The 69,770-nt window shown below is 40.1% G+C and overlaps 1 protein-coding gene across 1 annotated transcript; it reads right to left on the minus strand.

The window, feature by feature from the left end:
* Positions 1–6,315: 6,315 nt before the first annotated feature.
* Positions 6,316–57,328, minus strand: SMC3 (structural maintenance of chromosomes 3). The gene is made up of 29 exons (XM_045024457.1): positions 57,195–57,328; positions 46,132–46,207; positions 43,765–43,803; positions 42,818–42,885; positions 42,050–42,121; positions 41,788–41,867; positions 38,556–38,634; positions 36,753–36,870; positions 32,900–33,075; positions 32,601–32,681; positions 31,976–32,140; positions 31,239–31,360; positions 30,318–30,531; positions 24,756–24,859; positions 24,398–24,497; positions 23,508–23,668; positions 21,829–21,970; positions 20,369–20,519; positions 18,720–18,872; positions 15,716–15,867; positions 15,072–15,230; positions 14,194–14,301; positions 13,590–13,698; positions 9,626–9,873; positions 9,283–9,495; positions 8,359–8,550; positions 8,003–8,180; positions 7,288–7,394; positions 6,316–6,726 (listed from the first exon to the last, which is right to left on the minus strand). The coding sequence occupies exons 1-29, from the start codon at positions 57,207–57,209 to the stop codon at positions 6,655–6,657; spliced, it is 3,654 nt and encodes a 1,217-aa protein (XP_044880392.1). The 5' UTR covers positions 57,210–57,328; the 3' UTR covers positions 6,316–6,654.
* Positions 57,329–69,770: the final 12,442 nt, after the last annotated feature.

Below are 69,770 nucleotides of genomic sequence, written 5' to 3' on the forward strand. Positions count from 1 at the left end.
ACCCTCACAGGCTTGCAAAGACTCTAAATGTCCCCCCAACCAGTCTTCAAAGCATTTGTAACTATAGTCATTATTGGGGGTGGATGGACAAAGGAATACCTCTGCAAACATTATTGTGATCCTTCTTCCAATCCATAGACCAGGGAACTCTGGTCAACTTGTCTAGTGAATGGAAATGTGGTCATAAACAGACTTTAGCCAACCTTGGAGAATGAGCAGATGCAGCCTTGGATGTAGGAATATGTAAGTACATGAGGCCACATGACTCAAGAATCTCAAACATAACCTGATTGTAGTGGTGGGGTGGGATTTGAGGTACAAAATTGGCAAATTATTTGAAACCTCTTGAGGAAGAAAGGCCCTCTATTTTGATGTTTTGCATTGGAAGTAACATGGATTTCTCTCTGTTAAGCATGAGGCCCAGATGCTTGAAGAGATGGGTGATGACATGGAGAAATTTAGTTTCTGACTTTCCTCAAACTAACCAGTCATCCAGGTAAAGGAAGACAAATTACTTTTCTCCTCAAATGGACAGCCACCCCTCACCAGCATTTGGTAAATACATTTGGGGCTGGGGCCAGCCCAAACGTTTACTGATAATGTCGAGTCCCAAAAACATACCTCATGAACTTCTTGCGACTTGGTAGCACTGCCACATAAAAGTAGGTGTCCTGAACATCGAAGGCAGCAAGTCAGTCATTGCGATCTAGTGAGGGAAGGATTGATGCCAGGTTAACTATGCAGAACTTTGAATGCCCAACGCTGCTGTCAAACTTCTTAAAAGACTCGGATAAAGACCTCCAGTACCAGGGAGGAGACATCTGGTACTAAAGAGTCATCAGGCAAAGAAGACAATGATACAGGAAGGATGGCCTCCTACTGTAACACAACTGAAACCTGGAGGACGGGTTCAGGCTGATGCTGTGTTGTGTCAGTAGAATGTGTTGCTCTCAAACCAGCAGCGCTGGATGGATGGCTTGCTGGAGGGGGGGAGGGGGAATCTTCCTCTGGGACAGGTTAAAGTTCTGGACCTTGACTATCGAGGAACTCCCAACCCCCATAGGCTTACTGAGGCAATGGATATGGAACTGGAGGCCAGTATGGACTTGGACAAGATGGCTTATTTCTGGTACTGATACTCCCCTTCCACAGGAAACTTAGAGACTCTCTTAATTTTCACCTAAGAGGCTATTAGGAAGGTGAGGAGGATGATTCTGAGTCAAAATGCAAAGAACTCTCCATATAAACCCAGGGTAGGTGAGGAACTAACAGGCATCCTGACTGAGTCCACAGCTTGAAGGGAGGATGGAAACATTGGTACCATATAGGGAGCCTATCGGTGCTGGCATAATAGATGAATGATTCATTGATGAAGCTGGAGGTGCCGGACAAGCCACTGGGGCAAAAGTCAAAGTCAGGGACAGACCCAAACTGGTAAATGATCGTACAGAAGTTGGGCCCAAGGAAGCACCCTTGCCTGTTCACAAAATACATCACTGTTATATCTCTGTGCATGGAAGCCAGTACCATTGGTGAATTGCATACTGAGTTCACAGAATCAGATGGACCCAGAACGGTTAAAGGCAGATCCTCAGTTGATGAGCCTTGGCCTACAGAGAACCCAGGACAGAAAGACTAAGGCGGTCAGATGCCACAAGAAAGCCAGCAATGGGGTCAAAGGGACCAAAAGCACCAGTGCCAGAGTCAAGTCTGTTGGGACCAGACTCAATGGCCATCTCTGTGATAGTGCCAGAATCAAAGGAATAGTTGGTCGCATCTTGGTACCAGGAAGCCAAAGGATGAAGGCCTGACTATACCTTGGGCACTGGAAGAATTGTGGTGATGTTTGGAACCCCTCCTTGACATAGAGGGAGGATCTTTTGGTTTTGGAATGGTTCCTGGGGGTTTATTGGTTCTCTTTTGTGAAGGTGTCCATAGAGGTGTTTGAGACCCCTGGCCTACATTCTGATGTGCCTTCCTAAAGAATGTCACTAGCACTGAGAGTCAATTTGGGGAATCTGTCTATGTACAACTTATGAATTTCAATTTGATTTTATAAGCTTTTGTATCCTCATTGTATGACTCTATGGTGCTGTGCCTTGTGCACCTTGTGCTAAGCCATGTTGGCACCACTCCCCCCATCTGTGAACAGGCTAATTGTTAAGGACTATCAAATACCTGAATATATATTACCCGGGGAGAACAAGAGTAATTGTATCCTAGGGAAAAAAGTTTTCCCCCAGCAACTTCTCTGCAAGGGTCTGGGCTTGGAGAGTGTGTAACATCTTCAGAAGCAGAACAAAATGAACCAGGTGTTGGTAGTGGGACTTACAAATTCAAAGAACTCACAAAGCGAGGAACAGGAAGCTCTGGGCAGGAGACGGGATCAGAGGATTATGCTTTTGTAGGAGAGGGGTCCTGTTTAACTGTAGTATCAGCCAAGGTCAAAGGAAGCTAGACAGAGCAGCGAGAGAAATTGAACTATGATTCAGAGCTGTGAGCTGCAGGAGGATCCAGGACATCCAAGAAAGCTCTGAGTGTCCTTCCTGAGCAAGCTGTACCCTTCTATACCAATTAACTCACCAGGTCTTTGTGATGCCAACTATGTCATAGTTGTGTTTATTTACTAGCATTTCAAGTTCTTCCTGCTTATTCTCCAAATGTCTTGCAGCTAAGATACAGATTTGATTCCCCCCGCAGTTCTGTCTTGTCTCTCCCTTATCCCTGCTAAAACAGCCCATGCCTTCCCCTCCCTCTCTTCCCCCACTCCCCAAATTCCAACCCTTCTCCCAGGTTTCCATGTTTTTGACTTACCTGTAGGTTATTTATTTATTTTGACTTACCATATTGACTTATTTTTGCCTTTTTATAAAGTAATGGTGTTTAGAATCCTCTTCAAAGCTCAACTGTGTCTGTGTGTTTCACCTATCACATGCCCCTGAAAAGGTGAACTGTGAACCCAAAGTGCTCACATGGTGGAACTTCAGGGACTGGGTGTACTTCAACTACAGAAGAGACTGGGCAGGGTATGTGAGAGAAAGCACAGGTCCAGAGAGAGACCTATGGCAACTAAGCCACATGGTCCCATTTCTATGAAGGGATAACAGACAGAGACCAAGCAAGGCCAAAGGCCAAGGAAAGAGACAGTACATAAGTCTACTGAGACACAGGGAAACTCAAGAGCACACAGGTATATAGTGTAATGGACTCCACCACAGCAACCATGTGAGTGTCTAGCAACCTTTATCAGAGCTATGTGAGAAAAGCTAATACTCACTTTTCTAGGGTGCTTGGCTGTAGAATGCCAGTAATCCATCCCAGAGAAACTAGTGTAGCATAGCTGAGATCACCAGAACGTTGTGATTATTATTTATTTATATTACGCTGCCATCTAAAGGCCAGGCTCCCGCTGTGCAAGCACTATTCAAATAAAGTGCAAGTCCCTGCCCCACAGAGCTTTCTGTTTCCACTCACATCAGAAATATAATTTGACCAGATCAATGAATGAAATGTCCTGGTTGAGGTCTGTCTGGGTACCAAAAGGAATCAGTGAAATTAATGTAGAAACTGGACTGATCTACACTTCTGAGACCCAGATTGTTGTCCAGTTCCAGAGGCAAAAGTCCCTGCTTCAAGAGGCTGATGTTTTCTGTAATTGCGGTGGAAGTTCCTTGGCTGTCTATCAAGTCTGAAGTGCCTTTTGGGCCAGCAGCTGACGAGTCGGAGGACTTCAGCTCTCTTATTTCCTCTTTTTCCACATCCTTTATGTGAACTGTCTTGGGGGGAAAAAATCATTTTCATTGCCAGAGAAGCTTTGACCTCTGGTTACTCCCTGAATTTGGAAGGGATATAAAGAAACATTCATGCTTCAATCATAAGCAAATCTCTACTGGGAAGTGGTTCCATGTCCCCAGAAGGAATTTCTGGAGGTACATTTTGAGAAATCCCATTCAGGGGTTAACCAGACAGATGGTACCAGCAATCCTAGCCACTGGAGATAACTTGCTACAGATGACCATTGCCAGGAAATGGCTGAGGCAGTGAAAATTTTGTTCTCTGCTAAAATCTTTTAAACAGGCTCGTAAAATTGTGGTCAGTGCTCAAAGCAGGCCTGGCGCTCAACAAGTAATGCTCCTGCATTGGGTTCAAAAGTTGTAGAGTAGCCTGGCTAGACACTTGTGGGTGAAGACATCTATGCTCAGGAAAAAATTATCCATTTTCCTTGAGAAGTACAGGCTTGAGTGGCAAATTTGTCAACTTCCTGGTGACTAGTATCTCTCTGATTAAATACTTCTTTAGTAGGGAATAGTTCTGAATAGTCAATAAAGTGCCTGATCAAGCAGTCTGCTTTCTGATTTAAGCATCCCCTTTGTGGAACTGGCTTCATGGACAAGATAGGAGACTGCCTAATATACAGTGTATCCATTATTTCAGAGTGGAATTTTGAGCTTGTGGTCCCCTCTCTCATGTTTTTCAGGCACCATACTAGCATTGTAGTAGACTGCAGAAGTCAACCCTGAAGGTGTTGCTTGAAGCTAATTGCCAGTTTCGTTGCCCTTAGCAATAACATTTATTCTCCCTTTCCCCCACCCTCCACTTTTGAGAGTCTCAACCCCTGACCTGTAAGATATTGCACGTACACCCCTCATACCAACAGGCTTGCATCAGCTATCTATACTCAAATTTCTTTTAGTGGGGTACCCTCTCCTTCCTGGTTCACCATTCCAATTACAGGAACGTATGTCAAAGAATGCAGACGTGCCTCTGCATCATGTCTGGTGAGTCTTCCAGATTCTCAGTAGGTGCCTTTGGTTTCATGTGGAGCCTTATCTGTGGTACAATATCTATGTGAGACTAATAGTCCCAGAAGTTGAAGGCAGAGATGCATCACTGACTGTTGGCTTGCCAAGATCTTTCGGGGAGGGATAGCTCAGTGGTTTGAGCATTGGCCTGCTAAACCCAGGGTTTTGAGTTCAATCCTTGAGGAGGCCACTTAGGGATCTGGGGCAAAAATTGGTCCTGCTAGTGAAGGCAGGGGGCTGGACTCGATGACCTTTCGAGGTCCCTTCCAGTTCTAGGAGATTGGTATATCTCCAATTATTATTACCTTTACTCTCAGGATCTGGAACTTCTTAAGAATCTTTTCTGTGATGGGATCTCTGTTCACTCACAGGTGGGAGAGTTTCTGAACTAGCTGGAGCGAGCACTCCATCAAATAAACTATGAATTTGTGTGCTTGGGGGGGCAGAAACTGAATGGGAGGGTCTTATACTGCAAATGAGTTTGTGTGGACAAATATTAGGCAGTGACATAACCTTAGGGATATGTAGAGGTTAGCATCCACTAGATTCACTTAAAGTCTTAGAGATATCACATCCTGAATGTGACTTTCACCATCCATTTGTTCAGTCGCTGTAGGTCTGGTATTGTTGCTCTTACTCCTCCCTCCTATTTTCTGTAGAGTGAAGAATATGGACTGAAGTCCTAAGGAATTTTCTGTGAATGAAACAGGTTCTACTGCTTGTGTGCAATTTCCTTCTTGATAATTTGGTTTGTCTAGGTTCCTTACTATCAGAGATTAAATGAACAACAGATGGGGTTCTAGAAAAAAAACCATAGAAAACTCTCCAGTGCCCTCCGTCTGAGGTCTAGTGGATCCAGGTATTTGTAAGTGAGAGACTTTGACCCCTAGATGGCTTTTTGGCTGCTGACACAACCTGCCCTACTTATGCAGAACTTTGGAGCTGAAAAGATGCAGTAGGGATTATTGTTATTTTGGCATGGGTGTTTCCAAGGTTCAAGGGCTGCTTACTGGGGTACGAGGCATCCTTTCTTCAATATCTCTTAATGTAGTAGGGTCAAAAGGAAAGTCTCTGCCTTGACAGATGATTTGCAAATTTTTAGAGGCCTCTAATAAGGCTTGCCAGTATTTTCTCCTACTATTTCATCCAGTTTTTTGTTCAACATTTGACAGCCTGTGAAAACGGATGCACACAAATTTAGAGTGTTTTTCTGCTGAGTCATAGATGGCATCTGGTTACAGAATTTGATACTTTTGTCTAAGCTGCAATTTGCATGGCATCCACTCATGCAAAGGAGAATAAATGGGAAGACAGATGTATACAGAAGAGAATGAGACATTATTTTGCCTCTTATTTCCTACGTGTAGCCAGATCCTACATGTTCACAGTCTTTACCTGGACTGATGGAAAGGGAATCTTGTAAAGAGAAGACAACTCCAAACACCACATCTGAATTACAGCCATAAAACCAACTGTTTAATTGAAGCTATTTAAAAAAACATGTGAGGCAGTATAAATGATAAAATTATAATTAGGAAGGAATAGCTAGCACTTTTCAAAAAAGCTTTAAAACAGCAACAGGACACTTTACAAAAAGATTTGTAGGGATAAAGTTTTCAAACTACAGGTATTGTATAAAGGTAACACAGGTATCTTATAAAAGAATACAGCAACAGAGACAAAATGGGTACTCAAACTCCTCTGAAACTAAATCTTCTGGTGGTCTTGATTAAAATGTATGTTCAGAAACTATTTTAACAATGACTAAATATTTCAGATTTTAATTTACAGCTCCCTGTTGTAGGCATCACACTATACACATCTTCCAAGCAAATTGGCAATACATTTCTATTTAACCATGAGTGGTGTCATCTTCCACAAAGTCTTTGGCCATCTCTGCTGTGATCACATCAATATGACTAACCTAATGGGGGGAAAAATAGATATATATTAAACGTAATGTCTCCTAGTTAGTGAAGGCCTCACTTTGAGAAATTGCCAAATGAGACCCAGTGACTGGACTATAATAGTGTCAATTGAGATGAATGGCTCTAGAACACTGGAAGATTGGGATTATGTGAACTGCAGGTTTTACCGCCTTTTCAAAAGAGAGACTGATGGACAATGGTCATAACCAGTACTCTTCAAGCCCAGACGCCAACAGCTCAAATGCAGCCTTGTTGTGAATGTATTACAGACATACGACAAATGAATCCTTGCTATTTTAATCATGATTCTGTCATGAGGGAAGTGGAGATTTCCAACCATGCTGCATAGTCCCAAATCAAGCAGTGGCTATGTGATGTGGACACAGATCCACTAGACATTTAGTCGTCTACGGTCACTGTCTATCACTTGTGATTCTAAACAAAACTGAAAATTTAATTTTCCAGCACGTTGAGCTAGCTTATTCTCACCAAATGTTCAATACCAGCAACATAATTTTGTTATATTTATTTACAGACATATTTAAAAAAATATTTACCTTGTTTCTGAATTTTACACCATAGAACTTATCAGCTGACTCAAGCAGTTCAGGCCTAAAAGTTGTTGTAATAAACTGGGCATGTTCAGCTAGTTCCATAATCATATCTGAAAAATAAGGACATCCTTAAGCCAGCTCTCTTTTCAATAAACAGGCCACAATTCTTACTAAGAGGCAAACAACAACAGCTGCTCTTTTCTTGGTGAACAAAAAACAAAAGTGCCCAATTTTTATTAGATTTTACATGTAGTAACATCAATTATGTGTAATAAGAAATACCACCATTTGGTGTACCAATGAATTGACCCTTTATGATGAGTCACAGAAGTTTGATTTAGTAAGCATTCATCCCATTTCAGTCATAAGATATGCATGCTGCAAAAAGTTGGATTCAGAAAAATCCGTTTTCTACAAGTAATTTGCCTATTTCAGAACCAGAGTAAAACTTTTCCCCAATTGTAATCTTTTAAGCAGATCTTTTAGAAATTGTATGCTATATGCAGACATTTCCTAAAATTAATTTTGCAATGACTTTTTGAAAGATACAAAGATAACATAGCCAAAGAAATACACTTTTCTGTATTCACTGCATGCTGTCATGCACATAGAAACTGTAACATATATCCCTTTACCATGAACAAAATATTTTATTTGAATAAACAAACATTATTTTTAGCCAGATTATTCTTTATTGAGGAACAAACAAAACCTTTACCTGAAACCGCCTTTCTGTGCTGAGCATCCAGAGCTTGGTCAATTTCATCAAACAGGTAAAAAGGAGCTGGATCACATTTCTGGATAGCAAAAATCAGGGCTAGGGCCACCAAGGACTTCTGTCCACCTGAAAGTTGCTGCATTTCTCTCATTTCACCCTGTTTTCCTGTAAATGACACCTAAGAACATGCCATAACAGGAGTTAACTCTATTGTATTAGGACATCAAATATTGCTGTATGGTGTTTGAATTTAATTATTCATTATAACTTCAGTTTCCAGAGCTCATTTTTAGAAACATAATTACTGGTCTACTAAAAGAGTACCACAAATATTGAAATAAAAAGATTTTCTTTACCCTAATCCCAACTCCTGTGAACTGGTCTACGGATGGCACACTGCTCTGAGATCCAGATCCCCTCTCACTCTCAGCACTGCCTTCACCCTCATCCTGGGATTGACTGCCCTCCACATCTCCTTTCTTCATCACTAGCGTGGCTTTGCCACCAGGCACTAACTTCTGGAACACCTCACTGAAGTTTTTTGACACCTTGGAAAACAAAAAGTCAATGTCAATTCAGGTTCATCTATATGCAAATAGATACAGTCTAATCTGAAAAGCAGATTACAACAGCTATTTGTACATGATATTATACCAACAGATTATCCTTAAAGAACAGAGATATGCTTACATACCATAATTCATAGCATTTACTATAGAAATCCAGTAAACAAGAAAAATTGGCTTTTTAAAAATTCTCATCCTTTTTGTAAGGTTTATGGAAAGGGACAAGAGTCATAATATTGTAAGACAGCAAACACCATAGGATAAACTTGCTGCTTCCCTAGGGCATGACCAAAGCCCAGTGAAGCCAATGGAAACTCATGGACTTCAATGGGCTTTAGAGTAGGCCCAAATTAAACAGGGTATGGGAGCACTGTAGAGAGAGTTCACCTTACATTGTATGCAAAATGTGCCCTCGCACCTTGGGCCAATATTAGGAGCAGCTTTTATGAGTTCCAAAAAAAATCTTACCCAGTTCCAAGATGAATTCTGAAGGTAGAGGATTTAAACTAGGGGGATTCTCTATAGATGGCTCTTATACGTAGTACATAATGAGGAGTATGAGCCAAAAGAAAAAGATGTTTTAAAGTGCTTTGAGAATCTTACTGGCTCTTAACACACTCAAGCACTGATCTGTTCCATCTCACAAAGTTACATCACAGAAAAACTAAATTTTCTTCTGACTTCATAGTCTTATCTAATGGCTTCCAGTATTACCTGTTTGAAAGTAAGTTGGATAGCTTCATATTTTCTGAGTTCAAGGACATTCATCAGCTCCATAATAGATTTGTAGCCTCTGTCCAGCTCCTCTTGTCGTTTTATCAGCTTCTCCTTCTGCTCTGAGAAGTTAACAAACTGGTCTAAAGCTTTTTTATTGACATGGCTGTATTTTTTCAGCTCTGTGTTGCACTGCTCCAGTTTACGGAATAACTGAGGAAAAATAACACAAAAAAAGATGACTTTGGGTTCTATTCCAGTTTGACATTCAAAGATGTGTGGCGCTACACCCCCAGGCAAGATCATGTTATGCTTTTGCAATAAAACCAAGCACACTTGTTACCTGTTTTAAACTCAATGTCTGATATTTTTCAAAGGCCTCCTGTGGAAGTGAGCCCAATTCTCTGATTTTCTTCATGCATTCCTCCTTCTTCTTGAGAAGCATGCCTTGCCGATTTGTCATCTTTTCAAGTTCTTTTGTGTCATGGTTAATTGCATCCATGTGTTCCTTCTCCATGTTCTTCCAGCGTTCCATACTTTTCTGGAGGTCTTTAATCCCTGCTTCTGTTTTGTCAATTGAGTTATCCAGATCTGAGATGAGAAAAAGCAAAGTGGGATATGCCTGTGTAAAATTATCAGTTATCCAGCCACTGACCTATTAAAAAAAATAACCAGAAAGCCCACCAAGTAAAGATGTTTAAAAAAAAAAAAAAAAGTTACCCATGAGGTTAAAAAGCTAAAAAAAAGTTTCATGGGTATTTTATATAATTAAAAATCTCACTGAAGAAAGTATATAGAATTCTGAGTCAAAATGAACACACTTTGGGACTATTTCTCACATTAAAGAAACTCTAGTATATGGCTGTGCTAAACTTGTCTATTTGGCTTTATAAGAATGTGTGTGTGTGTGGGGGGGGATCTTCAATTTTGAGCCTTTGGCGTTTAACAAAACCAAAATTTTAGGGGTGAAAAGCAGATTAAATCAATGAATTCTGCATGAAAACCACTGAAATCTGTGACTGTCACATGACTTCATGCAAAACCCTAAGACAGACCAGGTTTGCCTGAAACTGAGGTCATGATCATAAACCTTAAAGAGGCACACAGTGTAAGTCAGGACCCAGGTTAGACCCTTGAATCATTTAAGTGCAGTATCCTGTCTAACACTGGCTAATATGATATAGTTTAGGAGAATGCGTCAAGGCTCCATAAAAAATTATGCAAGAATGTGCCCATAAGGAAGGTTTCTTCCTAACTCCCAGGAGTTAGTGGTTGACTTGTCTTTAAGCCTGAGGGCTGATATCTCCCTCACAATTACTTACTAGGATTAAAATATCATACACATTTTTATCCTTTATTGATTATACAACATTTGCTTCAGTAATATTTTGTTAAATGAGTTCCCCAGGTTAATTATATATTGTGCAAAAACGTTCTTTTATCAGTTTGAAATTTATTTCGATGTTATTAGTTGCCTCTTGATCTCATGTTATGCTCAATTCTTTTACCAAAATAAATACCACTGACACGTTACACCCCCATATTCTTCAGAGAAATGTAAGTAAAAATCAAGCTACATAAGGAAGTTACAAGATTGCACAGTGCATTGCAAAAAAACAGAAAGCCGTTTACAGATGGGGAAATTTATATATAAAGTTTTTCTCATCAGTTCAGAGGTTTTGTTCAATGATTTGCCAAATAAAGATACGTTCGTATCTAGAATAAAAGAACTGCTTGTCTCTGCCAGAACAGTTGAGAGACCCATAAGCGAAATGGCAGAAAACATTAACGAAAAGCAGATGACTGCATTAAAAGACACAGACGTGTTTAGTGTTGCAGTTGATGAGAGCATGGATATAAAAAATGTTCCATGTTTGGCAGTTGTTGCAAGATACTGTGCTTCTGATGAAATCCAAGAGAAACATTGATGCCTAAAACCCTGCATGGCACAACAAAGGGGGAAAATATAGTGGAAAGTTTTGTAAACCATTTTGAAGAACGAGGAGTTGACATCAGAAAAATATTTTGTGTGACAACAGATGGTGCTCCTGCCATGATCGGAAAACAGAAGGGATTTGTAAAGTCACTTGAAGATCAAATTGGCCGCCCGACAGTCAAATTTCACTATATCATCCATCAAGAAAACCTGTGTGCTAAAATTTCTAATTCAGATCTTAATAATGTGATGAATACAGTGGTGCGAATTGTGAATTTCCTTGTTGCTTGATCTGCTTTGACTCACAGACAGTTTCAAGCACTGCTAGAAGATGGACAGTGCTTATAAAGACATTCCACTTCACAGCAACATTTAGTGGATAAGTCATGGCAAGGTTTTGGTGCGCTTTGTAAATTGTTTTGATGCAATCAAGGCCCTTTTGTCAGAAAAAGCCCTAAAATACCCCCAACTGGATGATGACAAATGGCTGTGTAAACTCATGTTTCTAACTGACATCACTGCTCACCTAAACAAACTCAATCTCTGTCTCCAGGGTGCAGGGCAAATGGTTCTGGATCTTTATGAAGCCTGGAAGGCATTTGTTGTAAAACAAGCAGTTTTTTCTTGGGATATTTGAACTTCAACTTTCCGCTACCTCCAACGCATAAAAGAGATATCGACACGTTGCACTGTCAGTATTGATGAGATTGGAATGTACATGCAAGACCTGGAATCAGAATTTTCTGACAGACTTCAAGATTTCCAGCGATTTGGCCCAATGCTTTCTTTTCTAATTAAACCTGGAAAGTTCAACGAAAGCTACTTGGATTTGTCTGTATTTCAGTGGATGGGTGTTGAAGATTTTGAAATGCAGCTCATTCAGTTAAAAAGCTCAGAATTGTGGGCATCAAAGTTTGGAGATCTGCTGAGTGCACTTGAAGCTACCAAGAGCTATCATGGGGCCTCTATTCTGACCTACTGGATGTCCCTGCCAGTGAAATTTAACTGTTTGAAGAAAATTGCGTTTGCAATGCTTTCAGCATTTGGATCCACATATCTGTATGAACAGGTATTTTCACACATGAAATCTGAGCCAGTTAACAACTGATCACTCAGAAGCTTGTGTGCAGCTTAACGTATCCAAATATGTGCCAGACACTGGAAAACTCAGCAAGGATCACACTAAACTGATACGATCTGCATTTTAATTTAATTTTAAATGAAGCTTCTTAAAGATTTGAAAAACCTTATTTACTTTACATACAACAAGAGTTTAGTTATATATTATAGACTTACAGAGAGAGACCTTCTAAAAACGTTAAAATGTATGACTGGCACGCAAAGCCTTAAATTACAGTGAATAAATGAAGACCTGGCATACCACTTCTGAAAATTTGCCGATCCCTGCACTACAAGGTCAGGTGATAATGTCACCTGATGAAAAATCCTGCCCTGGACACTGCTGATACTTTTCCACTATAGAGGGATGAGGATCAAACAAAGGATTCCTCCTTATGTAAATCTTTTTTAAAGGCTGGGGAGGGGGTTGATCTGGACTCTCCTCCATTCCCTACCCAAGAAGACAGACTGCTGAAAGTACCTGAGGGGAAAGACAGGGGTGAGTCCAGACTGAGACAGAGGTCCAGTCTGTAAGAAAAGATAACTGGAAATCTAAGCTACAGAAACTCTGCATAATTCAACATTTAGGTTGAGAAATTGCATTTTGTAACCTGTTTCTTTAGTGAATCAAGCGTAGTTCGCATATTTTGTTGTATTTGCTTAGTAATCTGCTTTGTTCTGTTTGCTATCCCCTATATTCACTTAAAATCTGCCTTTTATAGTTAATAAATTTGTTTTATTATTAAACCTGGTTTGTGTGATTTCTATCGGGGGGGCGGCGGGGAAGCTGTGCATCTCTCTCTTCACATTACTCATGGACTTTAAGGTCAGAAGGGACCATTATGATCATCTAGTCTGACCTCCTGCACAACGCAGGCCACAGAATCTCACCCACCCACTTCTGTAACAAACCCCTAACCTATGTCTGAGTTAAGAGAGAGGGCGAATTTTTATGAGCTTCCGCTGTGCAGATTTTTCTATACAGCACAAGACAATACTATTTTGGGTTTATTCCTCAAAAGGGATGTGAACGTGAGTGCTGGGTGAATCCTTTCACACAGAGCTGACTTCAGTCTGTGTCTGCAGCTGGGTGTGGCCCTACCTATGTGCGTGCGTGCATTGCAAGAGGCCGGAGAGAGGGAATCCAGGCTAGTGGAGCAGAAGGGGCATCTCAAAAGGGGGGTCCAACCCGTCACAACCACATTTATGAGTATTGTAAAGTATCTTCATTCCAAGAATCAGTATTACCAACCATCTGATCGTGCCAAGGTATCCTTCACTCGTTTGTTGATGGCCTCGAGTTCTGATGTTGTGGCAGTAAGAACAGTGCCGCCTTCTGTCTCTCGTAGTTCATTCAACTCCTATGGGACAAAAAATAAACAGTAAGAATAGCCATAGCAGGGAATCAAAGTATAAACCCACACTGCAGATGACATGAGTTATTTTCTACTACTCTGGTCCTATGATCGACTATAGCCATTAAAATTCTTTTCACAGAGGAATGGATTTTGTTTTAAATAAAATCTAAACCTCAAAAAAATCCACAGCCACTGCTGTACAGTTCTGTTATAATGTGAACTTATGTTTAATTATATACACTGTACTTCTGCAAGCTTGGATACACTGTCAGTCACACCTCAAATACATTCTTAAATAATTCTCCTTCAATCCTAAAAAAATCCCATAGCTCAGTTTGCATGTTGGATAAACAAAAGTAGAAAAGCTATACATATATATAAAATTATCAGTAGTATATCTGGTGCATATTTAAGAGAAGAAGAATAGTCTGCCAAATCTCTGAAGGTGCAAAACAAGAATATTTTGCAAAATGGATCTAAGAAAATCAATAATCTTACCTGTTCCACTTGGTCTAAGCGTTTTCTGAGATTCTCATTGAGGTATGTCTCTACTCTTGTGATGATGCCTTCCAGTTTAATCCTCTCATTCAAAAGCTGTCTGTTTTCCTGTAAGAAAGTAGGAGAGAATATTAATTTAATCAAACAAAGGCTCTCAGTGAAGGTTCTTATTCTTTGAGGAAAGAAAAGTTTGTAGAATCCAATAAAATGAAAATATTACACAATTCCTTACATGCGTGGAGTTATTTTAATATGAATGTGAGAACATTTTTAATATTTAATATTTGTACAGCAGTCTAGAATCAAAACAGAGCAAACACAACCCAACTTTTTCACTATTAAACATAGAAGGCTATTTGAAACTTTTGCCTTGTCCAACTCTTTACCAAGACCAAAACAGCTCCAAAATGTTAAGTCCTTAAATCGTAATGTTCCCCCAGCTGACCCAGATGAAACAAAAACTGAGTTGGTTTATTTATTTCATAGAACAGATCTGTCTCCCCATACCCTACAGGGTTTACTGAAGGAGATGCTACCTGTTGCAAAACCAAAGCATGGGAACAAGTCAATTTTAACATGACTACTGCATAATAAAGGTCTTATTTAAAAGCAAAATACACCTCAGTAAAGAAAGAGTCTAGATAGTATCTGAAAAAAGCATAATTTAGAACATACAAATAGATAGCACGACAGAAATTAAACAAAACACAAAACAACTCCCTCATACTGAGCAAAGATCACAGAACTTCATAGCTGTGGATTATCAATGACATCTCACTTTTCCTACATAAGAAGAAAAGATTTCAATTAACAGAATGTCTTCTCCGTAAGAAATTCTCCACGTTTAGTGTCATGACATCTTTCCTCTTAGTTCTTACTTGTTGCAGTTGTCGAATCTCATCATTAAGTGCATCCACTCGTTTCTGATCATCTAGACTGAGCTGAGACAGCAAGTCTGTTCCCAATTCTGCTTTTAACGATTCTCGTGTTGATTCCATCGCATGTAAGCTTGCCTCCAAGCTTTGCAAGCTGCGTTGCTACAGAACAGATTAATTGTATTAAATTGGATCATCATTCAAATGAAACTGCAGGCTTCTCTAAACTTGTCTTTTTCTACTTGTATTAAGTAAATCCAGTGTGGTAGTTTTATAGACAACATGAACAGTCCAGGAAGACCAGTCCAACTTGTAGCCTGTCAGAAATGCCAGACTACCAACTCTTTTTCTAGGATACGTCTTTCAGCACGCATGCTATAGTCTCCAATGGGAAACAATTTTAATTTTGTAAAAGACAGCTTATAGAAAGGAGAAAACTTCATTTTTAATTGAAAATCAGCCCCTTTGATTGCTGCTCCTGAGTCCTGCACGATACTTTCCAATGTATGGTCATCCAGTGCATTGTGTGCACCAATTTTTTATTTGTCTACTCAGACTATAAATTCTTTGGGACAGGAAGTATGTCTGCTCAAAAATATGATAATTAACTAAGAAGTCACTAACAAATTCTTACATATATTATATACCTTTGGCATAAAGGTTTTTTCAGACTGCTGCCTCTTCTCTTTCAGCATTTTCATCTCTGACAAGATGCTGTCTCGGGAAGCTTTGAATTTTCTCTGTTGGGTCTCTATCTGCTGCATTTGATTCATGAGTTGGTCAATTTCATTATTAATCCATACAGTGGGCTAAGGAAAATTCCAAGTTTTAAATATAAGAGGTACTTTAAACCCACACTGTTACTGCAGTTTCTCATTTTTGCTCACTCCCCATCATATCACAACTTTCATAGATATAGAACCAGTCACATTCAGCTGCTCTCAGAGGTCAACACAAAGCCTTCAATTGACCAGAAGAGATTAAATAGAGCAGTTGAGACTCTTGTGGTGCTTTACCTCATTTTCTCTCAGAAGTCAAATATGTTGCCTCAACAGCACCCCCAAGGCAAACATATCAGTAGCAGTTTTATAGCACTGTAATCAATAGGCTCTAGAAACAAATGCAAAGAAAAATTAGTATGCCTGAACTATTAAGTGCTATTAGGATTAGGACAAAACATTGATGGGGGGACAGATTATCCAACATCTGCCTGTTGTGAGGGTTTCTTGCAACTTCCTCTGAAGCATCTGGTGCTTGCCACTGGTCACAGACTGGTCTATATGGACCACAGGCTGATCCAGTATAGCAATTCCTATCTTCCGCTGCCTTAGCTCACTAGGATGAAAACTTTACCCTACTGAAGTCAATGGGAGCTTTACCAGTTTTAATGGGACCAAGATTTCACCGATGTGTCCACATTACAAATGCTATCATTTGTCAGTCAGAGAGAGAGGGAGAGGCACCCAAAATAAAAAGACCTTGGAAACGTAACTAGTCTTTTTGCTCCCAGAAGGGGTCCAACATTCTGGTCAGGAATTAGGAATACAATAGAGAATTTTAGAGCTCTTGAACAGGCCAGTATTAATTCCCCTCTTAAAAATATTTTCTATAAACCATAGCGCGCTAGTCTGGAATCTGATGCTGAAGGCAGGTGTGGGCAGACTGGGAGTCTGCACATAATTAAAACGGGGAAACACTGAGCATTAGAAGGTTAATCTTGCTAAAGCTTTTGATTCTATTCGAAATCTTTATTTATGGCTTTTTCCATGATACTAGAAGTTTTTTTTACAACTTCTTCAGTGTTGCCAGAGGTGCTACTGATATACAAATGTTATTTACACATGAAAAAATTAAGTCACAATTATTCACTCTGGCCTTAAAAGTCTAACTAATTCCTTCTGAAATCCTCCTTCAATAGCTACAATAGCATCCACGTTGTTAGTCATGTAATCTGCATCACAGTTTGACATATATTGAGACAGCTTGATAACTCTCTATTCTGCATATCAGTCAACAATTTGAGAAAGCTATAATTTACATGGTTATAAAGAAATGGCTGTTCTGTCATGACTAAAGAGGTTTACAAAAAGCTAGTGAAATACAGAGATTTAGAAAACTAACTTCAACTTCGCCCCTTTTCCATATCATATTCTTCTGTATTTTAAAACATTACTGATAGCCACCTACATATTAGTTTCCTTTCTATTATTTTAGACATGTACTACACATACCATGTTAACAACTGACCTAATTCTATATTTACCTTATGGGTGAATATATATCTTGGCTAAATAATTACTAAAATCAGAAAAGACAGCTATCTCAAGAGTTTCCAGAGGTTATTTAGAAGAATGCAATAGACACTGAAGGACAGAAATAATTAAGGGTAGCACAACAGGGTAGAAACAGAAGAAATTTGATGAGATTAAGAGAAAACAAATTCAGGCTAACTGTCAGAAAAAGCTTCCAGACCATGACATCTAGCAGACAATAAAACAGTGGGATGTGGTAGAATCCCTGTTACTTAGGGCATTTAGAATTAGACTACACAAACACTAAAAATAACACAGTACGGAACAACCTTGTAGTGACTATGGGATACATCACAAGAGTTAACAGGCCTTTCCCATCTCTAATATCTATCAGCCAAACATAGGACTGCTTTTACTTCACAATACTTTCCTATAGCAATATCCTTTACAATATTATAATGTTGCTATAAGAAGCAGAGTTATGAAAAACTACACTCCAAGCACTGTAAATAAGGAGGATTCTCAAAACTAGACTAAAATATTTTATTAGGACTACAATATTATGCACACAGCTTATGGTTTCAAGATGTTTTCTGAACATCACTACTAGAGTATAACAATTTTAAAAAAAAATCAACTTTACTAATTTTTCCCCCTTTTAAATCTCAGGATGTTAGAGCCATAGTAATATTTTCTGAAGGGACATCATGCAGCTGACTTTAGGATCAAGTCGCTAGCACCTAATAAGTAAACCTTGGTGAAATTTTTTATTGTATAAAATCATGTTTTAAGACCTAGAGATATTGGTCTCTTTATATTAAGAGTACAGGTATAGTTCATAGAAAATTAAAATTGATAATAGAGGACAAAAGCATGTCACAGACATGAGCAGTATGTGTTAAAGGTGGTTAGAACTATATCAGTAAAGGTGTTATAAGTAACCTATTGACCTGCTGGCATTATCTCACTTAATCATTTATGAAAACATCTCCTGATCACTGACTAATGTTAAACACTATTTACAGATGTACAATTAATCAAGTGTAATTGAGAGACGTGTTACATTAGAAATTAAATTCTCCAACAATATAAATCTGGCATAAAATGTATTAGCATTCGTTTATGTGGGCTCTGTTGCATTTTTAATATAGTAATTTTCCTGTTTTTTTTTTTTAAATGTTGACTACTCTCATTAGAACCTCTATAGCAGTATATAGAAGAAAGCCTGCATAGGCAGGAATTACATCTAATACCATAGAAAATAGCCATTATGTAAAAATAAAGTCTTAAAACAATTGTTCATTTTGTAATGAAGGTGGGAGAAAAGAACAAACTCACTAGGCCTTATTACCATGCAACTTTTCCCACACAACATGCACAAATACATCAAAAAGGATATTTTCAATGTTTCTGCGCAAGTTTTCATTGAGTTTTGCTTCAAGTTCACCAAGTTCTTCTTCTGCCTTTCTAACATCTTTTTGCAGTTCAAGCCGAGACTTTCTTGTGTCATAATAACCTCCAGTCAGAGCACCACGATGGCTGACTTGATCACCTATGAACAGAAGAGAATTAAAATGGTACTTTTGTACTGCACACCCATAGGACATGTTGTTCAAAGCAGTTCCTAGGAGCTAATGATTATTCTGCTAATATGTACTTTAAGTACTGTCAATTTCCTAGAGAGATTCTATACAATTCTGAGGAATCATGCATGCATGTAATGTTTGCAATTAATTTACAAAATGTCACTTTCAAATGTTAACAAGGCAAAAAAAAAATCACATTTATTTTTGTAAAGCTTTTAAAAAGTGTATTTAATGCCTCAAGACCAGCAGGTTCCTAGCTCAAGGAACTGCCTTCAATTTCTTTTATTAACTTCTGAAAGCATGTAATCCACATGAAAGTCAATTTATATGAACAATAGGGACATTCAAACGCCATATCACTTCCAGTTTTTCAAAATGTTAGAGCAGTTTCCTCAATAGTGGCCAAAATGGCCAGACGTAATCAAGGCAAACGGGGCTAACCTTAAACAACTGGTGTGCGCTCTATTAAAACACTCCACCCAAAAAGGGGCAAGCTCCAACGTTCTCTTAACGTTTGCTGTTACGCTGCATCCTTTTTACCAAATCTTCTGCTATACCTCCATCTGTAACTGCTGTCCCGACTGATCAAAGCCTTAGTCTCCTTTAGGCCTGACAAATCTTATGGTTAACTGTTTTGCCCAAGAAATGTTACTTGTCACTAACTGGGGTTCTTAAATAACTGCCTCTGCAGATGCACACGGGATGAATACCCAGAATCTTCTATAATGCAATGACTGTTTGAGTCATGCAAGTAACACGTGTGGATCCTAACATTTGGACTCAAGGACATAAAATGGGCTGTGGCCTCAACTGCCCTTACACATCGAAAGATTCATTAAAGCACTCTGGAAAATATAGGAAAGTGGCAGAGTGGATCTGCAGAAAACAACACTACAAGAACCAGTTATTGTAAATAATAATTTTCTCTCAGAGTGGGGATCTGAGGAACTTCTCAAAGGAGAGAGAAACTAGCAGCGTAGCTCATGGGGAGCCACTAAACAGAAGATTCCTCTCCAAAAAACAGGGAGATATCAAGTCAAGACAAACATGTGACTAGTATACCGAAGTAGCGAACCTGCACTTCTTAGTAATTAAGCGGTACATAAGCATGCCATAGAAGTTGTTTTAAACCTAGTGGAATAAGCTTCTCAATTCCTCAGGGACATCAATACCTGATAAAATCAGATACAAGTCTAATCCATTTTGTAAGTCTCTGGGATGATTCCTAATGATCTGTCGCCCAAGTCACCAAAAAAAACCTAGAGGACTTAAAAAATATTTTGGACTATGACAAACAGCGATATTAACATTTAGTTTGTTTCATCTAGCTTACCCAGGTAAATTACCATAATATCAGGTTTTGCAAAGAACACTAGCAAAGTAATAGACTAGTTTCAATGACCCTTGGTCCACCAAAGACCCTGTTTTTCCATTAAATTGATAATATAATTGCGATACATACCTTCCAAAGTAATACAATCCATAGTGAAAGCTCTGGCCAACTGGGTAGACACCTCCATGCTACGACAAATAAGAGTCTTTCCAAAAACATGTTTGAAGGCTTTGTCAAATCTGGGATTGTATCTCAGTTTACTGATCATAGGAATAGCGTCCTAAAAATGTAGCATTCACATCAATAAAGTAGTACAAACCAACAACAAGAACAATAAGTTGCACGAATGTGTCAGACATAGCCTGAAGCATCCACTGGGTGCACTGTGCAATTGCCAGTGAAAAATAATTTAAAGAGAACCCTTGGCAACCCAACAAAAAGAACAAAATAAAATAAACCCTCAAATTTGCAATAAGAATTTCTGTAATCTTGAATTAAAAAAAATAAAACACTAAGAATAGGTCGTTCCAATGTGCTGAAAATTAATGAAGCAAGTCCGTTTAGAACTGTGCATGCCATCATAATTTACAGAAATGCCTGTGATTGAGAATACAAATTACTGTCTCTGTGTATGATCATGTGTTCTTTAAACTGCTGCACAATCAATTAGGGGGTCGGCTTATTACAATTTCTCAGACACATCAAAAAATACTGCACATGCAAGTTAGGCATAAATAGTTATGAAAATCTGAAGGGACTGATTTAAGGTTTGATCTTACTCCCACTGGAGCAATGACAGGTCTGCCAGTAATTTCAACAGGAACAGGATCAGGTGCTAAGTAGCAACTGAGTGAGTTTAAATGATTTTTGTTACTGTATCTGTCAATTAACAACTTCTGTATAAGGAATAAGATATTGTGGGTGCCACCAGAAACATACATACATAATGTATTTCCAAAGTGAATGTCTGTGAAGAATCAGGTTGTTCCTATCAGTATCATTTATGTTTCATTGTTTATGCAAAATTAAATAGAATGTGTAAAAAGTCTAGTTGACCTACTTTACCGTAGGAAATCAGTAAATTTTTTAAACTAACCTACAGTAAGTATCTATTTGAATTTGAAATTGTAAGTATATTATATATTTACTAGTGAAAATATAATGGTATTAACAAAATTTTCATAGTGGCAATGGAGCATAACTTGTTTCAAATAATAAATTTGGCTGTCTTATGCTATGTCACATTATCCTCTTGCCCAGGTCTTGTAAAAAGGCTGCCTTCCAACTTGAGGAAAGTACATTACCATTTCTATTCAGATGATAATGAAATTCTTCCTTTCATTCTCAACTCTGTATCTTTTTAAACGCATGAAGTTTAACATTACTTTTTTGAATCTACCAGGTGTTAAAGAGATTCTTGAAGTGCAATACTGAAAAAAAATATTTAGTTGGACATGGCCAGCCTGAAGAAAATAGCATTATAAAGCAGTAGCAGCAAGAGTACATAGCATCTATGTGCCATAAATATGTAACTTATAAGTAATCTACTTGAAGAAAAAACAGAACTCAGTATCAAAACAGTGACTCACATTGGTTTCAGGGTAAGCAGTATCTCTAACATCCAGCTTGTTGAGAGGCAGAAAAGTTACTTCTCCAGGAAGGTTCATTTTATTAAACTCCATTAAGATCTTTGTACTGACCTCATCGGAATCCACAATATGATAAAATAACCTAATTTAAACAGACCAAAGAAAAAACACCAAGATTTTATTATGCCAAAATAATTGACATTTTCTACCCCAAACTCAAATTTCCAGGAACCACTAAACAAAACAAAACCATGTTTTATTCTCTCTACAGTTTTTGGCATTACCACACCTTAGAAAATACAAGTGGAAAAAATAATGGTCACAGAAATTTTTAGACTAGGAAGATAATTTACACCGTACTAAAATCTGCAGAAACACCATTTAAGTAGTTGGGACAGGGCGGGGGTTTGTGTTTGTTTTTTTAATAATTAGCCCTCTTATTCAGTTTCATCCAGATGAGGCCACCCAAGAATTTACTAGCACTGGTCACAGGGAAAGCCCAATAAATGTTGGTCTTTTTCTCATCAGCTGTGCATACCTGTCACATACCCCTGCAATAGCAAGCCTATTCAGTCTACCTTTCTTCCCTGTAAGTGTTTACGCAGAAACACCTTGTCTAAGGACAGGATCATGAGTGGGCAAAATTAAAATGTTCTGTTCCACACAATCAACTTTCAGCCAGGTGTTGAAAGGGTGATAAGAATTTCCAGGTGGCAGTGGGTGCTATCATCATTAATCAAAGGGAGTCAAAAAGGGTAATTTTAACTGCTTCTGAGACTAACTCTCTTCCTATTGTTTAGTACATCGAACACAGCATCTCACTATGCTTTAAAAGGAAAAGAAAAATGAAAAAAACCCACCAGTGCCAATAATTTTTATTAAAAGGTCTGTGTTTGGACTTAAAGAAAATAATTAGGACGTTTACAAGAATAAATACTGGAACAAATTGTGTATGGCTAAGAGATTGTTAGCCTTCTTAGGGAATGAGAACTTCACCACCAATATTCATGCCTTTGCTACCTCCAGACTGGATCATTGTAACATACTCTACTTGAGGCTATTAACCACTTGGAAATTTCAGCGGATTCACAGACTGTGGTTAAATGCTTACTTAGTGTACTTTCTGTGAGCATATCTCAAACTCCTATTCTAGAGACTACACCAGCTTCCAATTAATTCAAACGATAGCCCGATTGTTTGGAGCCTATGTATCCTACAGACTGACATTTCTGTAGTACCCTGACACATACCAGGTTATTTGGGCAAATACCCTCTAGATATTTACATAATGGACCATGGGAAGGACTTGTGAAGAGCTCTTGAGTCTGGAATTTGCTCTCCTCCCCACAGTTTTGCTCAGTACAGCCCAAGCCTACTGATCTTTTGAACACACAGTAGGGATTTTCCTAAGGGGACAGGTTGAGAGAAGGAAGGGTTTAATTTGGGTAGTGAGTTTTAGTCGGGTAAAGAGCTCTTTTCAGTGTCTTTTTGATATGGTGCGAATTTGATTATTGTACATACATGCAACTAAAGTTGACAACAGGCCCAATGTATACATCAAAAGAATAAACCCTCCTATGGCAAGCTTGTGCCAGCAACTGGCTTTCAACATGCATAAAGTCAAACATGCCCCTCTTACCCTTTCAAACTCAAGAAGAATTCAATACAGTATAATTTACCTGTTCCCTGCAGTAACTTCAACACAAGTATAGAAAGCAGGCTCACACTCAAAATTATTCATCACAATGCCATGGTAACCATTTAGAACATGTTGGTTTATGCCTTTCCGGCGAAAGTGTTCCAAGACTTTGTTTATGCTGTCTATACCATTTAGAATGGCCTGTCATAAAAAAAAATATTATGAATAATATTATGAATAACTTGTATTACTAGACTTCAAGGATCACGTGACCTAGAAATAATGCTAATCTAGAGTTTTTAGTCTTTTGTCTTGCCAGTTTAAAATATAAATTGACAAAATGTTTTTAAGCTTATTGCTTGGATTTCAAGTTTTTTAGTGATTTCTAATTGAGATCATGGGTCATTCACCATCTGCCTCTCAGCTGCTCAGTGTCAGCCACTGGGCCTTATGAAGGCCACAGTCACTGACCAATTCTTGTTAGGACTGCAGACAACACATGGCTACCCATGTGGATAGTGCACGTGAGCTGTCACTGCCTACTCTAAGGCCACCACAAGTTCCCTCCCGGCCACTGACAGCAAGTACCTGCTTTGGATATAGGAACCAATAGGCATGGTAATTTGAGAGTCTGAGAGCCACCCGTTTTCAATGCTTTGATAAACTCAAACTGAATTTCAGCAAAAAATTTCTCACTCCAAAAACTGGCTTTAGGCTAAGAATAAATAGGTATTTCAGCCCAAAAGAATTCTTTTTCAGAGAGCTGTAAGTATTTGAAAATTAAGGCTTATGAAAATGTTCTGATATTATGATCTGCAGCTGTAGACTGTTTTTTCCCCTTAAAGATGTGGCAATTATCTTTAAAGATATGAAACCTTTCCTCATGTCATATAATCAATTAGTAACTTTAACAAATGCACAGTATCTCACTTTTCCTGTTGCTGCTCTAAGAAGTTGCTGTTTCTTCTCCAAATCCTCTCGTTTTGCAGCAAGAGCTTGTTGTTCAGCATTCTCCTCTCGCCACAGATAACTACAAAACGAGACAAAAGGCAGGTTAACATTATTAAGCACTTTGATTATCAGAAAATTTTTAGCAAGTAAAACTTGGTTAACTTCCTTCTAAAGTAGTAATTTTTTTTAAAAATTGAAATGTAGAGGTTTAAACCTCCAAACACATGACCGTATTTAAAAATACTTAAGTAGTTATGCCAAGTCAACGACTACACAGCTGGCATCCTTTACATTTTACACATAATAATTAAAACAAATTTTAAATAAATTTACTAACTTTCTTTCACTCTGTAGTTCATCTTTTTTGTTTTTCACCTCATAATACTTTCTGTCCAGTTCTTCGACACGAGCTTTAACCTCATTAAGATCTTGGTCCAATTTCTAATGCACATAAAAAAAATAAATCTTTCAACGGTAAGACTCTAGCTTTAAATCCATCTGTTATGCAATTCTAGCTTTAAATCCTTATATTACAATTCAGAATTAATTCCTGTAACTTTTTCCATTATTTGCACTAAAATTGCTAAAGTGGTAAGAAAAAACAGATCTTTAGAGGTCAGCAGCAGCAGTATGGAGACTATGAAGTGACTGGGTGCTAACAGCCAGGCAAGAAGGACAAAGAAGAAAGCAAGATTTATTTTGTTGATTCTGATGTTCCAGTCACCTTCAGAACGAAAAGGATCAGAGAATTGGCAGAAATACTCAAAGCCATCATACGTTACACTATAAAGTGGAATCAAAGAGACCCATTACTGCAATCTGCTTGGAAGTTTGTTCCTTTACAACACAAAAATAATAAGCTTCTGAGGCTAAATAGCATTTAGATTGCTGTACAACAATATATTGCATGTTAGCCTTCCATGCCACTCTTGCTATAATGAAGGTTCTAGTGTGTTCTCCAATAAAGTCAAGTACTGGTACCACTTAGCTGCAGGTACTCTGCTAGTGCAGCATATTTGGAGAACTTGCTAGCAGATGTTCCTCTATCCCCATTGTCTGGAATCAAGAGCTTTCATTTCTTTCAGCAGCTCAATGGCTAGGAATTTACTGGTAATAACTTTATGATTCTTAATGTTAGTACTACTATTTTCTGCAGTCTTAAAATCTTTTATTTTTATTGTTCACTTTTCCAGTCTCCAGACCAATTTCTCCAAAACACCTCCATGTTACAAAAAAACCAGGCAATTATTTCAGCTTGCTCAGAAGAATTTGTGTATGTATTGTTTTGCGCGCGCGCGCACACACACACACACGTACGTTTCAGCACTGACAAGATCCTTTTCACTTCCAGAAGAAACAGAGGCTTGAGAGTTGTTCATTGCAGGAACTCTGCCAGTAAAAACAGCCAGAGTGGTATGCCATTTGCCTCACTCAACCAACTACAGAGAAATGCTTGAGTAGCATGGCTCTCTTCCAAAATATGGTTTACACTGGCAGAACACTTTCTTCCTCAGTGTGACTTTGTTCATAAATTTGATCAGGTTTCACATTTATCACCAAGTTCCAGTAGATTTATTATGCAACAGAGATTGTAAGGGCTGCATCTGTCAGCACATCAAGCATAATGGCATTAGCAGTGGGCATACTCCCTGCACGGCCATGTAACTGGTTAGAACTGATTCTTCATTTCTATGGTTTCGCCTGACACACAAGGAGTGTTAAACAGCCTGAAAAAATCAACAACATTACAACAGGCTACCATACAACCTTGATTAAAGGCTCCAACAAAACAGCCAGCATGTGCTATCAAAGCTGCTGTCAATTCTCCCATCCATAATCCGGAACATTCCTTATCTCTTCATTAATACTTTGCAGTCTGGCTGAAACTTTGGAAAATACACATGATATTCTCAATTGGACAGCAGCACAGGGCAGACCAATATTCTGCTCAACATATGTTCTGCTGTGGTTTTTAGCTACAGCACTCATAGGCCTGGGGTAAAGATGAAATATTTGATCTTTGATCATAAGATAAGACAAAATATAATGTCACTATATAAATGCATGGTACCCCATATAAATGCCCAAACCTTGAATACTGTGTGCAGTTCTGGTCACCCTATCTCAAAAAGATAGATTAGAACTGGAAAAAGTACAAAGAAGGGCAACAAAAAAGATTAGAGGAATGGAACTACCACCATCTGAGAAGAGATTCAAAAGACTGGTACTGTTCGATTTAGAAGGGAGATAACGGGGGGACATGATAGGTATCTATAAAATCACAAATGGTATAGAGGGGAAAGTATTATTTGCTTCATCACATAACAAGAACCAGGGGTCACACAATTAAATTAATAGACAGGTTTAAAATCAAAACATAAGGCAGTACTTCATGAAATTCATAGTCAACCTGTGGAACTCATTGCCAGGGATGTTGTGAAGGTCAAAAGTATAACTGGGTCCAAAAAATAATTAGATAAGCAGATGGAGGATAGGTCCATCAATGGCTATTAGCCAAGGTGCTCAGGGATGCAACTCCATGCTCTCGGTGTCCTTAAACCTCTGACTGCCAGAAGCTGGCACTGGACAACCGTGGATGGATCACTTGATGATGACCCTGTTCTGTACATTCCTTCCAAAGTATCTGACAGCGGCCACTGTCAGAAGACAGGATATTGGGCTAGATGGACCATTGGTTTGACCCAGTATAGCCATTCTTATATTCTTACGCAGTGCGCCAGGTGGAGCATTTAGATGACATTGCTCCCAATGCCTTCTGGAACTCTCATTTACAAAAGGGAAAACACCCATAGTTAGACCCCACAAAAAAGTGCAGACTATACTCCTGTGGTTGGTGCAAAGGCAGGCAAAGTAATGATTCCTCTGGACACTGTTCTAGAGAGGCTAAAACCCCGTGGGACACTAACACACTGAATAAGGAATATGACTATATTTTGCTCCTATGCCAGGTATTTAAAAGATGTGGGGGAAGCAAAAATCACCTAATTTTTGAGCCTGTGTTTCAAACGCCTTGTAAAGTTTTCTAGGAAAATTATACCTTACCCAACCACGTGTGAAACTTCAGGCAGATTGATTTAGTACTGAACAAAAACATTACGTGTATGTGTAAAAAGTCAGGTCTAAAAAGAAATCCTTGTTTTGAAGTAGGTAGAAACTAGTTTCCCTCTGCATGTCAGAGTAAAGGTAATTTATAAGTGGTTCATATTAAATAGGCACACCCTTATAAGGCTGCAGGGCTTAAATCTGTGCAAGACCAATTACAATTCAAGAGAGACATATAAAAATGAAAATCTAACAAAGCACACAAGGTTGCAGAGTGACAACTGATATTTAGCTTTAAACTGGAAACAGTAAAGCATGCATTACTAAAGGCAAAGGAAAAGAGGAACAAAGCAAAGAAACAGGCCTCAAAGACTAAAGTTACATCAGACAATAAACAAAAATATTCACAGAAGCTTTAAAGCTCCAATGTGGAAGATAAGAATTTATTTTCATAAATAATATCCACAAAGTTGACAATGTATGCAGAGTATCGTTGGCAACATCACAGAGAAAAGGTTTTCCTCATGACTGCAAGCGCTTTGGAGGATAGGATTAAAATTCAAAATGATCTGGAGAACAGAAGAAATGATCTGAAGTAAACAGGATGAAATTCAATAAAGATGAAACCAAAGTACTCCACTTAAGAAGGAACAATCAGTTGCACACATACAAAATGGGAAATGACTGCCTAGGAAGAAGTACTGTGGAAAGGGACCTAGGGACATAGCGGATCACAAGCTAAATATGAGTCAATAGTGTAACACTGTTGCAAAAAAAGCGAACATCATTTTGGGATGTATTAGCTGGAGTGTTGTAAGCAAGACACGATAAGTAGTTTGTTCCACTCTACTCCACGCTGATTAGGCCTCAACTGGAGTATTGTGTCCAGTTCTGGGCACCACATTTCAGGAAAGATGTGGACAAACTGGAGAAAGTCCAGAGAAGAGCAAGAAAAATCATTCAAGGTCTAAAAACATGACCTATGAGGAAAGATTGAAAAAATTGGGTTTGTTTAGTCTGGAGAAGAGAAGACTGAGGGGGAACATGATAACAGTTTTCAAGTACATAAAAGGTTATTACAAGGAAGAGGGTGAAAAATTGTTCTCCTTAACCTCTGAGAATAGACAAGAAGCAATGGGCTTAAATTGCAACAAGGGCAGTTTAGGTTGGACATTAGAGAATAACTTCCTAACTGTCAGAATGGTTAAGCACTGTAATAAATTGCTCCGAGAGGTTATGGAATCTCCATCACTGGAGATTTAAGAGAAGGTTAGACAAACACCTGTCAGGGATGGTCTAGGCAATATTTAGTCCTGCCACGAGTGCAGGGGACTGGACTAGATGACGTTGAGTCCCTTTCCAGTCCTATGATTCTATGAAAATGTATCCACTGCATAAATACCCCACACTCTTTATTTAAGTTTGATCCTCCTCCACTTCTTACACCAGAGTTTTAGTGAAGTGAATGATCAGACTCCATAATGTGGATAATTTCTTATTTTTTTCTAAACAACTTTTCCTTTAATACTATAGCAGCTCAGAGTACTTGACAGAATTTAAGGAAACTTCTTCTGCACCAGTAGTTCTCTTAAGCATTAGGATTCAGTGTTCTCCAAATTCTTACTCTTCCCTAAAGCATACAGCATCACATAGAAGATTTTGAAAGCAGATGTTTTGAGTAACTAAGTGCACATTCATTAAAACACGAGATACTCCCTCTTCTCTTTTGTGCAGATAGAAACTGATTCCTATTGCATGCAAAGTGCTTAGCCTATATTAAGACTTGTACAATTATCTAACAGGGTCCAAAGGAACACTCTCTCAAGCTAAATGCAAAATCCATGCAAGATACATTTGAAGGAATAGTGTTTTGTTTTAAATAAAAAATTAAAGAGCAATATTTGTAAGACTTAAGAAAAATTTTGGATCAAATTACCCATGAGTGTTGTTAACTGGCAGAAACAATATACACACTGGCAGAAACAATAATACACAGGCTTGCTGTTTTAGAGGATGCTGATGAATGCTGTCTAGCTAATTTCAGTCTTCCTCCAAAATCAGGAAAAAAGAAATATATGGTGCTGAAGAAAAATATTTGAGAACAGACTCTAAAATTAGTGTTAGCATGCAAACATTTATAATAGTGCAGGACACAACAAGACCCTCTCTTGTCCTCTAGATTTTAAATAAAAATTAAACTCATTCATTGAAACAAATCCAATTATGAACACAGAGTTTAGCCCAGTGGTGGGCAACTTGCGGCCATTAGGGAATTCTGATTGCAGGCCGCGAGACATTTTGCTGACATTGACCATCCACAGGCACCGCCCCCCTCAGCTCCCAGTGGCCACGGTTCTCTGTTCCCGGCCAATGGGAGCTGTGAGAAGTGGCGTCTGCAGGTGAAGGGGCTGCAGAGACGTACTGGTTGCCACAGGTCCCATTGGCCGGGAACAGAGAATCGCAGCCACTGGGAGGGATAGCTCAGTGGTTTGAGCATTGGCCTGCTAAACCCAAGGTTGTGAGTTCAATCCTTGAGGGGGCCACTTAGGGATCTGGGGCAAAAATTGGTTCTGCTAGTGAAGGCAGGGGGCTGGACTCGATGACCTTTCGAGGTCCCTTCCAGTTCTAGGAGATTGGTATATCTCCAATTATTATTTATTTATTTATAGCTGCAGAGGGCGGTGCCTGCAGACAGTCAACGTCAGCAAAATGTCTCACAGCCTGCAATCAGATTACCCTGATGGGCCGCATGTAGCCCAAGGGCTGCACGTTACCCAACACTGGTTTAGCCTTTTCCCTCAAAATATCTCTGCAGTAATAACTTAGAACTCCTTACACTGTATTGCTCCAGATTCTTCTCTTTATTAGCCTCTGTATCTTCTAAATCTTTGTGTATTGCTGCAATCTGTCGTTTTTTGTCATTGATTGCCTGATCTAGAGACTTGAGTTCCTTTTTAATCCACTTATCCCTTTCTTCTTTGGAAGTAAACTGGCTTCCTCGGCCTTGTTTTGCATAAAGATCTGTTCTTTCCTGGGTAGCTTGTGCTAGTCTAGATAAGAGAGGGGGAAAAAAAGTTTCTTTATAACATGTCAAACATATTTCATTTTAAGATTTTATTCAGAAGATCTTCAAGAACAAAGTGCTATCAAATTAATTTTAAACCGTTAACAGTGGTCAAACGACAATTTGAATTTTTTTTTTGCAAGCTATACAATCATCTCAGAGAACGCTTTAAAATGAGCAAAGCAATTAAGAGGCACCAATTTACTTTTGTTTTGAATTTTCATTTACTCTCCATGGGTTGCTTTTTTAAAGCTTGAAAACAAGTTCCTTCTCACTTATCAAGTTTGCCTTTTTCTAATAAGCAAAAGATCCTTACTTCCTTTGTTTCTTCAAGAACAGAGCAACATGTCGGTGATGCCTCCTTGTTCACTAGTACAACACTGATTCTTTTTAATAAGCTGAAGCTTTTTAATAAGATTCTTGAGAAACAAACTTAGTGCCTCTGCAAGCAACGAGCAAATATAACGCAGGGCCACATAAGCCCCGAATGTGTGTGCTTTTCATTTTATTTTATTTTTTTAATTTGTTGGTGAAAGGGGCATTTCTTTGTAAATAAAAAAACATTTAGACTCAAATGCATTCTCTCACTTTATAACAGCTGTAATGTATATACAATTTTCATTATATACTGCTTTGGCATTATTCCTTGCTCCTTCTAAAATGGTTTAATTCCTTGTATGGTGAGCCACAGACCTAGCAATTCCTCGCTCTTCTTTTTCTTTTACACTGTTGAATTTGGGTTCCGTCTCAGCTAGTTCTTTCTGCTTCTCCTCAATTTTCTCAAGAAGCTTCTGTCTCTCCTTTAATAGTCTTTTCTAAAAGTAAACAAAGTAATATTTAATACCAGTAACTTAGTAGATCAACTTTGTATAATCATTGGTGAACACAGTAGGGCATCTCTGGGACATATTTTAATATTTGTAAAAATGCTAGATGGACTCCACTGCTTATCTGACACTATACTGCTTTGACACATGACAGAGATAGGTTCAGGAGCAACCTTTGAGAAGGTTTGAGAAGATGCAGCTACACTAGGAGGGTAACAAAGATCAGTACAGGTCAAACAGTTGTACTCAGTGCTGCTACACTGAATAATCTTCTTTCAGATGATTCACAACATCCTCCCTTTAGTATTTACTATATGATTGAAAAAAGATGAGGACAACAGCTATAGCCAATTGATTTTACAATATGGGGCAGAAAGAAATAATTGATCTATTATGTTTTACAGCACTCAAAAGTGTGTTACACACTTCAGGGCACAGAACTCTTGCATTGTTGTGAATTTCTTCCACTGTAATTAAATCTTACATCTATTAGTAGGTGTCATAATACCTTAGTACTGCTAATACACGCATAAGTTATAGCCAAAAATGTGATCCATACAAAACACTGAATTTGTACATTTTATTCTTGCAGCTGCTTCTCACCCTTTGTTCACTGTTGCCAGCTAGTTCGTCTTGCAAGTCCTTAGCTTTAAGTTCTAATTTGGTCCTCTGCTTAATCTGCTCCTGTCTCTCAGCACTGAGTTGTTCCTTCTCCTCTTTCATCGCTGAAATCTTTGTTTTTAGTTCTCGAACTTGTCGTTCAATATCCTACACAAACAGAAGTATGTAATATATGTTATTAAACACACAAATCTTCTATCACAGCTTGATCTAATCCATATTTCAGTACCCCTTAAGGGAATTAGCACAAGACAGCTTCATTATTTAACCATTAAGACTAAAGAGAATGTGAAGAATATGAGAAGAAAAGAAAATTAGTCACCACAATATGAAGTCCAAAAATCTTGAAAATTAACCTTAAAAATAAGTTGATTGATGATACACACACACACACACCCCAAATTGGTTTGACAGGATCCATTTTCCTTTGATTGGCATTAAATAATCAATTAACTCCAAAGTCTGTGTTTAAATTTACTCAGATTTGAGACAGACTGAAATGCTCTCTCACAAAGTGACCCAAAAGACTTTTCAAAGCAATTAGACTACATATAGTCAATGCAAATCCTTGAGCTGCTCATGTTAGTACACTGCTTCTAGATTTTACCTCCATTTTATCTCTAGCATCTTGTTGTGCATCTCTCAACTGCCTTGATTTCTCTCCACTTGTCTCTCGTTTGGCAGAAAGCTGTACAGAAATAATATTGCTTAATTAATAAGTTCCTTTTTTTAATCACTCATTGACTCAGAAAGGAAATGGTAATTCAGTACATTAATGAGCATGAAAATTTCACAATTTAACTATTCTATTTAGGTTAAGCAAATGTCCATACAAAACTATGTAAGTTAAAATTTAAAGTGTCCGTAACAAAGGAAATATGTAATGAATGTAACAAGAAGCTTTACCTCATCAAGTTTAGCACGTGTTTCATTGAGTTCCTGGTTATAAATGGTGTATTCTAATGCTCTCCTCATTTTATCCCACTTCTGATACTGAGCTAGCTCTTCTTTCTCTTCTTCCAAGGTATGTAATCGCTCTTCAATGTACTTCAACAACTCATTGATTTTCTCTCGTTTACCCTCTTTAGAAAATGAGAAGCAAGACAAAGATAATTTAGTTGCTATTATAATATTCAGAATACTTGTTTTTCTTTTTACATCATTCTCTTATCTTTGACTCATAAGTAAAGCTTTTGATTTGAAAAAACAGATTGACTGAAATGAAGATCTAGGTCTGGAATTAACTTTCAGACACATCCTCTTTCCAAAAATTCCCATCTTCCTAGGCTCATGCTATTCCAACTCTACTTCTGTTTCTCAGTAGGGCATAGTTAATGGGCAACTGTTCTGAGCATACATGTAACAGAATGAAGCCATTGCTGGACTTTGCCAAAAACATTATATGTGGGTATTTTCTGGAATCAAATATCAAAAATTGAAAGCTCTATTTATAAAGCTACTGCACTCTAGGTCTGAGCTCTAACTGAGTCTAATATAAATTCCATGTCTCACAAGTACAAGGTAATTTAAGTCAATTCAAATGTGTGTTCTACAAGTTCCCATCCAGAAATCTAACAAAGATAATTAAATTTCAAATGAAAGTTTAGTCAAAAGACTACACAAACCACAGCAAAGCCTTTTATAGACATCCTCTTCCATAAAGTAAAGGGAATGGAGTGATTTAAAGGGACTCTAGGAGCCCTGGATCTAGCTGGGGGACAATTTCACCAGTGCAGAAATACAGTCACAGGCTGCCTTCTGGGGACCTCCTCACAAACTCTGGCAGAAGGACCATACCAGGGTGGAGAAGTGTGTCAGCGCAAGGCAAGTGGGTGTGTCTTTTAGGTAACATAGACTGCAGACTCCCAAAAGTCAACAGGTTCAGCGCCTTTTATGCTTCCCACTGTGTAGAGCAAAATAAAACTACTAATTTAAACAGATCGCTAAAACAACAACAAAAGTGGGTGCCAGAATATTAATGCATGCCACAACAAAGTTGAGATACAATGTCCAAGATACAAGATTCATTCCAATGAAGCTAAAGCAGATCACAGAAGGCATCACATCTATGCCTAGAAAAGGGAGCTGGCGTGCAACTTGTGGCTCAAGCCATTAAACACCAGCACCAAAGTAAAAAAATCTATCCACTTCTACAGAAGCTAGAATACAGATAAAATTTACTACAATAAAGAACATTTTGGAGATACAGAGGGCAATGGGTTTCGGCAAACTAGTCTACACTATCAGAAAGTAACAGCTCCTGAAAGAGGCAGGAGAGTATGCTAATTATGCAAACAAAATTTTCATGGGAAATTGATTAAATACATAACCATAATTTCTCAAACAGTTCTCTTGAGCAGTTGATGAGGACTTTGAATAATCATGTCAATATGCTGCTATGTTTTACAGGCTTACATGAATGAACATCAAGCTGCACTGAAGAGTCTATTATTTAATACACAGTTTTTTAAGCCTGGTATAAATACAACTAAATTACATAAATGAGCCAACCAACTTTCAAAAGCTTTAAAAAAAAGTCAGGAATTTTCAATAAACTAGATCAGTATTTTTGCCTCTGTAGGACTGTATGATTGCACAGATTGGTGCTTTCTAAAGGCACTCTTGTCATCTACAAATTAGCAACATACATCAGAAGTACTGGGCAGGTACTATTTTGGATGACATAAAGATGGTTGTGTTTAAATTGACTTTGGTGTTAAATTCTAATACAAATTGATACTATTGGTCATTTTCAAAGCATGGCGATTTTTGATACATCTGAAAAATAAATGATAATTCTACTTATATCAAAGGTTTGTGTAAGTTAAAAAAAAAAATTACATTTAGTCAACATGAAGATCATGAAAGACGAAGGCCAGACAATTTGGAGATAGAGCTGTTAGTCCATTGAGTATTCCTGGATTGTTGGTGGTTTTGTTTGTTTTGGATGTACACGTTGAACCTCTCTAATCCAGCACCCTTGGGACCTAACCGGTGCCGAACCACGGGAGGTCAATGCAGAGTGCCAGCGGGTCTCCATAGGCGTGGAAAGTAGAGATGTGAGGGGTGCTACGGCATCCCCAGGCTTTAAGCCCAGCGTGGCTCCCCGCCACCACCCAGGGTCCCAGCCTTTGGCCCCCTGCCTGGGGACTCCGATGCCAGCCCCAGGTCCTCCTCCTCCCTCCCAGAGCTTGAACGCTGTGAATCAGCTGTTTGCAGCGCTCTGGAAGCGCTGGGAGGGAGAAGGAGGAGTTGGTAAGCCTGGGGGAAGAAGGGAGCTTGGCCGCAGTGGATGCTCCGCACCCACTAATTTTTCCCCGTGGGTGCTCCACCCCCGGAGCACCCATGGAGTCGGCACCTATGCCAGACCACAGATGTTGCTGGACCAGGGAGTGCCAGGTTAGAGAGGTTCAACCTGTATAAGAAAATGGGCAAGGTAGGGAGATGAGAAGGAGAATGAGAGAAAGGCATCAGAACATGAATTGAAAGTGTAACTATTGCCTTAAAACCAGCGGCCAGGTACTCCCTAGCATAATGAGACCAAATTCCATGACAACCACAGCTAAATCCAGCTGCAACATTGATCTAGTCTCTTGCCACTCCCCACCACAAATGCAAACAACTATGGCTCATAGCTGAAGTCATCCCTGCTGTAAAAGCAGTCAATCATTTAATAATGCTCATCAGGCAACCTAGCTCCAGTTCCCAGGCATTGAATACTCTGATATGGTCCAGGCAGCCAAAAAACTCAGAACCCTTACCCCCTCCCCATGTATACCACAGAAGGGATCAGCTAGGGGCCATGTTCCACAGATTTGGCTCCTGGACCTCAGCTGTTCTGCTTTTCAGGCAGTTCAGCATGCCAGCCTGCACGTCTAGCTCCCCCACTCCTTAAGTAAAAATTAGGCTCTAATTCTGGCACTATGGAACAGTGCAGGGAGAACACACAGTAATCCAATTAACTCCCACTCATGGGGAAAGCTAGAGAACAAGAGACAGCTGCAGACAGAACCAGCTAGGGCAAGAAGATAGAACCAAACACTGGAAGTCTGTTTATAGCAAGAGTGAATTCCATAGTAAAAAAATTTGATTTCTGTGGCATCTTGGAAAAAAGTGTCAAAGTCTGCATTTGTGGAGTCCACGGGTCCCCAACTGAAATGAACGGGCAAGTTCATAAAAGTTAGAACTATAGTTTCAGGATTCCTGCAAACTCAGGAAGACATCAATGCCGTCTGCATGTTCAAGTTATGTCCACAAATAAGGGCTAGAAATTTAACTTTTAAAAAGTGAAAATTAACTCTGAAGCACAAACCGGTAGCAAATTTCATGGCTGAAGAATATATGATGCTTTGGCCCTAATTTTGAATTTTCTGGCTTTTTTAAGTTTGTAAGCATCATAACCCAAGTTTTTTTTTTAAATGTTATTTATTTTAGCAGTGCCAGTGGATAAAAATTTCCCCTCCCACCGCTTTGGTGCAGCATGCTGTGTACTGGTTAACTGCTATCTGCAACCTAGCAGTAGGTTACATGTGTAGATGTTCTACAGAGTTTGTGAAGCCCTTTGGGAATCTTTGGAGTGAAAGAAAAAAATGTAAAATAATTTAAAATTATTAAATTTATTAACCATTTACAAATAAAATCAAAGAATTAATTTTAACAAGCAAGTTATAAAGCCTTGAAATTAATGCAACTACTGTGGCATGAACCAGGACATTCCTTATATAAAAGAAACACAGGGGATAAAGATAATTATTTTTACCAGTTTCTTTCATTAAGGAAATACTTTCTTCTTTGCGCTCATCATACACTCTAGTACCAGCTACTTCTCTTAACAACTTCAATCTTTGAGAGTCAGGGGCTGTTGCCATCTGGTTGATCTAAGAATTCAAGAAAACAAAATTACAAGATTACGTTTTGAACATCATGTTCCTTATATAGTAATAATGATCAACATCACATAAGAGATCTTGCACGGGGCATGTCTCTTATAATTGTTTAATTACAGCAGAACTTTATTAATTCTCACTTCATTTATCAACAGACCTGATAACTCTTTCCAGTCAGGTATCATATGCTTAAAATCAAGCTAGTATGAAACATTCAGCTGAAAACCCACCCTGCCAATTTCTGATATATACTTGCTTAGGGATACAATTCTTCAGGACTGGGTTTTTTCAGGAAGATTATAAATTCCAATTTACCCTATTTTCCTCCTTTTGAGACATCAATTACTTTTTAAGAGACAGAAAGTTGTATACTTTTATGATATGCTTGTAATTCATTTTTATTAATTTTCAAATGCTAACACACTTTACTGAAACCCCATATAAGTTAGTATTTCTCGGACTTCAAAGGGAGAAAATATATCAGCTTAACTGATTTTCACACAAACTCAACTATGAGCATTAATATTCTGCTGCAGCAAAACCACCTTTTACTTTCCCTATCTCCAGAAGGCCATGTACTTCAACGTATTATGTCAAAAAAAACCAAAAAAAAAAACCAACCCTCAGCTCACACTGCAGTCGTGTTTCATACCACCAGCACCTGGCGCTCTAACATTACTGAAACTGTGTATGGACTTTAAGTAATTAATCTGTGTCAGGTTCACTATTGTTCACTAGAATTTTCACCACTCTTCATAAGAATTTTAATTGCTGCATCTTTATGGTATGCTTGTAGATAAAGGTTTTCAATTCATACAGAGCATGAAGACTAGTATATCTACTTTGACTTTTAACCTGCGATAGGATCCATGTGGGCTGACTCCTGCACTAGCACAGAGTTACTTTCTAACTCAAGTTTTTTATTTGGTCCTCAAATTTGGCAAATTCAGTTGTATAGCAAAAACATATTCTGTGTTGTTAAACGGGAATTATCGATATTGCTCTTATTTTTCCAGTTTTTCTTGTCAGTCAAGTACTTGCAGATAAAATGAGTTTTTCAATAATTGGTCAAGAGACTATTTTTAGGATTATGAAGTCAAAATCATGAATATAGACAATTGGCAGATTCAGCCGTTAGACAGGACATTACACATGTCTTGCTCCATAATGAAAGTCAAACAGGTTCAATACTGACAATTTCTGTAAAACAAGTTTCCAAAACTTCTGAACTGGAAAACATAATGTATAGAAATACAAACAAAAATGGTTCTAACTATTTTCAGGGATCTTCTTGGAAGTCAAGGATTTTGAAAGCTACACTGATGCACGTGTTATGACTGAGTTTTCTCTGTACTTAAATAAAGCTGGTAGATTACAGCAACATTATATGCAGGAACACTTATAAAATAGGTGTTGCTAATCAGAATGATGGAAGAATACAGAATTACTTTTTTTCTAATTATGACTTTATTTCTATATAAAAGAGCCGTACCTTGAGGAATCATTTGCAAAATAAGAGTGCACAGGAAGAACTATTCATTTTTATATTGTTTAAAAGTAAAAAGAAAGCCTGATTATTCATTTGCAATAATTAAGTTAAATTGTAGTCCTCCAAAAAGTCTGAACTGTCTTTATAAATGAGTGATTTAATTTTGCTTTTTGATAACCACTCTTACCTTTCCTTGTTTGACAATATAGTAGGGATTACTGCGAGAAAACCCAGCACTTTCAAGAAGGTTCATCACATCGTTTTTCCTGTAAATAATATTTCTCAAATAGTAAGTATACTTTTAAAAAACTACATATGACAAACATGACTCCTAAACAAATTCAGCAAAGCAGTACTAAACCTACACATATGAATACTACAGGTGGTACATGCTCTCCATTACGGTATCTCTTCAAAGAAGTTTCTGTATATGATAACATCTAATCATGTACTAAAACCTAAACTGATAAACAATAAATGAGAAAATAAAAACAGAAAGAAACTAAGCAAGACATACAGGGCTGGGAAGAGATTACAACTAAGAAAGGCACCCCACACCAACAGCGGCTAGTACAGGTAACAAAGAAACTGATGCCACAAAGAGTTAGTGGAATTGGAATTTTTAGTGGAATAACTGGAATTTAGCATAAGATTTTGCTTCTTTTCTCCTCATTTGCACTTATTAAAAGCAAGTTGCTGAGGATTATATAATTAAGGCAACAGCATTAACGCTAACCAATAATTAATTAGTTCAGCTGATGACTACTAAAACACCCAGAGGAAGTGATATAGAAGTATGACCATTTGGAAGAGCAGAGACATCAGCAAGCATTAGCCACACTGAGAAGAACTGAGTTGTCAGAAAATTTGTAAAGCCATAGTTTAGTTTAACATAGGTATTTTAAAATAAAGTATCATATGCCAATATAGCTCATAATATTAGAATTTTACACTTAGTTTCTTCCAATTTTGGTAAAGAGGAATCTACCAGTTTTACCAGGCAATTTAAACATGAAGAGGTACTAAGAATAAAAGAGGTACATTGAAATCCCGCTATAACATGATGATCAGGGTCCAAAAAACTGGATTGCACTAAATGCAGGGTCGCGGCGGGGTTTACCATTTCAAGCTGGTCAGTTTCAAGCCGGCTGATTTCTGTTGGGCAGAAAACTACTTTCATTTGCGAACTGCCCATAGCAGTAACTGAAAGGGTGCAGCTCCAGTAGCGGGGGCTCTCAGCCATGCAGCAAGAGAGGGAAACACTTGGGGAGAGTAGGGGAGACATGCAAGGGGCAGAGGAAGAGCGAGGAGCAGCTGGGGAGGCTCTTCTCACCAAAAGGGTAAGCAGGGGTAGGCGGGAAGAGGCAGTGGGGAAGGCACATTCCATTTTTTGGGTTTTTTTCTTTGGGGGCGCTCCAGCCTTTTCTTTTTTTTTTTTTTTTTTGCACTTTGGCGCTGCTCCGGACGTCTTTGGGGGGGGGGGGCGTTTGCGCTTAAGTGGGCTTTATTTATTTATTTTTGGGCGCTTCGGCGGCACTCCGGCCACTTTTTTTTTCTTTTTTGTGCTTCCGCGGCGCTCCGGATGCTTTTTTTTTTTTTTTTTGGCCTGGGGCAGCCGGAGCCACCTTACAATCGCGTTATAGCCGAATTCGTGTTATTGCAGGGCGCATTATAGCAGGGTTTCCTTGTACTAGTTCTGACTTTGTTGAGCAACTGTGTCTTCATGCCTAACAATAAAACTTAAAGAGAAACAAGATACTAGATTTTCTTTTCTGTAAGTCAAGTTTAAAAAAGGATGTTACTGCTAATGCATTACTGTGGCTTAACTAGCTAATCTTTCAACTCTGGAGGTTAAGATTCAAATTTTGGTAGTCATAGGTGAACATAGTCTTTTCTAAACCCTATTTATTCACATAACCCCTTGTTCCATTAATCCGGCAAGAGTCAAAGTGTCCAGTCAAGAGAAAGAGATGCCTGGAATAGCTGGTGAGAACTGAGTACTGGCAAAACAAGTTATAAAAAATACAGTGTCCCCGCTATGACTGCCTCAAGTTAGTAACATCAATCCTCACTTTTATGAGCACTCAAATTCATCTTTAAGTGTAAAAAAGATTTAGAAAAACTTTTAAAGTTTACAAGTGATAAGAATGGCCCTTAAACTTGACAGCCTTCAATTCCCGTAACACCAACTGGGGAAGCTGAATTCAGATAACGGAAAAAACTCAAGTGATTTATCATCTAAAATAAAGTTCCATGAAAATAAAATGTGTATACACACACATGCACTCCCATAAAATCTCTCTACTGGATTCAATAGGAGGAAGGGGGTGGGTGGAGTATTGCTGTTTGTATGCAAGTTGCAGTCTGTTTTGAAATACTCTTATCACTTCATAAAGGTTTGTTTTTTCAATAACTATTTTCTTCATATACAGATCATGTACAGGAGTTTGAGAGCACAATCTGAGACCCCAGCCAAGGTGCTCCACATCGCCACCAATCATACCAAATATGCCTATCTCTATTGGCAGCCATACATTCCTGGTGGCAAAGGAGGACAGGAGAAGGCTTTGAGTGCATAAGTGGTTGGGCTCAGAGGACTGGGAATGAAATTCTGTGCTATTTACAACTTGTACAATTCCATTAACTTCACAAGATAGTTGTGTGGAACAGAAGTCAGTGCAGTTTGGGGCTAAAGCAGAGAACCTTGCCTTTGAGGAGATGAGAGGGGAAAGAAGACGGAACTACTTTGTGGAAGTTTGAAGTATACTAGTTATATGTAGTTTAAAACTACTGAATGCCATGTGCCTAGGAAGGAAAAAAAATAGTTAAAGAAAAAACAAATTGGCATATAAAAAAAGTTATTTCAAAACAAATTCCAATTTAAAAATAGAAAAGTATTGTTCCTTCCACTCAATCTAATGGAGTTATTCCCTTCCTGTCCTTCGGCCTCAACATACAAGAATAGTGAACTTCCTACTATGCCTAATCCCACTGAACAGGCCTACTGGTAAGAATTATTCTTGAAGTAAGTATTTGTAGAATGAGACCCCTAACTTGTAATGCAGGAAATGGCTTCTTCATGTTCAAACTGTACAAATGATAAATATTTAAATTTCAAAATAAATGTCAATTTAGTATTTGAAAAAAGAATGGTGACTTTTGGAAAAACACAGAAGTTTTATTTTATGAAATTAAATGGATATCAAATTCAACCTACTCACAGTTCAGATATTATATAAGGACTAAAGATAAAGATTTATTAGCAGACTATCGGTATTAAATATTGCTGGCAAAGGAACTCATATGTTATAAATTAATTCAATCTAAAGGTGTAAACAAATACACATTCTGAATGATTCCACCACACTTTACAATATTGTGTATTCAGTTCATTTTGGGGGAGGAAAAGAAGTACCTACGTCACCATTTTCTTGTCTAAGAAATATTGGTCCTTTTTGGCTCCAATAACTCTGCGAAGCGAAACTTCCTCTTTATCAATCTTAAGAAAACAAAAAGGACAAATGTAACTGCCTGTGACAGTCATTTATGATTAACCCACAGTATTTACAGTATTTTCCACTAAGACTGAACCAAAAGAGAATTATTTTAATGAAGATTCAGATAACTAGGAAAGTATTCTAATGAGAAGATGTGTTTTCTAGAAATGTTTTTAAAACTTACTGGTAACCTGTTGTCTGAGTTGTCAAAAATAATTTCCACAAATGCTGAAATAACACGAGGACCTGTGCCTTCCTAAAGAAAAAAAAAGATATTTATTTTGGTTAGATTACTCCCTCTTTAAACTGATTTTTAAAATGTATATTTTTCTTGATTTCTCAAATACTCCAAAGTATTTATATACACATACTTATTTGATAATTTTCAAACTTACATTTCTGAAAATAAACTTGAGAAGTATACAGCTCAAAAGGTTGTATGTACATTGTGTCCTCTGTCTACAGTGCAGGAATTATATAAAATGTATAATTGTGTGCCAAAAGAGTATCAGATCCAGTTTTCTGCTGCACTGTTGTAGACATTTAATGAGGTTGAAGATATGGAACTCCAAATATTTTTTTAAAAAATCAAATACCAATAACATAGGTAATTTGTAGTACTGCAACTTTCTTGATTGACTGTATTAGGGAACAGTTAGGTCTATAACCTGGAAAGAACATTCCCTATTAAACACTGAAATGCATATGAGAATTTTATACTACTTACTTAGGAAATTAGTGGCTCCCGTGCCATGTTACAAAAAAGCAAATTATGTTAATTTAAAGCAAAATAACTTTTGCCAGGAGGCAGAGAGGAAAAAGTTGCTATGCACACTTTCAACAACAGCTATTTTTAAGTATTTGCATTTCAGTGAGTTGCCTACTTTACAACAACACAATACTTTAACACATATTACATCATTTTGTTTTGTTTTAAAGTATCTTCACTTACATGTAACAAAGCCAGTCTCTGCTCTGGGCGAAGATGACTAAACTCATCACTGAGGACAAACTGAATTGCTTTAATAAAAAGGAAAAAAAGTAGTAGTACAAAAGGTCTGTTTTTTCTTTTAAGAGCAGTACTCTGTATGTTTCTTTATAACCAAATTGTATCCTTCTTTAGTTCATATATTAAGAGTAATATGCAAGCATTAAATCACAGTGTCTCATTTTTTAAAATAAACTCTTCTTGGGTCCTGTCATTTGGCCTTGTCTATTTGGCCTTGCTCTGAAAAATGTTCCATTGTTGCCAACCCCAGAGCAATGAACTGCTGAAATAATAGTAATGTAAACAAGTATCTGAGAGCCAGCAGGATTTGTACCATGTCATGTAGACCTGCTTAGAGCAGGTTTAGAATACACAGTGCTTAAAAATCCAAGAGGCACTTGGAGCTTTGTATATACTAATACTACCACCATAGCTGCTATCAGTCGAGCAACACTGGTGTTAGAAAAGGTGATAAATATTTCCAAAAAAGCCACATGTAGATGTAGCCTCGAGATAGCATAAGCAATCTACACTATATTGCTAGTCCCACACGTTACAGTCAAAAATGATAAAGCACAATGGGGAAGCATCACAACTGCCAAAGACTCACAGAAGAGCTACCTGAGCTTACCTAAAATACTCTGTGTCATATAAAAACAAACACCAGACAACTTAGAATTTACTCAGTTAAAAGTGTTAAAGAAAGTCGCTGGTACTACACTTGCCTGATTGTCCCTATCTTCCTATTTTTAAAGATTTCCCCACCCCTGCCCTCATTTTGCAATGTAAAAGACACACACAAGGGAAACTGAATATTAAATAAGTGCATAATATAAAACTGGAAAAAAAAAAGTTTATGGTTTTTCAGTCACAGTCATTTAGTTGTTATATGTAGCAACAGTAATACGTACCATAGAAAAAGTTACTTTTCCCAGATCCATTTCTTCCCACTAAATATGAAAGGTAATAAAGTTATAAATTCAGAAGTTTTCAGGAATTTAAATAAATTAAGTAAGTGGTATGGCAATACATTAAACTTCGGCAATGAATTTAAGAATCCAACTTTAGTAGATCTAGACAAAATACAACCTTCTAGGAATCAAATCACCTTCTAGCAGGATGGATCAGGGAGTCATTACCTGAACAAGACAGAATGGCACCTAACCCCACTTCCCTCCTGCCCCACAACAGAGACATTACTGTGATCTACAAAACCTATGAAAGAGCATTTTATACCCAAAACAGTTATGATATTAAATCAATCCGGATTATCATCATCATTCGCCGTATTTTTAATACTAACTTTTGGCCAGGTTACATCAGTTTTAACTCTGGATACATTTCTTAGATCCCTCAGTTTAAATCCCTCATATTTTACAAGAGTAGATTTATGTTTATATGCTGAGACTGATTCCACACACAACATATTTAAGTCCTCACCTTGTCAGTTGCAAAGAAAGGAATGCATCAGCAAGAAGAGTACAGCTTTAATTATATTTCAAGTATCAAAACTATTGGTATAAGCCAACAGGTTTACACCAATACACATACAATAGTTTCATATAATCAAATCAACACCTGTGAATATTCCCATCACATTGATATGATATTTTAAAAGAGAAATAATGGTAAGACTATATTTTTCTTTTAAAAACAAACATTGTCTGGATGATTTTTTTTTTTTAAACTCTCATTGAAGTGAGACTCAAGATGCATGTGACATGAGCAGGCACAGTGACATTTTACATGCAACTATGTCAATACACTTCCATTCTCACCTACGGTTACAGTTTGGTTACAGAGCCTCTATTGACCACACTTAAATTAATGTTGTAGTTTTATTACGTAGCTGAAAATTCACTGACAACTAAAGAAAAAAAAATCAGTACTTGAATGGAAAATGACTAAGAATTTATTTTCTTAAACAACTAGAATCACTGAATAACTAAATAAGATGGGTTAGTGAGGGCTGGAGCAGTTTGATGGGAAAAACTACACACAACTCTGAAAGGACTAAATATTCCTATTTAAAACAGCAAAAAGGGAAATGAAAACCAACTCATATTTACAACTCAACACAAAGGGACAAATGTGCTTTGGAAGTTTTACTTTGAAATAACTGAGGAGTTAAACTAACGTACAGTACATGATCAATCATCCAGTAGAAGTGATTGGTTATATAGTAAAATTACTAATAAAACATTAAGAATTATATAATTTTAAACATACAGTACTCCAATGGTATGAAATTATTTTCTCAGAAGTAAAGTAAGAGAAAACCATTGCTAACTGCCCTGTACTGCTCTAAAGGAAACCAGTGTTTACCAATCAACAAAAACAACTGCATTTGAAAATTACACTTGACTATCAGATGACAATTTATATAGCTAAATGTAAACAATTAACACTTAAGAATGCAGTTTGATTGGGGATTTTTTTAAGCCAGCATTGTTCTGTGACCTGTTGCAAATAACTGTATTTTAGTTACATGTTAGGAACATAATGGGGAAAATAAATAAAAACTTGTTCCAATTTGAAGACAGGTGGTATCCTTAAATGTTTTCTATGAACAAATGGTGTAAATAATTATCCCTCTTTTATAATTAGTCACAGTACATGCAGTTCTTAAAGATAATCTGTATAACTCAGCCCTTTAAATATACAATTAAATTACCAACAGCTCATTTCTGCTAGATTTTGCACTTTGGTATACATTAACACTTGAAGCATTAAACATTATTTGACCACAATATTACTACTCATTTTTTGACATTTTTCTTTCAAGTCTGTCAGTTTTAAGTGGCAGAATATGTAACACCCCTCAAAGTATTTTAATCAAGCTGAACCTTAGGAGGTATCACCTGACATCCAGAATATAATTCATGAGACACAGTTCTTCAAGTATTCTGCAACCCTGATCCTACAACAAGTTCCATGAACCCCTGTGTCTGTGTGGAGCCTCACTGACTGCAATGGAGCTCTGCACAGGTGGAGGGGTCAGCCCATATACTAAATCTTATTGCAAGATTAGAGCCAAAGAACAGTCATTATGGCAAAATTAAAATTAAATTATCTGTAAATCATAATAATTCTATTTGTTGCAAGTAGAAAGGGTCCTGTAATACTGGAGAGAACAGTTTCAAATTTAGTCAATATGTACACAACTGCCTCTGAAATCTGAAGGGCTATCAAAAATCATAAAGACCCCTGACTTGACCCTTGATCAAAAATAATGAGGTAATGCTAGTTCACACTGTAATATGTTTATAACAACTTACCAATGACATTGTGTTTTGAACTGAAAGGATCTACAATAGTTTGATCTCTGTAGCTTCGAAATCCCTGAATGATCACCTGAGGGATAAACAAATTAAATAATCTTAAAAATCAAGGAAACTACCATATATACTCGTTCATAAGCCAATTTTTTTTTAGTAAAAAAGGGAAGCATCAGAGACAGGGTAGTTAGTGTGTGTTTGTTTTTTTAAAGAGGTACAAGATTTTAAATTTGTAACTCAAATAAATAGGTTTCTATTTTTTTTAAATCACAATACATATAGTCATTTTTCATTCCAGTCCTGCAGTTCAGATCCAAGTACATTTTCAGAAATTAAGGGTGAGGTTTAAAAAAAAAAAATTTTTAACCCCAATATTAGTTTATGAGTAGCTTTTTTTGTATCACAGAAGATACACTTGTACACATCTAGGTCAAAGAATAATAAGGAAATAATAAGGAAATATTCAAATAAACTCAATCTTGCTGTCACAGCATAAAGCAACACGAATGGATGTACTTACAATGACAGATTAGAGTAAAAAAAAGTAAAGGGCTCAGCTCTAGCAGGACAGGAATTTTTTTTTAAGTTAATTTCATACCCCAATCAGCATATTTAGCATAAGAGTGCAACTTGCAAGCTCTAAGTAGAGCAGTGGCTGCATGTAAAAATTATAGATAGCAGACCTATTTCTATGTAGGAAGTAGACAAACATGCTCAGTAAGCTTTTTCAGTGTGTAGTGCTAAAACTAGTGAGCAAGATCAAAACCTCTCAACGTTAAGCAGTCTGCCAGTTTCAAATGGAAAAAAATGAGTCTTCCTTTTCTACCATTTATGTTAACCTTTTTGTGAAAATGTACAAACTATTGCTCATTATTTACATGGTGCTAATAGTCCAAGTATTTTCCAGACAGGAAGAAAATGTATAGGACAAATGAGCTCATTTGTCCTAATGAGCTCACCTAATACACACGCACAAAAACTACAGGAAAGGGATTAACTGAAGGTGAGAGACAAATCAGTAAATTCAGAAATATCTCTCAGATATATTAGAGAGATACGGTGGGAGCAGTAATATCTTTTATTGAACGAACTGCTGGTGAAGAGACAAGCTTTCGCTGCACAGAACAGTTCTCCAGGTCTGGGAAAAGTACTCAGATTGTTAAGCATAAGTACGTAACATATACTCTAAAGGACCATTCAAGTTGAAGTATCCTGTTAACAGCCCCGCAGTCATAGGACAAAAAAGGGAGTTAATAGTTTACAGATTATTGTAATAAACCATAAATCCAGTGTCTTTATTAATCCCATGATTTTTAGTGTCTACCAGAGAGTTATGAATTTAAGTTCCCAGGCTCATCTTTTGAAGATGTTGTGCAGGTTTCCTTTGAGGATGAGAAATGAGAGGTCAGATACAGAGTGATCATTTTGTGAAAAGTATTTGCCCACAGGTGACATGGTGCTTTTGTCTTATATTTCTCTGCGAGTTCATTAAAGTGCATACTAATTGTCTGGTTTCACCCACACATTTGTTATGGGGACATTTAGTGCAAATGTTATGATAGGCATGTATAGGATCTTGAAAGGTGTATTATGGGAGTAGGGGATAGTGATCATTGTAGCAATGTAGATATGTCTGCGAGTTTTACATCTGCTGTTCTAGCAGGGGTCTGGTGCTCCTCTGAGTTGATGGGTCCTAGTTTGTGGGGACCTTGCTTCTGATGATGAGCTGGGCAAGGTTGGGGGTTCTCTGAAGGCCAAACGAGGAGGTTAAGGAAAGATTTCTTTCAGGATGCAGTCCTCATCAAGTATGGGTTGTAAATGTTTAATGATAACCTGTATGGATTCAAGCATGGAGTGATAGGTGACAATTAGGAGTATGCGGACAGAGGATTTTTTTCCTCCTGTATTCAAGCAGGTTCTCTTGGGGTATTTGGATGGCCCATTCCATGATGAAATCTACTTTTCTGGTGGAATGTCCTTGTTTGGTGACAGTATTTTAAGTATGTTACAGTGTGTATTGCAGACTTTCTCCTTGGAGCTTATTCTGTGGTATCTCAGGGCCAGGCTGTAGATGGCAGATTTTCATCATGAATGGCCCCTTAGGAGGTCTGTTAATTACTTATGATAAACAATGTGTTCCATCTTCTATTTAGCTGTGCCACTCTGGGCTTGTCTACACTGGTCCGCTAAAATCAGCGTGGCTGCGATCGATGCAGCGGTATCGATTTAGTGGGTCTGGTGAAGACACGATAAATCAATGGGAAAGCACTCTCCTGTCAACTTCAGTACTCCGCCTTCCCGAAAGGCGGAAGCTAGGTCGGCAGGAGAACATCTCCTGCCAACATAACATGGTGCAGACATGCATTCGGACAATGTAAGCTACGTCGCTGGGGGGGGGGCGGGGGGTGATCTTTTCATGCCCCTGAACGACGTAACTTACATCAACTTAAGCGGCAATGTATACCTCTGAATACCTTTCCTAAACCTGAAGAAAAGCTTTAGAGGGGTAGCCGTGTTAGTCTGGTTCTGTAGAAGCAGCAAAGAATCCTGTGGCACCTTATAGACTAACAGAAGTTTTGCAGCATGAGCTTTCGTGGGTGAATACCCACTTCTTCGGATGCAAGCAGTGGAAATTTCCAGGGACAGGTGTGTATATATAAGCAAGCAAGAAGCAAGCTTGCTTCTTGCTTGCTTATATATACACACCTGTCCCTGGAAATTTCCACTGCTTGCATCCGAAGAAGTGGGTATTCACCCACGAAAGCTCATGCTGCAAAATTTCTGTTAGTCTATAAGGTGCCACAAGAAAAGCTTTGTGTAGCTAAAAAGCTCACCTTTTTTGGACCAATTTCTACAGGTGAAGGACATTACTTCACCCACCTTGTCTCTCTAATATCCTGGAACCAACACAGCTAACACAACACAACAAACCTCAGATACACTGTCAGTTCCGCATTTTTTTTCGTTGGGTGTAGCAGAGATTTCAGTCTGGTAAGCTAAAGTAAAATATAGTGCATAGGGTATTTGTATCTTAAAACTGGCTCTGCATACCAGAAAAAACTCAGCTAGCTTTTGTAGTAGGTGTCTATCTCAAGCAAACCCCTCCGATTACAAAAGAACATAAGAACGGCCATACTGGGTCAGACCAAAGAGCCAACTAGCCTAGTCTCCTGTCTTCCGACAGTGACCAATGCCTGGTGCTTCAGAGGGAATGAACAGAACAGGTAATCATCAAGTGATCCATCCCGTCACCCATTCCCAGCTTCTGGCAAACAGAGGCTAGGGACACCATCAGGAGATTCCTTCAACTCTCCCCAGTAAGGAAGACATTTCTGCCTAATACAAAACTGGGGTGAAGTGAGAGACAAAAAGGAGGGAATGAGGAAAAACTATATAATCTACTTTAAAAAAAAACTACATTTCTCCAGACTAGTTTTTAGTAAGAATACTTGTAGGAGAAACAGCGCTGGTATTGTCTTCATCTTCCTCCCTCTAGCTTATTCCCCCAATTGAAGCCATGTTATTGTGAAAATTGTAATTGTCTCTCAAATAGGTAATTATAACTATGTGTAGGAGCTAGGGTGGCCAGATGTCCAGTTTTTGACCAGAAAGTCCAGTCGAAAAGGGAACCTAATAGTGTCCGGTCAGCACGGTAACCAGCTTCTGCTGCCAGAGAGCGGGAAGAGCAGCAGCTGCTGCTGGAGCCTGGAGGAGCACACAGGAATGGCTCCAGAGGAGAGGGATACCGGAAGCTCCTAAGTCCTGCCCCAAGCACGGCTCTCCCTCCACCACCCTGCCCCGGTCAACCCACCCCAGAGCCCTGCTCAGCTGGCAAAGGGAAGGAGGTGGAGAGAGGCAGCAAGTGAAGGTGGGGAAGAGAAGCAGGGGGCAGGGCAGGTTCCAGTGCTCAGTGTCTGATTTTCACAAATTAGGCCTTGGCTACGCTGGCGCTTTACAGCGCTGCAACTTTCTCGCTCAGGGGTGTGAAAAAACACACCCCTGAGTGCAGCAAGTTAAAGCGCTGCAAAGCGCCAGTGTAAGCGCGGCTCCCGCGGCAGTGCTGTACGGCTGTAAGTGTAGCCATACCCTTAGAAAGTTGGTCACCCTAGTAGGAACAGATGAGCTATTAAACATCAATATTGTTTTCCTACTAATATTCTCACTGCTGAAGGAAGAAATAGATTATATAAGCAAAACTGCTTCTAAGCGGAATAGTTTTGTTGGCATCTTCCTTTCCAGTATTCTGACCCCAGCATCCCTGCGTATTTATTCAAAATTGATAAAAAGCACCTATTCTGGGACTTAGGCACCATACAGACAATCATCAAAAACACACACAAACTCATGATATTAAAAAGACTAGAAAAATCCTCTCGACTTGCCAAAACAACCTTTCCCTCTACTACAAAACCCCCATTCAAATTCTGCCCCTGAAAAATCCTGATAAAATACAATAAATGCTGCAAAGCTCATGTATTCTGTTATGATATAGATATTTAGGCCTGTCTGCAAAGGCCTATACTTTAAGAATTTAAGTGTATTCTTATCACTTAGCTAGTTATAGAGGTATAAAAGAAAGAATTAAAATCACTCTCTGTATGTGTAAGGGCCTTTTTTTACTGAGACAGTCTGAGGCCTGGTTTTTAGGCTAAGGCCTTCTAAGCAGCAGAGGCAGCCATAAACTGGGAAGTGTATGGTCACATTCTTACATTTCAAAATTAGTTACATTGAAATAAGGTGCAATTGGGCTGTTAGAAATACAATCCTGTCCTGATATTTCTATCAGCTTAAAAGAAAGGGAAGAGCCTAGAAGATGTAAAAGGAAACTTAGTTTGATAGCATTCTGTCTGGCAAGAACTTACTTATCAATAGCTGGGATGTAAAATTCTTATTTTTGTACTGTTCTATTAATGTAGTCTTCACTTCCCTATTGTTTGTCTGCATAATCTCTGTCTGTAATTGTTTCTGTCTGCTGTATAATTAATTTTGTTGGGTGTAAACCAATTAAGGTGGTGGGATATAATTGGTTAAATAACCATGTTACAATATGTTAGGATTGGTTAGTTAAATTTTAGTAAAATAATTGGTTACGGTATAGCTAAGCAGAACTCAAGTTTTACAATATAGTCTGCAGTCAATCAGCAAGTAAGGGGGGAATGGGAACAGGGACTGGGGGTGGGGGAACTGGGATCATATTTTGCTAAGGGGGGGAATGGGAACAGGAACAGAGACACAGGCAAGGCTCTGTGGTGTCAGAGCTGGGAAGGGAGACACTAAGGAAGGAAACTGGAATTATGCTTGCTGCAAGTTCACCCCAATAAACATTGAATTGTTTGCACCTTCAGACTTCGGGTATTGTTGCTCTCTGTTCATGTGAGAAGGACCAGGGAAGTGAGAGGGTGAAGGAATAACCCCCTAACATCTTGGTGTCGTTGACTCGGATGCGTTGCATCAGATAGGTGAGTGGTAGCCTGTAAGTCCCCCTACACAACAGTCCGTGCAGCTGCTTGGAGGGGGTATAGCAAACTCTCATGATGGTAGTTGCAGGTTCTGGCAAGCCGGGTAAAGGATTTTTTGGATAAATGGATAAGAAAGAACCAGAGCCTATATCAGGTGTAGGGGTCAGCCTGGGATGAGATTAAAAAGGAAATGGAGGAAGTGTTAGGGGACCCAGAGGGATGGGGGGTGGCTGAGGAGCCCACCCTCCTTTGGTATATGGGTAGTAGAAGAAGGTCCCTGCCCAGGGACTGAATGCCTTCCAGGGAAAAGAGGCACTTCAGTCCACTTGTGAGAGGTTTGAAGTAAGGGCAGAATTATGGGAAGCTGCCAGTAATCTTTCAAGTTTGGTGCTGTTTCAGCAGGGGCTGCTGAAGGGTTGTAAAGTAGTTAGGGGTGGTTAAAGATAATTTGGCACAACAGGGTTTAAAATCAGAAGCAGAGTTAACAGACCACCTTTAGAGACAGGAGCTGGGACTTGGTCCTGGGGAAGTGGAGGGGAAAAAAAAAAAGGTTCCAAAGTGAAAAATGGCTGGGTTTGCAGGAGCAGGTAACAACCCCCACTCTTCTCCCAGAGTCAGGATGAGAACCTGGGGGTAAGGGTTCCCAACTGTTTCAACCCAGGGAGCCTACTCTTGGTTCAGAGCTAACTATATCCTTTTCTTCTTTTCCTTCTTCTTTCTCTGTTTACTTAATTTGTTGCTGGTAGCCTGTACTTTAAACTGACCTAACAAACTTTACTGGTTTCTTTCCACCTCTTCCCCGTCCTTTCCCCCTGCCTTTCCACACTTTTGTTTTTCTGAAGTTTTAATGGAGAGTACTTTGGATACTTATGTGAAATGTTTTTGGTTTTTTGTTTTGTTTTGTTTGGGACAAAGTATGATGGAGGTCTGCTGTATTCCACTGGAATTTTTGGAGTAAAAGATCCATGGGTAACCATGGAGACAAATGTTTTACCAGGGAAGTGAGAGGGTGAAGGAATAAGCCCCCTAACATATTCCAGTAGCACCTAAAGGCCCCATTGTGCTATGAACTGTACAAACATATAATAGACACTCTGCTACTCCCAAAAGCGTATAGTCTTAATAGACAAGACAAAGAATTGGATAGACAGGGGAGGGAAGAGAATGGCCTAATTCATTCTTTAATTATTTTTTTTTACGGCTCTGTCAAACAGCAGGGGTAAGTCTGAGTTCATGAATCAAGGACCCTTCATGGAAAACAATTCTTGTTTAAACTCATGTGCTATAAGCTTGGATACGTCAGATGATTACAACTCCACTGATATCACATAAAGTGAAGCAATCTCTAAGGCAGACAGGACCCAACACATATAGGGGCTTAGAGGTTAAAACCAAAACTTCACAAGAAATCAGATAGCTGGCCCTCTCACAGAGTCAAATTTATTCTTCATCTGCAGAGCACAAACACCATACATCACTACTGGCAACTATAGCTAGTTATCTGGATATCCAGAAAAACTGGTGATAGCAGACCACTTAGGGTATGTCCATACTACCCGCCCGGGTCGGCGGGTAGCGATCGACTTTTCGGAGTTCGATATATCGCGTCTCATCTAGACGCGATATATCGAACTCCGAACGCGCTCCCGTCGACTCCGGAATCCACCACCGCAAACGGCGGTGGCGGAGTCGACGGGGGAGCCGCGGACTTCGATCCCGCGGCGTCTGGACGGGTAAGTAGTTCGAACTAAGGTAGTTCGAGTTCAGCTATGCTATTCGCGTAGCTGAACTTGCGTACCTTAGTTCGATCCCCCGCCCCCCCCCTAGTGTAGACCAGGCCTAAGTTGCAAACCTGAGAAACAGCATATACCCTTCATTCAGGAAAAATGATACAATCTTGACATTCCTCTGGTTCCATCTCTCAGTGTATAAAGTCTTCTAGGGGTTAATACACAGACATTCAGGCTTCAATCACTATTAGGCACGAGTAAGTCACTTTCTCAATCAAGCTAATATTCTCCCACATACTAAGACACCATAGCCAATACCTCCTTATTAACAGCCCCATACAAAATGGGAAGGGGAGAAGTAACAAAATGGAATCCTCACACAACAGATCCCTCAGGGAAGATGGGAAATAGCTCAGTACTAACTACTCTTTCGCCCACCTCAAAAAGAAAGAAATGTAGCCACTAAACATCACATGTCCCTGTGCTAGGGTAACAAGTGAAACACCACCACCTCATGGTCATCAGTTGCAAAGCTAAGTGATAGATCTGAAATATTTTTTTATAAGGAAGGATGTGGACAAACTGGAGAGAGAGAGCACCAAAAATAATTAAAGGTCTAGAAAACATGACCTATGAGGGAAGATTGAAGAAATTGGGTTTGTTTAGTCTGGAAAAGAGAAGACAGAGGGGTCATGATAACAGTTTTCAAGTACATAAAAGGTTGTTACAAGGAGGAGGAATAAAAGTTGTTTTTCTTAGCCTCTGAGGATAGGACAAGAAGCAATGGGCTTAAATTACAGCAAGGGCGGTTTAGGCTGGACATTAGGAAAAAGTTCCAAACTGTCAGGGTGGTTAGGCACTGGAATAAATTGCCTAGGGAGGTTGTGGAATCTCCATCATTGGCTATTTTTAAAAGCAGGTTAGACAAACACCAGTCAGGAATGGTCTCAATACTTAGTCCTGCCTTGAGTGCAGGGGACTGGACTAGATAACCTCTTGAGGTCCCTTCCAGTTCTATGATTGAAAGGTCATACTCAAAGAGTAATTATCAATGGTTTGCTGTCAAACTGACATTGTATCTAGTAGGGTCCCAAAGTGGTCAGTCCTGCATCCAGTAGTAGTTAATATTTTATTAATGACTTGAATCATGGATTGGAGAGTATGCTTATAAAATTTGCAGATTACACCAAACTGGGAGAGATTGCTAGCAAGCACTTTGCAAAACAGCATTAGAATTCAAAACAACCTCAACAGATTAGAGAACTGGTCAGAAATCAACAAAATGAAATGCAGTAAAGTGCAAAGAATTACATTTGTGCATCTCATTTTTCCTTTTTAATTACAAAATGGGGAGTAATGGGCTAGGTGGTAGTACTGCTGTAAAGGATCTGGGGATTCCAGGGGATCACAAATTGAACATGAATCATTGTGATACAGTTGCAAAAAAGGCTATCATCATTCTGGAGCATATTAACAGAAGAGTTGTATGTAAGACCCCTTCTATCAGCACTGGTGAGGCCTCAGCTGGAGTACTGTGTCCAGTTCTGGGTACCACACTTTGGGAAAGGTGCATATAAATTGGAGAGAGAGTCCAGAGGGGAGCAACCAAAATGATAAAAGGTTTAGAAAACCAGACCTACAAGGAACGGTTTAAAAAAACTGGGCATGTTTACTCTTGAATTTTATTAACCCAGTTAGTTTGGTTTTAGAGCTAAGGACTCCAGGTTTTGCTGGATTTGCCTAGTAAACCATCTGCCCCCTACCCCCTAAAAAGATTTGAGACAGGGCAATAACTGAAGAATTTCTCAGTCTGAACAGATGGTTTTAATGAGAAAAGGCCTCAACAGTTTTTTCTGAAAGAAGTGGGTTTATCTTGCACTCCTGAATGGAGAGTTTGACAAACAGCAGCAATGATTCCAGCACCTCTTAATGTCCTTCAGACAAGAGAAGTCTTGGCCCACAAATCTCCCAACCAGCACCAGATCCTCAGTGAGTGACACTAGCAGACACTCAAATACAAAACACATTGTTTGTTACCTCCAAACAATACTTGGTTCCCAATTAGGGTATGTCTAGAATAGGATTTTTTTTTAAGATGGTTAAAATTATTAGCTAGTATATTTTGTAAAAATCCACCTTTTATCTTAGGCTAGCATATTTTGGAAGAATAACTCCAATCTAGTATCAGAGGGATAGCCGTGTTAGTCTGGATCTGTAAAAGCAGCAAAGAATCCTGTGGCACCTTATAGACTAACAGACGTTTTGCAGCATGAGCTTTCGTGGGTGAATACCCACTTGCATCTGAAGAAGTGGGTATTCACCCACGAAAGCTCATGCTACAAATCGTCTGTTAGTCTATAAGGTGCCACAGGATTCTTTGCTGCTTTTACAACTCCAATCTAGACATCCAGCTACTTTATCTGTGAAGTAATCTGAAAACTCTACAATATTGAGAAACATTCACTGTCATCAAACTGACTAACCAAGTTATTTGCCATCTGGAATAATTTCCTGATCAAGACTCTGTTGACACTATAGGGGAAGCACAAATATTCTCAGGGGTCCCCAACGCAGTGCCACCAAAATGCCACCAAGAAGTGGCAACATCAAGCGCTACTGCCAAAATCCTGCCAAATTTCGGTGACGACACCTCTTGATGACGCTCCTTCACGGCGGCACTTTGGCCGCGATGCCTCTTGATGTTGCCGCTTCACAGCGGCATTTCAGCGGCTGCTTGTCCAGCGCTCGCCCCACGGAAAAGGTTGGGGACCACTGCTTTAGCTCTTGCAGAAGATTTCAATCACTGTCATACTCAGAATAGAACTTGTCACCAGTACGCCTCACACTGAGGCTTCATACACCTCTATTTTCAAGGGCCTGAATGATTTTGCTCCCACTAACATCTGATGTTCTTTCCTCAATGTCTGCCTCCTCTTCACCCTTAGCTTTGTACCCTTCTTTTAAACTGCCCTCACCTGAAGAAGAGCTCTGTGTAAGCTCGAAAGCTTCTCTCTCTCACACCCACAAAAGCTGATCCAATAAATCAGCAGTTCTCAATCAGGGGTCCTGGCCCCGAGCAGGATTTGAGGGGATCCTCTAAGCAAGGCTGGCATTAGACTCACTGGGGTCCAGGGCAGAAAGCCAAAGCCCCACCGTGCAGGGCTGAAGCCCGGGGCCCCGAGCCCTGCCATCTGGGGCTGAAACCAAAGCCTGAGCGACTTAACTTCGTGCCCCTCCCATGGCAGGGCCCTGTTTGCTACCCCCTAACACCAGCCCTGGCTTTTATAGGCACAGGTGAGCCATGGAGTTTTTAATAACATTTTGGGTGGGCTTCAAAAAAAGGTTGAGAACCCCTGCAATAAATGACATTATCCCACCCACCTTGTCTACCCACCACACCTGGCGCAGCTGGCCATATCTGGGCCACCTGGCATCCTCCTTATCCCTTCAAAGGCACATTTTGTGGGGTCGCCCCGTCCCCTCTCTCTTTATTTACACAGACCTTACGGAGTTTTTTGGAGAGGGGAAGGGCTGCGCTCTGGGCCCAGGTACAATTCCCACCCGCCCCACGCTTCCCACCAGCCCTGCCTGCGGGGGGGGGTGTGCAGGGGGGGGGTGCCGAGCAGGTGTGCAGCAGGCGCTGAATGGAGCCAAGCGGGCTTTGGCACCCGGCGGGGCCCCGCCGGCAGAACACACGGGGGGGGGCTCCTCCCCGAGGGCAGGGCCTGGAGACACTCTCCCCTGCCCCCACAACAGGGCCCAGCGTTCCCCCCAGAGCCGCTCACCCCAGGTAGGGCCCGGGCCCCGCCGCCCCCGGCTCCCCAGGCCAGACCCTCTCCCCGGCAGGGGGGCGGCGCGGAGCCCCCCGCCTTACCTGTTTGATGTACATGTCTCCGGAGGATGGGGGCGGCTGCTGCCCCCCGCCGCGCTCGGCCTCCTTCGCCTCACGGCGCCCGCCTCGCTCCCCGCCTCCTCGCGGCGCGGCAGCCGGAGCCCGCCCGTCAGCCCCCACACACACAAAATGGCGGCGGAGCCGCCTCCCCTCGGAGCGGACCACTCGGGATGTGGAGCGGGGGGGGCAGGGCCGTGGGGGCCACCGCAGCGAAGGTTCGGGGGGTGCCGCTCACTCACACCCAAGGGCTGCGCTCCCGTCCCAGCCCCGCGCTGGGAAGCGAGCGAGTGGACACTCCACGTCCGCTCCTCACCCCCCCCCCACGGCTGCGATAGGTGGTGCCGCCCGCTAGGGGGAGGGTTGGGCGCCAAAGGCAAGTGCGGGCGGAGCGGGGGAAGCAGCGGGGGGGGGGGTGTCCCGAGAGAAGGGGGACGGAGCTAGGGGTTGGGTGGGGAGGTGGCAGGAGATGGCTGTAGGGGAGGGTTCCCCTAGGGGGCTCTATGGGCTGGGAGTGGCTCCTTAGTAGCTCCCCCTAAGGAAACCCTATGGGATGGCAGGTGGAGCCTATGGGGGGCAAAATGAATGGGGGCTTGGCAGGGGGGTGGCTGTATGGGAGGGTTCCCACAGGGGGCGCTATGAGATGGGGTCGTAGGGGGATGGCTGTATGGGAGGGTTCCCATAGGGGACACTATGGGTGGGGGCTTGGCAGGGGGATGGCTGTATGGGAGGGTTCCCATAGGGGACACTATGGGGTAGGGGAGTGGCAGGGGCATGGCTGTATGGGAAGGCTCTGATGGGGGGGTGGCAATAATAAGCAGGCAGTAGCACTCCTGGGTATTATATCTTGTTAGAAGTAAACTCAACGTTTGACAAAAATGGGGCACATTAAAGGCACTTGACTGCCTCAGTTGCTACTAAAAGCTAGCAGTGAACTGAAGAATGTGACTAGAGTGTTAACATTGGTATGGGAGCAAATGGTATGGGTTAGTTATAGCTTGTCATGTCTATGAAGTTTCACTCAATGGAAAAAACAAACAAAAAATGAGTTTCAGCATAAATGTTATCTAAGGATTGCATACTGCTTCCCAGGTCTCTGAGCACCATCAATGTAAATTCAATAGCAATAGCCAAGTCCATAGCAAACAACAGGGAGTCTCTGCCACTTCTCCTTTGCTATGAAAGCTTTGCACACAGCTGCCTTAAAATGTATTTTAAAAAATTGAGTATCCACTGTTGAAAACTACACTTGTTTCATTACAGTGGGTACAAAATGAGTCCAAGTGGCACATGTGGCTGTAGAAGGACAGAGACAACTCACATTTGATACAATGGAAGAGTACATACTAGGAGTGTTGGGTTAAACAGAAGTCTGCAAATACACATCGTAAAGTGTCTAGGGAACAGGATGCAAAGAATGTTGCTGAGGTGTTCAGTGGAATATCTACAAGCCACTGTATCTCCACCAGGTTGTAGGAACCTTCCAGTCAGTGGTTGCAGGTTTGTATAATTTTTGGTGGTGCCCAGATCGGGTCCAAGGCCCATGCCCCCACCTTGTAAGCAGATATATTTTTTAAAATATGTAAAAATGGACTGGAAACAGTAAGCATTTAACAGTGCTATTGTGCAATATAAGGAAACTATCTTAAATTATTTAAGAATCTCAACTTTATTAATACTCTTGAATATGGAAACAACTAAGCACTCTTGGATCAATAACCCTCAAAGCAAAAAAACTCTAATTCTCTATTGTACTCTAACCATGTAAATTGTAATAGCCAAGACTGATGAAAACTCCTTTTCTTATCTTTTAGATTTGCCGCATCTTTCTTTTGATTAGCTTCAGGTTGCAAGCTGGGTGTCAAACTCAGGCCGTCATCTGATGAATTATGCTTTTGTTCTTTTTCTCTGGGTAACTAAAGAATTCATCCATTGTTGATAATTATGATTCTATGATTACACAAAATTAATGGGGTGGTTGAGGGGTTTGGAGTATGGGAGAAGGCTCAGGGTAGGGCAGAGGGTTGGGGTGCGGGGGTGAGGGATGCAGGGTCGGGCCAGGGATGAGGGATTCACCGTGCAGGAGGGGGCTCCGGATGGGGGCAGAGGGTTGTGGTGTGGAGGGGTGAGGGCAGGGATGAGGAGTAGGACATTTCTTTCCTTTCCTAGGCTGAAGAGCAGGCAGAACTGGATAATTGGCATGGCTGTGCAGAGCATTACTACTGGGGATGTACACTGTTGTTGTTTTAACTATTATACAAATATTTCAGCCTGGTAACCAAGATGAAAGGAATCTAAGAGGGTAAAGCTTCATTAATGTGCACAGAGAGGTAATTGTGAAACTCTATTATTGGGGACATGGCTAGCCTGAAAGCCATATATTGTAAACAAGTATTTCTGTACCTATTTATGACTCTCTCACAGTCTATGCATCTTTTATCTTGGACAATGATAATCAGTTAAAGTGCTTCCAAGTTCTCAGTGCTGTAATGTTTGGGTTGCGAATACTTAATGGAATTTTGTCCTCACTGTAAAACCAGTGTTTTCAATGGAATTTAAAAGAATAACGGAGGGGACGACCTGTTTGTGGATCTTAAGGGTTTCTTTTTATATAACTAATTTTTTAGATTAAGTGGAGTTGTCACCTTACTAAGGGCTTGTCCACACTGGGGTTTCACACTTAGAAACTGTGCCACACAAGTCTTGGTTAACTGGGCATGGATTGTCTACACTAGGGTCTTGCACAAATGCAGCTATGTTGGTGTAAAATAACCCAGTGCAGACAAGGCCTACAAGTCAGACAGTCTAGCACTCACAGCAATGCACCCTCAGAACTCCTTTAAAGAACAAAGGAAAGAAATGCCAACTCCTCAGCAAAGAATGGGGCTGGGGATGAGGGGTTCATGGTGCAGGAGGGGGCTCAGGGCTGGGGCTGAAGGTTGGGGTGAGGGCTCTGGCTGGGGGTGCAGGCTTTGGGGTGGGGCTGGGCCAGGCATGAGGAGTTCAAACTTTGGGCTGCTGCTCAGGAGGTCCAAACAGGATAAACTCCCTTGGAGTTGCCTGCCGAGGGGGGGCGGGGAGGAGGGAATGCTGCTATGCCACTGTGCCTCCTCCCTCCACAGACCCAGCAGTCAGCCTGCCGCTGGCACCACTGCCTTAGCCGGCAGCAGCCAGCAAGTGAGTACAGCACACAGTGCAGGGGGCAGCCACCCAGGGCACAGGTGAGGCAGAGATGCTAGGGGAGGCATGTAGGGGCAGCAGGCGGGACCAGGGGACGTTCCCGGGGAGGCGTGTGGGGGGCAGCAGGTGGGAGACTTGGCCCCGAACATTGGTGGAGCCGGAGCCCTGAATTTGCTGGAGCACAGGCACCATGGGCCCATACAACTCGCCACCCCAGCTTCCAGTCCTTTATAACATTCCATTTCTGGGGTTAAGGCTTCAACCTATCCTGTCTGATTTAATGTCTCTGGAAAGTGATGCAACACCTCACAAACTGACATTTGTTTCCTGCAAGTTTAAACACTTTAAAAGGCTTTAGAATCCTTTCCACTCCTACTAGATGTTCCTCCTGTGTTTTATGGAAATAAATGAAGCCATTTAAGTTCATGAGGATGTCTTCATTTCTCTGAACTTGGGCTAGACCATTTACTACCCTCTGAAACATCCCTGCTGCATTCATGCATCTGAAAAGCTCAGTACTGTGTTGTCTTCTCCGTCCTCTCATTCACAGAGAGGAATAGCTCAGAGTCTGTCAGGTACTCAGAGATTCCAGTCTCATCTCTAGGACCAGTAAATATCTTCTTAGGCAAAAGTGCTTTTGCCTTCTTGAAGATGTTGCCACCCATTGTAATACTTACAGAAATCAAAACATTTATTGGGACACTGTAAGTAAGAACTCCAGCAGATGCTGGCACGACTCAACTTCCTCCTAGCCCCCCTGAAACAAGACATCAATGTCACAGGTTAATAGGCATTGTTATTAGGCAGCAGGTTTAAAACAAACTTAAGGAAGTACTTCACACAACACATTGTCAACCTGTAGAACTCATTGCCATGGGATGTTGTGAAGGCCAAAAGTATAACTGGGTTCAAAAAAGTATTAGATATGTTCATGGATGCTAGGTCCTTCAAAGGCTATTAGCCAAGGTAGTCAGGGACACAACTCCCTTCTGTGTCCCCCTAAGCCTCCGATTGCCAGAAGCTGGGACTGGATGACGGGATGGATCACTTGATAATTGCCCTGTTCTTGTTCATTCCCTCTGAAGCATCTGGCACCAATCAATGTTGGAAGACAAGATATTGGGCTAGATGGACCATTGGTCTGACCCAGTATGGCCATCATTATGTTTATGGCAACTGCACCTGTATTCCTCCTCCATGATCCACCAGGGAACTCACTTAAAGGTTTACGGCTCCCAGCCATCACCTCTCTTCAGCAGAGACTCCCTCCCAACCATTGTTTTTCCAGGCTGCATAGTTGCCTGCCTACACTGTGATATTCCCAGTAAGCCTGACTGCCTAAACAGGCTAGCGTCTGCACTTTGCTTTCTCTCCAAAGGCTATGCACCATAACTACCCCCAATTACAAGTTACACACAGGTCTTCCTAAGCAAGCACTTAAATTTTTAAGATGAAAGCATTACAGGGAAAACATTAAAAAGAACCTCCATGCATGCTACCAGGGGTCACCCCAGTTTCAGCCTTGGGCTCTGGTAGGTGTTGTTCAAAACCCACAGCTGAGTTTTCCCTATGGTTCCAAGTTCATTACTAGCTCAGATTCAGAACCAGAACAAGCAGCTGGGCAGTTCATCCATTTCTTTATACATCTCAAGCCTTTGATCTCCAGTCTCTAGGAACAAGTAATCTGCAAAGACCTTCTCCTCATGGTGTAGCTTCAACAGGCAGGATTTTTGCCTAATCAGAGGTGGGGAATTTGCATTAACCTCCCCCTAGATATTCCCCAGGAAATCCATTTAACATGTATTATTCCAGAAGTCTATTATTGATGGTTACATTTTCAATATTTTAACCACATTTTCAGACCTGAAGGAGAGCTGTATGGCTCAAAAGCAGCTCTCTCTCACTGCAGAAGTTGGTCCAATAAAAGATTCACCACCTTGTCTCACATTTTCAATTGAGACCAAGGGTCTCAAACATGCAGCCCGCGAGGTTATTTTCTGCAGCCCACGGGCTTCTCGCAGGCCCCTCGCCCTCCTTCAGCGTTTACCTAGAATGGCTCCAGCCTGATGCACACTGGGGGCAGTGCAGGCTCCCCATTCCCAGCCAATGGGAGATGCTGGGGGCGGTGCCTGAAGCAACAGCAACACACACACCCCTGTGCCCCTGCTCCCCCATGTTCCAGCTGCTTTCCGGAGCGAGGGCAGGACAGACAGGCAGGCAGCCTGCCCTGCCCCTGGTGCGCGCCAGGCCAGAGCCCGCCCCCCGAACCACTCCTGCAGTTGACCCCCCTGCCCTGAGCCCCTTGCTGCACCCTGCACCCCTCCTGCACCCCAACCCCTTTCCCTGAGCCACCTGCTGCACCCCAACCCCCTGCCCTGAACCCCCTGCCACACCCTGCACCCCAACCCACTGCCCTGAGCCCCCTGCTGCACTCCGATCTCCTGTCCTGACCCTCTGCCACACCCCTCCTACACCCCAACTCCTTGCCCTGAGCCCCCTGCCGCACCCCTCATCCCTCCTGCACCCCACACCCCAACTCCCTTCCCTGAGCCTCTGCCACACCCCACACCCTTCCTGTTCCCTCTGGGGGCAGGGAGGGAATGGAGTTGGAGTGGGGATTTCGGGGAAAGGGTTGGAATGGGGGCAGGGAAGGGGTGGGAAGAGGTGGGGCAGGGGCAGGGCATCATGGAAGGGGTGGAGTGGGGGTGGTCCAGGGCTGGCGGGGCAGGGAGAAAGGTGTCAGTAATTTGGGCCAATGTACTAGGCCTCATGTGGCCCTCGTGGTCATTTGAGTTTGAGACCCCTGATATAGACCTTTGAACTTCCAGGCCTTGGATCACATCTCCCCCCCAAAGAGATTACATACTATCCTGGCCCACAATAATACATAAACTTTGCCTTTAATACAATGTACCCCCAAAGATATTTCAACTTAATTCAATCAGGTTTTTCAAGGATATTGCAGAGAATTGCCATCTGGATCACAAATCATGATATCTAAACACTAAGAGAAAGATAGCAGCTCCACCAGTAGGTGGTGCTGTATCTGCACTGAGTCTAAATGAGCTGTTACCACTCAAAAAAGAGAGCTTGGAGTCATCGTGCTTAGTTCTCTGAAAACATCCACTCAATGTGCATCAGCAATCAAAAAAAAAGCTAATGAATTGTTAGGAACCATTAGGAAAGGGATAGATAAGAGAAAATATAATGCCACTTTATAAATCCATGGTATGCCTTGGACACCTGGACTACTGCGTGCAGTTCTGGGCACCCCATCTCAAAAAAAAAAAGATATATTAGAACTGGAAAAGTTGAGATAAGTGCAGCAAAACTGATTAGAGGTCTGGAGCAGCTTCCATGGGTGGAGAGATTAAAAATATTGGGACTGTTCATCTTGGAAGAGAGATGACTGAAGGGGAAAATGATAAAGATCCTTACAATAATGAAAAGGTATGGAGCAAACGACTAGGGAAGTGTTATTTACTTCTCATAACACAAGAGCCAGGAGTCACTCAATGAAATTAAAAGCAGTTTAAAACAAACACAAGAAAGTACTTCGCACAATGCACAGGCAACCTGTGGAACTCATTGTCAGGCGACAATGTGAAGGCCAAAAGTATAACTGGGTTCGACGAAGAATTAGATAAATTCATGGAGGAAAGGTCCATCAATGGCTATTAGCCAAGATAGTCAAGGATGCACATGCCCAGTGCTCTGAGTGCCCCTGTATCTCTGACTGCTAGAAGCTGGAACTGGACAACAGGGGCTGGATCACCCGATAAATTGCCCTATTCTGTTCATTCCCTCTGAAACATGTGGCAGCGGCCACCACCATAAGACAGGAGGATATTGGGCTAGATGGACCATTGGTCTGACCCAGTATGGCCATTCTTAAATGCTTGTAGTAGTAAGCAGTTTCCCTTCTAAAATAGGAATAAAGTAATCATACATTTTCAGAGATTCATGTGTTAAATTTAGAAGTTTTGCAACTTCTGATTTGAGAATACTAGCACTAACGCCAAGAAATCAGACTCTCTGGGCTAATTAGATCTTTGTAACAGCATTAACTGTTCTGGGATTGCATCTACTTACCCCAAGTCTTAAGTGCGGTACTCAAGTTGTTCCAATGCCATGGTGACAGAAGCAGGATAAGAGCCTCTTTAAAACAGGCCTTTTGGCTTGTTTGGGTTCTTAAAACCAGTAGTCCTTTTTTTAATGCAATAAGTTTAAAAATATTTACTACAGCAAGGCTAGGAGAATGGCTAAAGAGAAAGTCCAGAGGAGGCCCAGTGCAAGCAGATCAGATCTCCCCCAGAACTTTCTGATGTATTAGGATTTTTGTTAAACAAAATACAAAATGAAGTCTGACTGTAACCATAGTCACTTCATGCATCTCAACAGGCTGTATATTCCCAACAAACAATATAAAACTAGACAACATATGCCAGACAGCTGTTAGCTCTCCACAGCTCCCTTTCCCTCCAGGCCAACAAATCCCCAATCCCCCATCAAAAATAATCCAGCTCCACCCTCACCTTCCACTGCCTTAAAGGATTGAGTCCAAGTTGTCACAGCTGCACCTGATTGATTCAGCTCAAGAAAGTACTCCCAGCTGAGACACTGACCAGCGCTTCCTGAATAACTCCATGTGTGGGCACTCTTATTCCAGAATAAGACTGTCCTGCTCCTGTTTCACTCAATCTACGTGTGTTAAGCAAAACAGGAACAAGGCATCTTTATTCCAGAATAAGGGTGTCCACATGGAATTATTCAGGAAGAGCTGCTCCTGAACAGCTCCAAGTGTAGACAAGCCCTTAGCCCCCTGCTGTGATTTACCCTCCCACACAGCCCCCCAAAATTAAAACATGCTGCTGTCTGGATCAGTGGTGTGGGGACGAACAGGACTGGAACCTCCTCCCCAGAGCACTAACAATCTATATACCCTGTCCTAGTTACACAATGGCTGCAGCTATACTAGCAAGTTTCAGAACAGTGATACAACAGCAGGTGTGTGTGTGTAAAGATATTGTAAAACTAACCTTTGCATTTCCTTGATCCTGGGCAGCTGCATTTTGGATCAGCTCCCTTGACTTAAATTAGAACAGTATAATCCATGCACGCTGCTAACACAACCCTAGAGGAACTGATACAGCAACTAAGCGCTGCTAGGGATAGGGAAGCCCTGGCCATGCCCCCTTTCCTTCAGCCACACACATTACAGTACTTAAGCATCTCAGAGAAGAGTTGGCTTACAAGCTGCTGCACCATCTCTATCCACCAGAGCATCCCCTACACAGGAGTGATCTTCCATTAGCCAGCTAGGCTAGCTCTACATTCATGGTCCTCCAGTTGTGCACTGAGAAGCAATGGAGAATATGATCTGGTAACTCCTATGTGTTTTGAAAGACAGTCCAAGTGCACATTCGTAGAAAAGGATTTTTAATGTGTTGGGGGTTAAGACACTCAGAGCTGGAAGCAGTGACCTTCAATAGTTTGGATAACCAGATTGGTTAACTGAAGATGTTCAAACATATTTGCTTTCACTAGTGTTCTGAAATTGAAGCTCTACATGTGAATAGCACGCTTGGCTTTGCTGCAGCATTTGCTATTAATCCATCTTTGTTCAAGGCAATAACAGGAATGATGTGCATATTCTTGGGAAAAATAGACCAGGCAAGACTAGCCTGAGTCTATACCCACTCATTTATCTCCCAAAGAGCAAATGATCCACTCAACAAAGTGTTGTCAAATGCACAAAGTAAACAAACCAAAGAAAGAGAAAATAGTTTTCTTCTAATCTCTTTCAATTACAGTAAGTTTAGACGTCACTTATAACAATAGTGGGGGCGGAGGGGATTTTCAGAAGGAAATGTCATTTTCAACTTGACTGTGCCCCTTCAAAACTTATAACTGTTATCAAAATTAAAGTATCAGTATAATAGAATCCCTATTGCTATCCGCTTTCTCATTAATGAAAAATTGTTCAAAACATAATTGGCTGGTTCCTGCCTCTCCTAGAATAATAGTCTGGTAAATTACTTCCTCTGATCAATGTCAACATCCCCAGTGCACCTAGTCATCTTAATTTCCCCCTTAATAAAGTGTTTGTTAATGAATATCCATCAGAAGTACATTTTACCTATTCCTTTAAAAGAAATTGTCTATTGCACTTTCTTTAGAAAATAGAACACATTGCACAATAAACAAAGAACGAACAATTACAGAAAGAGATGTTTACAGACATACTCAGCACCTCTGCACTACATGCTGCTAACACACTCAGATTACTACCAAAATCAATGGGACTAAGAAGCAAAAATTAACTTTGCACAAGTTGCACTTGCAGAAGCACCTTTCATTTTAGGATTTCAAAGGGCTTTACGTACATTATTAAATTTAGAGTCTCAGCACCTCTCTGAGGTATGTGAGTGCTACAATAGTTTTTAATCCTTATTTTACAGAAGTGTGAACTGAACTACAGAGAGGTTAAGAGATTTTGCCTGAGGTCAGTGTCAGAGTCTTGGATCCCAACCCCCTGATCAGCCCAATAATCATACACCACTAGAGCTGGTTGGGATCGGGGGGTGGGGGCAAAGGTTGCAGACAATACAAAATTACTCAAGACAGTTAAGTCCAAAGCAGACTGGTGAAGAGTTACAAAGGAATGTTACAAAACTGGGTGAGTGGGCAACAAAATGGCAGATGAATTCAATGTTGATAAGTGCAAAGTAACGCACATTGGAAAATATAATCCCAACTATACGTACAAAATGATGGGGTCTAAATGAGCTGTCACCACTCAAGAAAGAGAACTTGGAGTCGTGGTGGATAGTTCTCTGAAAACATCTGCTCAGTGTGGATCAGCAATCTAAAAAGCTAACTGTTAGGAGGCATTAGGAATGGGGTAGCTAATAAGACAGCAAATATCACAGTGCTGTTATATAAATCCATGGTGTGTCTACACTTCTGGTCACCCCATCTCAAAAAAAGATTTATTAGAACTGGAAAAAGTAGAGAGAAGGGCAGCAAAACTGGTCAGAGGCATGGAGCAGCTTTCATATGTGTAGAGATTAAAAAAACTGGGACTGTTTATCTTGGAAAAGAGAAGACTGAGGGGGAATATGCGAAGTCCTCAAAATCATGAACGACATGGAGAAAGTGACTAGGGGAGTGTTATTTACCCCTTTACATAACGCAAGAACCAGTGGGTCGCCCTATGAAATTAATAGGCAGTGGATTTAAAACAACCGTAAGGAAATACTTTGTCATACAATGCACTGTCAACCTGTGGAACTCGTTGCCCGGGGCTGTTGTGAAGGCCAAAAACTGGGTTAAAAAAAGAATTAGGTAAATTCATGGAGGATAGGTCCATGAATGGCTATTACCCAAGATGGTCAGAGACAAACATCCCATGCTATAAAATTACCCTATTTGTAAAAGAGCGTGAGGAGTGCTAACTGGAGCAAGGGAGTGGTGGGTGCTTCAAACACCTGGGGAATATAATTTTTCTGTTCAGTGCATGGAGCTTTAGCTACACACCTCGCATTAAGATGACCTGGAGGTTTGTGACTACATTTTGTTTGCAGAGCATGCTGGAAATGTCCCCCCTCCCCACTGAAGTGTGATGCGTCACTTCTTTATTCTGTCGTGCTGCTGTTGCTGTAGGAGTACAGCAAAATGGCAGCTCATAGTACACCACACTTTAATAAGTACCTGCAAACGTATAATCAGTGCTTACTACATGTGGAGTTCACATCAATGCAGCTCTTTCAATACGTGCTGCAGTGCATACATCTTTTTTCATGGCCCTATTTTCCAAGTGGTGGATTTCTATAAATATACTAGAACTAAACATTAGCATTAGAAAAGGGACAGGAAGTAGGCATGGCGATTTAATTCATTCGGATTCCACAAGTGAAAAACATACACTAGTTATCCCTTCGACCAATCAAGTTCAATGCAAAGGAATATAATAGGATTTCTCTTTTCCTGTGTTTATTCTCTTCCCAGTTCTGGTTTTTATTGTCAAATTTTTGAGACGCAGTAAATATCTTATAAAAACGGCGGATTTTGTGTGTGTGTGTATTTAGATAAAAAGCTATCAAAATTCATTATTCATACATTTTAAACTACCTAAGATATTAAACTGTTATTTTAAAACATTGATTTTAAAAGTCAGAACTTAATAGTGTCACTGAACAATATAAAGGGTTAAGGCTACATTATTCAACTTTGTTAAAGCCGATCATATTTTTAAGGGAGTCTTTAGTCAATCTTGCTTTCTCTTTCTTCATTAACAACAGCTTCGTTTTAGAAATTCATCACCCCATGTAGGCACTTGATACAGAAAGAGTTAAGATTCTCAGTGTGCAATCCACCAACTCCGGCCAGCAAAGATCTGCAGTTCAACACTATTCAGAGAAAACTTAGCAAAATACATACAAAATTTTAAGAGCACAATATTAGTCTCATTAAAATGATCAAATAGAAATATTAAATTTCCATAATTATAGAAAAGTCTCCCTTTTGAAGAGTGTTAAATATCTGAATACATTACCACAGTGAAGCTTGATTAACAGCACTGTTATGGGGCATCATTGCGGACCATTTATCATGCACGATGGGAAAAAAAGGTCAAAAAGTTTCCTCCAGGAGCTGCTGCTTCTAAAATGGCAAGCAGACCACTGAAGCACACGTTGCTGAAGAATACTTACGAAAATTGCCCTTAAGGTTGCTGTTAAACAATAGTTTGGTATTCTCCCCAACCATTTTAAAAACCCGGTATACAAAGGTGTCTTCTCATTCTAACTGCTTCTTAATATCCATAGTGGGACTCATACTTTCTCTTAATTTTTCATAGAATATAGTTTACAGTTATTCCTTTTTGTCCAGAGCATTTTGCCAAAATTTGGGGTGCTGGGGGTTGTTTTGGTTTGGAGGAGAAATTGATGATGGAGACAGATATCTTTGATGCACTCCTGTTTATTTACAATAAAAATGTTCATAGTCCTGTTTCCCTTAACACAAGAGGAATCAAACAACAAGAGACAGTTTCTTTGCTCACAGTTCCTACAAGCCTCTTTTAACCAGAACTTAGCCCAAAAAGTTCTCCACTTTTCTCAGGGCCATGCTCTGCGTGTTCAGGTTGGGTCTTTGGTTTTCTACTCCTTCTTTATCTCTGTCTCTATGGTGTTTCTCATGGTTTCTCTCGCTCATACACACCTCTATTAACACTACCCAATAAAACCCCCTCCGCCCAGGTGTGTGCCTTGACTGTATCTTTGTTTTGGGTAGAGGCTCCTATTTGTTTCAGCTATCTGGTTCCATAAAGGAGCTTAACAGTTTCTTACACTGATCCTACATGAAAGGTGGTTGTTGCAC

The sequence above is a fragment of the Mauremys mutica genome, chromosome 7, assembly GCF_020497125.1.
Source record: "Mauremys mutica isolate MM-2020 ecotype Southern chromosome 7, ASM2049712v1, whole genome shotgun sequence".
Taxonomy (NCBI): domain Eukaryota; kingdom Metazoa; phylum Chordata; order Testudines; family Geoemydidae; genus Mauremys; species Mauremys mutica.

Bases quoted from the DNA above. Each gene is read 5' to 3' on its own strand.
- SMC3 (XM_045024457.1), bottom strand. The intron at 21,971-23,507 runs GTAAATTATACT...TGTTTAAATTAG, and splicing joins GAAGTTACTGCAGGGAACAG to GTTATTTTATCATATTGTGG. The intron at 13,699-14,193 runs GTAAGATTATTG...TTTGTCCCATAG, and splicing joins GCTTAGACCAAGTGGAACAG to GAGTTGAATGAACTACGAGA.